Raw genomic sequence first — 60948 nt, forward strand, 5'->3', positions numbered from 1 at the left:
GGGTGCCACCTGGCTGCTGGGGGTCACATGGGGATGTCACTGGGAGACGGTGTCTAACTCTCCCCTTACTACGCTGTGGTACCTACTCTGCAGGTGGGAGAATGAAACCCCGTAGGGTGAGGCTCCTCCTCCCTGAGCTCCTGCCTACAGAAAGCAAGACCAAACCCCATCAGCTTCCAGCTGTCAGCCTTAAAGCCCCCGTCACCTTGGTAAGCCAGCCACATAGGTCCAGGAGTTGGTCTTGGGGCTGTAGGTCTCCACAGAAGACAGCGCCCCGTTCTCGTTCCGGCCGCCGACAGCCACCAGCATGTCTTCCATGGAGGCCAGGTAGAAATCCACACGGCGCTGGTTCATGGACGCCACCTGCGAGGGTGAGACGCCTGAGGCTTCCCTTCCCTAACTCTAGCACCACGTTCCTCAACTGTGTCCACAGAGGGAATGACCCCGGAGCGCCAGATGAGCGGGACAGAGGGGGTCGTGGATTTGAGGTAAGGGGGTGCTGCTGGCGGGAATTCTGAGAGGCTCTGATGCTTCCACTCAAATCCCTAAGAGTTGCATGGCGACATACCTCCTCAAACTGGTTTGGCCACATGGTCAACCTTGTGACCTAGCATTATGCAAGAAATGAGTGAGTTTCTAAAATTTAAAAAAAAAAAAAAAAGTCAGACTAGAGAGATGGCTCATCTGTTAAGAGCACTGGTTCTTACAGAGGATCCGGGTTCGATTCTCAGCACCCACATGGTAGCTTACAATTGTTTGTAACTGTTTGTAACTCTAGTTCCAAGGGATCCGATGTGCTTGTCTGACTTCTTCAGACACAAGGCATGCATATGGCACTCAGACATCCATGCAAGCATGACACACATACACATAAAAATGAAATAGATAAGTCTACATAAAAGAAAACATTTAAACAAACACAAGTTTTCCCTTCTTCCCCATCGGATGTCTGTTCAGAGCGTGAGGAGCAGAACCAGGGATTCCGGTGTGCTGGACAATGCCCTACCTCTGTAGCGCATCCTGGCCGAGATCCACTGGCCACCACCCATGATGTTAACAGAGCAGAAAGTGACATGAGCAGGCGAAGTGTACAAGCACCAACCTTGATAACCCAGGAGACCACAGGCCCAGCCTCTGCTAACAGCTTTTCAGGAGGGACTCCAAAGCTGGGCTTCCTAAAGGCCTCACTTGGCTTTTAGGTTTGGAGTTTTTGTTTGTTTATTTTATATAGCGAGGGGAGGGAGGATGTGTGTGGAGGTCAGGGCGCAGCTCTGTGGAGTTGGTTCTCTTCTTCCACTAACAGGGTTCTGAGAGCTGAACTCAAGTCGCCAGGCATCCATGGCTAGCCCCTTCACCCACGAAGCCATCTTGCTGGCCCGGGTTATTAGTTTTGAGGATAAAACTGAAAGATCATCTGGAATCCATTCTGGCTTTGTGTTAGCCTCAATCTATAGTCCAGGCTAAATCACTACGTAGACCAAATTGGCTTCAGACTTGTGGCAATCCTCCCGCTTTAGCTTCCTAAATCCTGGTATTATAGCTGTGAGTCACCGCGCCTGGCCGGCGTTAAATTCGGCAAACACCGAGGTGATTGGTCACAGAGAGGTGTGAGCATGACGACAGATTTCCATGGCTGCAAGTCTAGAGAACTGATCCCATAGAGGGGTCATTTCACTTCAGCCATACGTATGCCCATCAGCTCCGGCCACAAGCGTATCCAGAGGTGAGATGTGAGACTTGGACAGGATAAGGAGCCAGCTTGAAAGTCCTGAGCATTCACTAGCTCAGGGTACAGGCTCAGATACTTGCATGCTTGGTCCCTAGTTAGTGAACTGTTTGGGAAGCATTAGGAGGCATGGCCTTGTTGGAGGAGGTGTGTACTCGGGGTGGTGAGCGCTGAGGTTCTGAAAGCCCGTGCCAGGCCCAGCCTCAGTACCTGCTGCCTGTGGATCAAAATACAAAGCTCTCAGCTCCAGCTCCAGCTCTGTGCCTGTCTGCTTCGGCACAGAGGATGATGGACTAACTCTGCGAAACTGCAAACAGGGCCCCATTAATGCCTCCTCTACAAAGAAATATTTATGTGCATGTATGAATGTGCATGCCTTGTGTACATGGAGGTCAAGACAGGAACTCTCCCAGAACTGGAGTCAAGGATATTTGTGAGCAGCCATGTGGGTGCTGGGAACTGAACTCTGATCTTCTGCAAGAACAATAAATGTTCTTAACTAACTGAGAGCCATTTCTCCAGACCTAAGTGTTCTCCTTTATAAGAGATGCTTTGGTCATAGTTGGTCACAGCAGTAGAAACTGAGACACTCAGCTAGGGTGCGCTAACAGGGCTGACAAATGTGTGGGCTCCGTGCCTGCCCTAGGTTGTATTGAGCTTTGTTGCTTCCTGAAAATCCCTTCCCAAACCTCTTCTCCACCGAGAATCCCAGCAAAGGCTCTGAGGCATGGGCGTCCTCGCTTGGTTGAACCCTGTCACGGAGCCTGGGGGAGCCATCAACACTTCCTATCTGCTAGTTACAATTAGATAATACTGAAAATGTACACTGGCCGCATTTCAAGCTCTCAATGGCCACATAGGTGCTACAAAGATTCCCATTAGGGCAGAAGGTTCTATCGAAGAACCTGCTTGGTACAACAGCCAGCCCTTCAGATGCCAGCTGCTTCGCCTTCACCAACCTCTACCCAGGTTTAGGTACAGGGAGGGCAGCGAGGACGTGGCCATCACTTTATCGACTCGGAAGCAGGGCAGTCGTCAAGGCCCCCAAATGGGAAGCCACAGCGAGGTTAGGGAGCTGCAAAGAGGCCTCGAGAGTAACAAATTAATTTGCTTTAATCTCACCTTGATCCACTGTTTACGGCGGGGGTCATACCTATAAAGCAGGTTGGAGGCCGCATCCCCTCCGTTGTCCCTCGAGAAGCTGCCACCGGCAACAAAGATGAAGCCCCCCAGCACGGCAACGCAGTGATGGCTCCGGCGGGCCGGCAGGGAGGTCTCCTTCACCCACTGCGCGCTCTTGGTGTCCAGGTAGCAGGCGTCATCGCTCAGCTCCAGACACCGCTCGGAGACCTCGCCACCCACGAAGAGCAAGCGCTCCTCGGAACGCAGCACGGTCCGCTTGGTCTGCAGGACAGGCTGCGCCACCAGGCTGTGGTGGTAGTGCATGGCCTCTTCCACGAAGCCCTCAAAGCTGGCCTCACTGGGCAACAGCGAGCACATGGCCAGCTTCACCCGCTGGAGCAGGATGTCCTCGGGGAAGAGCGGGAAGCGGATGTTCTCCAGCACACGGCAGGTGTGCGCCTCCCGCTCCGGCTGCTGCGCGAGCCACTGCAGGGCCGCCTGCAGCAGGTCGTACTCCCACTGGTGCTGGACCTGGCAGCTGCCCAGGTAGACGCACAGCTTCTGCACGGAGACGTTCTGCAGGAAGTCGGGCGTGAAGGACAGGGCGCCGAAGTGGCTGAGGACGAAGCTGTCGATGAAGGCGTCCAGCCGCTTGAGGCTGTAGATGGAGGCCAGCTCCTGCAGGTATAGGTAGTTGTCCTCGCTCACCTCCTGCTCCAGGTACTCGCAGCAGAAGTCCACCACGGCCCAGATCTGCAGCAGGTGCGCCGTCTCCAGGATGTAGTCAATGTTGCTGCCGTCCAGCTCCAGCTCGCTGCTGTACAGGAAGTCCACCACGGCCTTGAGCCCCACATAGGAGGTGCCCACCAGCTCCACCTCCTTCTGAAAGGCCTCGCGCATGCCCAGCGTGAACATGGAGTTGAAGTAGTCGCTGCACACAGCCAGGAGGTTGCGGTGGGCTGGCACTTGCTGATCTTCAACCACAAGGATCACGTCACAGAAGAGGCCGTGCAGCCGCTGCTCATTCAGCCGCTGCAGCACGGTGCTGGGGTGGTCAGCCCAGTGGTACACCTGCGTGAGAATTTGCGTCAGGAGAGGAAACGCAGGACTGTCTCCCCGTCTCCCCTTCCACCCTCCCCCCACCCCCGTGGCACAACTGTGATGAGATGGAGCGAGAGCCATGGAGATAAAACCCCCCAAGTTTCACGGGTGCTTCTGAGTGCACCTGTCTGTCTCCTTCCTTCTTTTCCTCCCTCGTGTCCTCTGGAAATAATTTTTAAAATTTTGGCTGGGAAGCCGGATGTGGTGGCACACTCCTTTAATCCCAGAGCTCTGAAAGGCTGAGGCAGGTGGATCTGGCTAAGACAGGACTGCCAAGGCTACACAGAGAAACCTCGTCTCAAAACAAAATGAAACAAAACAAAAAAACTGGCCGGGCATGGTGGCACATGCCTATAGTCTTAGCACTCGAGAGGCAGAGGCTGGTGGGCCTCTGTGAGGTCAAGGCCAGTCTGTCTGCCTAGAAAGTTCCAGGCCAGCCAGGACCACGTAGAGAGATGCCGTCTCAAATAAGATAGAACAAATAAACTCTGTATTGGCCCCTGTGGACGTGCACACACCACGGTGTGAATGTGGAGGTGAAAGCACAGGTTTTAGTTGTGGAGTGTTGTCTGTCAGACTTGAGCGTAAGTGATTTTACATGTTGAGCTGTCTAGCCAGCCCCACTATACATAATTCCACGAAACTGTCCGCCTGGCAAATCTCTATGAGTTCAACCACAAGGATCACGTCACAGAAGAGGCCGTGCAACCGCTGCTCATTCAGCCTGGTCAAGGTCAGCCTGGTCTACAGAGAAGGAGTTCTGGGACAGCCAGGGCTATTACCCAGAGAAACCCTGTCCTGAAAAAGCAAACATCACCACCAAAAACAAACCATCTGCTTGCTTTCTCTCCTCTTCCTCCTTTATAACCAGGAGCCTAAGAGCTTCCTTTTCTCTATCTTTCCTCCTGTCTCTCCTTTCTTTCTTCTTCTAGGTCATGACAGATGTTTTGTGACGGGGGGGGCGGGCTTCTCTCAGTCATTCACACTCACACACATGCACACACGCGTGCACACGTGTGGGTCTTTATTCTGTCTATCTTCTCCCAGGGAGGCCTGCTTGGCCCTAAGCAGGAATGGTCTGGGCTCTTCCAGATACTGGTCTGGGGACTCCCCCAGGATGGACTGAAGGAAGGGAATTGGGACGGACCATGGTAATACCTGACAGAGGGCTGTAACGGCCGGCAGCCCAGATGGCTCTGAGCTGGGGAAAGCACGGCCGCTATGTGTGACATGGGCTCCATGTTACCAGCTCTGCCTCCTCTTCCCGGGCCTCAACAGCAGTTTTTCCTGGCATTGTAACACAGCTGCAGATAGCAACTTCAAACACCCACACCGCCGCTACTGGGATACAGAGTCTCAGCACGCCGGGGAATTAGAAATACCCTGTACAGCATTTCTAGACAGTGTGGAGCCTATACAACCTTTTTTTTTTTTTTTTTTTTTTTTTTTTAAGACAGGGCTTCTTTGTTGTAGCCCTGGCTGTCCAGGCTGGTCTTGAACTCAGGTCCAACCAGTTTCTGCTTCCCCAGTGCTGGGATTAAAGGCATGAGCCACCATGCCTGGCTCTATACAATCAAAGGTCAGGGGTGGAGGGACCCTGAGTGGTCAGAAGCCAGCACCAGGAGAACAGAGAACAACAGGTATGGAAAGATGTCTGTTAAGATGGAATCTTCCATGAGTGTGCCTAACGCCCCTACTGTGAAGCACGTTTATGATTTAGGCAGCTTTGCTTGCTTGTTCCAGGCAGGATTTCTCTGTGTAGCCTTGGCTGTCTGGAACGTGATCTGGCTTTGAGTAGCTTTTCAAACATAAGATGTTAGCAGGGCTGGAGGGGTATCTCAGCACTTGTTGCTCTTGCAGAGGCCCCGAGTCAGGTTTCCAGCACCCACGTCAGGTAGCTAAAGGTTGTCTGTAACTCTGTTCCATTTCCTTCTCCCTTCCACAGACCCCAACACACATGTACACAGACATAAAAACAAATTATTAAAAATAAGATGTTAGGAACTGGGGCTGGAGAGATGGCTCAGAGGTTAAGAGCGCTGGCTGCTCTTCCAAAGGTCTTGAGTTCAATTCCCAGCAACCACATGGTGGCTCATAACCATCCCATCCATAATGAGATCTGGTGCCCTCTTCTGGCATGTAGGCATACATGCAGGCGGAATACTAAATAAATAAATCATTAAATAAATAAATCATTGAAAATAAATAAATAAATAAATAGACCATTAAAAAAAATGTTAGGAACTGTGATGGCTATCTCTCTACCAAATGGCTGGGCACACCTGTGAGGGATGTTTTTCTTAATTAAATCATTTGACGTGGGAAGACCCACTTCTGATCCAGATTTTTCCTTCTATAAGTCTGTTCCTCTAGAGAACCCTGACCAATACAGGAACATAAGCTCAAACTAGAGATAGGCAGACTATTCCTAGAAGCTTCTACTCTGTAAAGGATCAAGACTTCCGGTCCAGGGCTGGAGAGATGGATCAGCCATTAAAAGATAGGCTCATAACCAAAAATATATGACTTCTGGTGCCAGCTGGACACAGTGGCACATGCCTGTGATCCCAGCACTTAGGAGGCAGGGGCAGGCGGATTGCTGTGAGTTCAAGGCCAGCCTGGTCTACAAAGTGAGTCCAGGATAGCCATGTCTACACAGAGAAACCCTGTCTTGAAAAACAAAAACAAAACAAAACAAAAAAGACTTCGATGCCATCAAATCTATCAATTGACTTGATCTCTGCAGCTAAGGGTGTAACAAAATCCCTTTGAGAGAGCAGCCAGCCCCAAACACTGTTCAAGTGGGGCTTGTTGGGTTCCCGGAGAAGCAGCTTTCCCTGCTTTTGTCTAGTGTATGTCTGCAGGCCCACTTCCTCCCTCTCAGCTCTGCAGGCTGCTTTCAACTCCTTCACCTTGTACAGTTTCTCCATCTTTCTTCCAGAAAGATGCCTTTTAGGACAGTTCATTCCCACACCTGCTCCACCAGATCCGGCCACTCCAGGCACACTGTGGGTCTGCCAAGGAATGTAGGGATAGTTGTGCTTTACACAAGGATTAAGCTTTTAGTGTTAGGAGATAGTTTAGCAGGTAGTAGAAGCATGTACTATGTAAGCCCAAGGACCAGAGTTCAATTCCTGGGTCCCACAAGGTAGATGGCACAAGCTGACTGTGCCACAAGTTTTCCTTTGGTTGCCACACACTGTGCCACAGACACTCAAAGACACAAACATAAATAAATGTTAAAAAAAAAATTAAAAAAAAGAGTAAGGTTAAACTTATAATTCTAGCACTAGGGAGGTGGAGGCAGGGAGATTGCCATGAGTCCAAGGTGAGCCTGGGCTATATTGTGAATTCCAGGTCAAGTCAGGTTACAGTAAACCATCCAATGAGGTAGAGAGATGCCTCAGTGGTTAAGAGCACTGGCTGCACTTCCAAAGGTCCTGAGTTCAATTCCCAGCACCTACACAGTGGCTCACAACCATTTATAATGGGATCTGATGCCCTCTACTAACCTTCAGGCATCTATGCAGACAGAGCATTCATATAAATAAATAAATAAATAAATAAATGTTTAACAAAGACTATAATAAAATCAATCACAAATAAGAGCTTGGTGGTGGTGGTGGTGGTACACACCCTTAATCCCAGGACTCAGGAGGCAGAGGCAGGAGGATCTCTGCAAGTTCGAGTCCAGCCTGGTCTATAAGAGAGAGTTCCAGAACAGCCAGGACTACACGGAGAAACAATTTCTTGAAAAACAAAAACAAAAACAAAACAAAACAAAACACAAAAAAGTAAACTTTCTGCTAGCTGGCCAGCCAGCCTGGTACTCACTATATAGCCAGGGCTGGCCTTGAACTCGTGGTTTTCTGCTTGCTGCAGCCTCCAAGTGCAAAGATTACAGATGTGCACCGTGCCAGCTAGGCAAAGGCCATTCTCCCTGGGCTCTCTCCTGGCTTGCTGAGGGTGACTCTAATGAAATCAGCCTAGTGTGGGATGATAGCCAGAACCCACGGGGTCCATACTTGTTCACTCTTGGGGTTCCAGGGAGTCAGACACAAACGAGGAAGAGGTGCCAGGGCCTTTAACACCAGATAGATGAGTCCTACCAGAGGCTGGTTCCTCCGTGAGGCTCCACTGGACTTGGTAAGCCCTTACATGCAGGCAGAAGTATCATGGTTCTTTTGTCCCACCCCTCACGGTAAAATGTAGACTGGAGGAAACTATATCCAGTTCTTCTGCAAACCCACACGTGGCCACAGTTAAGAAGGCACCAGCCAAAAGGAGGCGATCGAATGGATGCCATGGGTGGGGAGGGACCGCTCACATACCTTTGAAGATTCACTGATTTTGTACGGCCGAGACACTCGCATCTGCTTGCCTGCCTCCATTGTGAGTGATTTCAGACCTACAATGGGAATAAAATAGCATTTCTGAGTGTGCAGCATTAACTCCAGGTTGGTTGTCAGCTGCAGGCCCTGCTGGCAGACACCATTGTCAGCAAATGAAGAAACTGTCCTGTGGAGGAGAGAGAGAGAACAAAATACTGTGTGTGGAAAGTCAGGTTGTCATAGCTGCTTAGTGTAAGAACTGAGTTCGAAAGGGAATCGAGAGGACAGGAACAGAGAGACCTCAACCACAGAGCGGATGTTATTCAGCTGACAGGTTCTCAAGACCTGGTGCACAGGAGAGCACACTGTAATCTAGGAGTGCAAGGGGATGAGTTGCTTTCTAAAATAAGTTGGGTTTTATTTGTAGTTGTTGTTTTTGTTTGCTTTTCGTGAGACAGGGTTTCTCTGTGTAGCCCTGGCTGTCCTAGAACTCACAGAGATCCACTTGCCTGTGTCTCCCGAGTGCTGGGATTAAAGTGTGCAAATATCAACACTTAAAATAAGTTGTTGTCTTGGAAACTGTGGGGCAGGAGAAAGGCATGTTGCTTTTTTCAGGACCTTGAGTATCCGTATAGGTATCAGAGTTCCTGGAATTCTGAGCCCATTTTATGGCCTTGGCTGGCGGCAACCTTCTTTACTTAATCCCTGTCCCTTTATCGTCTAAAGTCTGGCACATCGTGTTTAGTCTGTGTCCCTTGCTCATGTTTTTTCCCTTTAAATTTAATTTACTTACTTTATGAAGGCCTGGGAGAGCTAGTTCTTTTTCCATCATTTGGGGCCCAGGGATTGAACTCAGGCTGTCAGGCTTGGTGGCAAACACCTTTATCCCATGAGCCACCTCAATGGCCAAACACCCATCTTTTGATGTTTAATCTAAACTCTGGCTTTTGGCTATGGCAGAGTTTTCTGACAGTCATCATTCTGGAGCCTGGGCTACAGTGTGAATCCAAACTAAAGGATTTCCACTTGTCATCTCATTTAACTTCTGCAACACACCAACCAGGCCAATGTCAACTGTCCCACTTTACAGATGAAGACACTTAAAATTGCCATAATGCTAGTTAATGCCTGGCCACCAAACCTGGGCCCTTTGCCTTAGCACAGGAAACAAAGCCCAGACTTGACCAATGTCACAATTTCAGATTCTCAAGAGGAAGTGGAAGGTGAGAGATGGTTGTGACTGATGGGTGCAAACTCTGATCTGGGCCCTGTCCTCAGGGCTTCTACGGGGGGTCCTCATTCATTTTCTCACACATAACCCCTATACTGTCCTTGATGCAAAAAGCAAAAGGTAACAATAGAGGCATGAAATAATGTATGTAGTATCCCCCCAGTCTGGGGTATGTATGTGGCAGGGCTGCCATGACGACCCAAGAGGCCTCCTCATTCCTCTGAACTCTAAAGTCGTACTGCCTGGTCATAGGAGGGAAGAACCCACAGTGAGAAACAGCCCCTGAGCCCTGTGCTTTGACACAAACATGAGCAAACCTGCCGTGCTGACTTTCTGATGAAATCTACGGATGCGACATGTTTCTACTTGCATTAAAATGCCAAGCAACGTGTGAATACCTGGGAGCCAGGCTTTTGGGGACTTGGAAGACTAAGAGGTCACTGCCAGGGGACACCCAGGAAGGCCTAAACCTGTTGGGCTAAACTTAGTTTGACTCAGAAAAAAAAATTTGCTCAGAAACTCCCCGCCCCTATATGCCGGGAGTGGGGGTGGGGAGCAATAAGGGTGTTTGTGACTCAGGGACCACTGCAAACAGCCCAAAGCCAACCCCTTCAACTTCCCTACCCTCAACTCCCTGAAATAAGCCAAGCCCCCAAGAGAACCCAACCTCTATCCATCCTATCCAGAAGGTTGAAAAGTGCTGGTCTAATTGACAGTCTGAAGAAGTGAGTCTGTCTTTTCCCCGGCTCACTTCTTTACCTCATTTTCCTTACAAAACCAACACGGGCACATCCCATATACTTGGACTGGGATTAAAGAGGAAATCCGCCCCTCACCCCGTTCTGCTGAGTCCACAGGAAGGATCATTTTGTTACCTGTTGAGCAAAGAGTCTTCGCTAAAGCAGAACAGTGGGACAAGAGCACTGTTCTGAGATAAATGGGAAGGGCCGGGGGGTGGGGGGGCTCCAGCGTTCCCATGGAGGAAGAAATCTGGGGACATTCCATTCTGTTCGACCCTCCCTGGGTTCAAGAAGAGACAACTAGATCTTTCGGAGAGAACTAGTAACTTTGTGACTCGACTCTCCCCGAGCTGCTGGAAGCCCTGAGAGAACGGAAGCAGTCCAGCGGCGTCTACTTAGGGCACACCCCTGATCCCCTCGGTTCACCTTGGCCGGGTGAGCCTGGGCACCATAGTTCCCACCGTGAGAAAACCACACCGTGGTGGAGCAGGTGGCTGAGGGGCCCGCCCAAGGTCACAGAGGAAGACACGCATAACCTCTCTGCCCATCTACTTAGGCCAGCCAGGTGTCTGGTTCCTCAGTCTGGAAGCTTTCTTTTCTAGGCCAAGGGATCTAAAGAGGGTTCTTCAGTGCCGGGCCCGCCTCAGTCTCCCGGACTGTGTCTGTGGCACCTAGCTGCGTCGTGGGCTACGTGCAAGCAGGTGAGTTAGAGGTGCAGAGCCCCACCCGGGGTCCCCGGGAGCAAGCACGCAGCCGGGGCTGCACTCACCGTCCGGGGTCCCGCCCGGCAGGTGCTGAGGCGCTGAGGGAGGCGTGGGCCGCACCTGTGCACCCGCGGGCCTGGATCGCGCCCGCCTGCAAGCCGCTACCAGAGCACCGCACACTGCGGGGCCACGGGGCGCGCCCGGAGCGCAGCCATCCCTCGGCGAGGAAGTACGAGCCTGCACGGTCAATGGCGGCTGGGGGGCGGGGTCTGCAGGCGGGATAAGAGGCGGGGTCTGCAGGATAAGGGGCGGAGCGTCGCCCGAGCAGCGAGCCTGCGAAGGCGGAGCGCAGTTTTAGGGGCGGGGCTTGAGGAGGCAGGAGGGAGGGGCGCCGACTTAGGGGCGGGCTCTATGGATGGGAAGCCTCTGAGCCTGGCACTAGGGTCTCTTACTATTCATCTCATCTGGCAGGGCACTAGCTGTCCCTAGGCAGGCTAGGTATGCATTGCAGAAGCTTGCTGGTGCCCATGTTCCAGGAGCCAGAGGTGGCTCCATGGGACAGACCTTAGGGTGGGTCAGGAGGCTCCGGGATGGCTATGCCGTTCTCATCCTCTCTCAGAGGCAGCGTCCGCTTGCCCACTCGGTAAAGAAGGCTTTGCTGGCCATTTTTATAGTAACCACACCTGCTGCACGCCGTGTTCTGCTTTCTGCTTCTCCCTCCGGTTTATCACAATCTTCATTACCTCCTCCCTCTCTTTTTCTTCCTTTTCTTTTTTCCTTTTTAGTGCTGGAGATTAAACCCAGGGCCTCAATGACCATGCGCCTCAACTTTGCCGTTAGTTGGCTCTCGTATTTTACGTATTTTTTTCCTGCCCCCCTACGTTTCTTTCTGTTTCTTTTCCACTTGAAGCAAGCCCTCCAGTAATTATAATCCTTGCTGGGCTCCCATGGCCGGTACCTAGGCTTTCAGTAAACATTTGTTAATCTTAGCTTACCACTAATTCATCTATCAATTATCAAACTTCACTCACATTGTAGTCTAGAAGAACTTTGAAGAGATTCCTCTACATGAATGAAAGAAGCTAGACACAAAAGGACACTCCCAGCTGCATTTGGTGGCACACAGCTGTCACCCCAGCCCTTTGGAGCCTGAAGCAGGAAGATGGAGAGTTCAAGGGTAGACATTGCCCTAAGCTCTGCATGCACAGGAAATCATTAGGCCTTGACCCTGGGAGGAAGGCATCCTTCCTTTCCTGTTTACAGATGCGGAAGGTGAGGCCTGGAGAAGGAAAATCCCCAAGATCACCCGCTCCTCAAAACGGAGAAAAAGGAAAGGATGGATAGAATAGAAGAAAATGCAGAGCATCAATGGATAGTTGAAATAGGCCGGGCTCCGGGAGGTGGGACCAGTTCTTTAAGCACTAGGTTCTGCTTGCCAAAGGTTTGTCCCTGCCCTGTCCTTCCTCCCGAGGGCTGGATAATCTAGACAGTTGATGCTCTGCACAAACGAGCAGACTTGCTGGCCAACCTGGATCACGTCTGCCGGGAAGCCTCGGCCGGTACATCCTGCAAGTTGAAACTGTTGAGCTAGGAAGCGCAGGATGCATTTGGAGGGTAGGCTTGCCCGTGGATAGGGCCACAGTGGGCACATAGGCCAGTCCTGGGTCGGGTGTTGGGGGTACCCTGCTGGCTGAGGTTGTAGTTTGCCTCGTGTTGAAGGTAGGACTCCCTCTTACCCAGAAGGGCCTCTTGCTCTCTGCCTGACTTCATCTGGAGAGTGTCTTTAGACACAGATGCCCCCAACCACATTTGACACATTTGCCTCTGATACAGCTCCCTGCTAGCTCTCCCCACCCCTCCCCTATATGATAATGAGGTACTGTGTTTCCATTCATATGATAGGAGCCTGCCGATCACAGCCCTGCGTGGTGTTTGCAGGCCCTTCCAGGGCTGAAGGGAGACAGGCCCCAGGCAGGAGGAGAAGCAACAGTGGGGGTGATGGGGGATCCTTTCATCTCTGAGAAAAAAGACCTCTCCCTCTGGGCTGTTTATTACTCCCTCCTCCCTTCTCCTCAACATAGACACACACACCTCCACCCCAGTTCAACCTGGGATGAGTCCTGGCATGGCTGTGCCCCTGATGTGTGGGCTACACCAGCTACTTCACTGTGTTGTGCCTCAGTTTCTCCACCTCCAACCTGCTCCTCCCTCCTGGAGGTGTCAAAGTCCATGTTTTGTTTTGCTTTTTTCAAAGTGTCTGTGACATAACTGTTAACTTTAGCTGCTGGTACAAGACTCTCAACCCACCACAAAAGCACTCTTCAGTTTAAGCCCTGATCCCGGATAAAATTAACATGGCCTAGAGTGGACACTCTCTCATCACCTGCTTTAGGGGCATTTCTCATCATCTGATAGGAGGGGTAGGAAGACACCTGCCAGCCTGGACAGGGGACTGGAGCAGGAATGAGAAGTCGCTTTGTGCAGAACAAATGCACATCCCCAGCTTAGCACCTTACCGCTGAGGTCCACCATCACTCACTGGTAGTGCCCACAAGGCTGTGGCACCCATGGGGCATGGCACCCTATGCTGTGTTTCTCTTTCTGTTAAGCAATAAAAAGATAAGATTTGAGGACTCAGGGCTTCAGGGTTGGAGGGTCACCAGTAGCCCTCTGAAACCATCACACCATTCACAACCTGGATAAAAGCCCTCCCAGAAGCACTTCCTGGAAGGTTCCTTCCTTCACTGGCAGCCCCTCTCCTCCCCCAAAGGCAGGGTATTCCTACAGCACCACAGGAAAACCTTGACCTTGTGTGTACTTTACATCCTGGAATCTGACATTAGTCTCTGGGGATCAAACCCTTAAGCTCTGGGCTGTGTTATTCAGAGCAGCTGCAATCGGCCAAGGGCGGCTATTTCTAATGTCTTTAATTAGTCAAGATTTACATAAAATCATAAATTCTGATTTCTACACACTAGCCACGTTTTAAACCCTCAGTAGCCACATATGGCTGGTAGCTGCCCTACGGGACAGTGTAGATTACAGAACACTTCCATCTTTCCAGAAAGTTCTGTAGGGCACCTTGTCCTAAAGTAGCACATAGCTGCTGCCTAACTTGAAGCAAGCTACTTCCTGCTTTGGCTCTAAGTTTCCTCATCTGAAAAATTGAAATCCCCCTGCTCCTTAGCAAACATCTAACTGAGTGCCTGCATGGCAGGGTAGTATTTTAGGAGCCTAGGATGCACATCAAATGACATAAATATTAAAAGCCCCTCTTGGAGGAAGCATGGCATCAGTTGAATTCCATGGAAGTACAAAAAAATGAAAGTGCTGGCAGAGTTGATGTGCTTAATAAGTATTACCGGATATTATTATTTTGAAACAAGGTCTCACTAGAGGCCCAAGCCAGCCTTGAAGTCAGTCCTTTCCACTCAGCCTTTGCTACTTTGTTTAGCTGAGCTGCTTTTATTGCTAGTCTAAATTCCCTGTGCTTTGCCACTCAGGACAGTAAGCATGTATCACATGGGTCTCCATTTTCTATTCTGACCCTGTTGCAGACATTGCTAATTGATTGCCACACACTTTCCCCCAGCTCTGAGGTAGCAATGGGATCCTTGGAACTGAGGGTCAGGATGCACTGACACATATTCCCAAGACTCTCAATGGTCCCTGTGAACTTCACTTCTGCTCTCCCTACCCCAAACTTCCTGATCTGCATAATCCTGAAGGCTGAGATCCCTTAGGTCTTGGCTGCAGAGTTGAGGACCTCTTGTCCCTCTTTAGAAGAAGCAAGGTGCGGCTAGCACCTTGTCAGCTGTGCAGTGGCTACTATGCCAGTGCCAGTCACTGGCTCCTAGCTTGCTTGTTGGGTGTGGGACTCTGGCTGGTTTCTCTTCAGGAGTCGAGGATTCTGTGGCAGTTTTTTCTCTTATCCCAGAAAGAATGTGTCTCATCTGGCCAATCAGTACTGGCCAGAAAGGGCTGACCACAGCCAGCCTTGTATCTGAAGTTGGGAGAGACAGATGCTGAGCACAGTTGCAGTAGGGAAAGATAAGGGAGAGCAGAGGCTAGTTTTGCCTCTGGGAACCAAGGGAGACGGGAACACAGGGTTCTAGGGAATCTGCCTCATGCATGAGAAGGTGCCCATCCTGTCACTGTGCCCAGTATCTGCAGCCGGACCCCTTGAAATGCCTGTCTTAGCGTCTCTTTTCCCTCAGGGCCGGGACCAACTTAGCAGGCTATCTTGCCTGAATGTCCGGTCATCTGGTTTGTACTCATTCAGTGACTTTTTCAGTAGGCAGGCCTTAATGACCCATAGTACAAAGACAGGTGGGCTTTACTTAATCTTTGCAGCTCTGTGACTTTGGGTCAGTTACACAGAAAAACAATTTTTTTTTTTTGAGTCAGGGTTTCTAGCTCAGGCTAACCTTCACCTTGCTATTTGGCAGAAGGTGACCTTGAACTTTTGATCCTTCAGTTTTCACCGCCTCAGTTCTGGGTGTACTGATGTGCTCCACTATACCTGGTTTCTTGGTAGTAGGCATGAAATCCAAGGGCTTCATGTTTGTTGGGCAAATAGTCTATAAGCAACTGAGCTACAGTCCTCCTCCTACACAGGATACTTTTGTGGCCTTTTTGAAATGAGAGTTAACATCCCCAAAGTTTCAGAAGTGTTGAAAGTGAGTAATTGCATAGAGAAGACTTAGCATGATGGCTGGTATGATTTAACTATATGCCCTGTGTTGTGGAATATTAATATTTTTTATTGATTTATCTTTTAGTTAAACAGTGGTTATTCCTAAACCAGCTGTATACCCAAATCACCATACAGAGACTAGGATTTATTTAATTAACCTAGAGCACAATGCTGGGCAATAGTTACTCCATCCTAAACCTCCAAGCTGGCATAGCTTCCTCCCAGTCAGATTTGCCACATTATACTTGCTTTCAGTCATATCTTAGGTCCAATTCATCTCTTCTCATGGTTCCAAGTCCTGTCCTGCTGATCTCTCTTCTCCAATTCCTGCTACTCACTTCTTTCTCTTCCCTTCCAGACCAGGATGTCCCACCCTATTCTCTCCATTGCACAGCATTGGCTGGTTGTTTTATTGAAAATACAGAGAACAAATGGTGGCATGTTTACATAAACTTGAGACAGGTGATGCTTAGAATAAACATCACAATGCAATGTTTGGATTGAAACCAGATAGTGGGGTAGAGAAATCGCGTTTGAATGAACAAGGGTAAATTCTACAAGAACATTATACCAACAGTCCTGTGTTTGTCTGTGTGAATGGATGCAATTTATGTGCACTGCCCAGTGAGGCCAGAAGAGGATTCTGAATCTTCTAGGGCTGAGGTTACAGGTTGTTGTGAGCTACCCTGTGGATGCTAGGAAACAAACTTGGAAAAGCAGCAAGCATTTTTTTTTTTTTTTTTGAGACATGGTTTCTCTGTGTAGCTTTGTGTGGCCTGGACTCACTCTGTAGACCAGGCTGGCCTCAAACTCACAGAGATCCACCTGTCTCTGCCTCTCCAAGTTCTGGGATTAAATGTGTGTGCCACTACTGCCTGGCAAGATCTTCATAAAGGAGCCTGCCTCCATCTTGAGCTTGCAAGTCATATTATAGTAAAGATAAACTCAGTTCTTTCCTGTTTATGATTAAATCTGCTTTTCAAGGATTGGGCTGTGTTCTACCTGTAACCCTAACTACAAATTGTTCTGTACTGCCTGTTCCAGAAAATGGCAACCATGCCTTTGTTTCAGAAGGGTATTATGCCCACCTGTTGTTATGACCACTTTGTTGTAACTACCTTGTTATGACCGCCATGTCTTTATTTGAGGAGGTTGTTATGGTCATCCTGTTATGCTTATGTTCTGCTTCTGTAACCCCACCTATTTGCCTGCCAAATCTTCCATTTGGAAACCCCCTACTCCTGAATTATAAAAACCCTTATCTCAGGCACACGCCTCTAATCCAGAGGCTGAAGCAGGCAGATCTCTGTGAGTTCAAGACCAGCCTGGTCTATAAACTGAGCCCAGGACAGCCAAGGCTACAGAGAGAAACCCTGTCTGGAAAAACAAAACAAATCAAAAAACCCTTATCTTACCTACCCACCCATATCCAATGTTGATCTCTTGAACCCGACCTTTAGGGAGAGACAACCTCTGCACACAAATTTCTACAAAGCTTGCTTTAGTTAATTTGGCCATGATTTGGTCTTTCTGCGTGCTTCTGTGTGATTAACATGCTCTTAACCACTGAGCCATCTCTCCAGCTCCTGAAACACTTATTTGTAAGGATGCCTCCTAGCTGATCTCTCTCCACCGACCCCCCTGGCTCCACAGATGTGTCTCCTCCTGTGAGCTACCAGCAGCTGCCATTGATGCAACCAGGCTTTCCTCTCCTTCCTTCTGACATCAGCTCTCTGCAGATCCAGAGTCAATGTTGATTGCTAGGCCGGTGATGGCAGCTGTGCTTACATGACTGTCACTCATTACCTAATTAAATAATGCATAAATGTTGAAGCAGAAGCGTAAAAGCCAGTACACATCTCTGCAAAGACAGATGAAACTCAGAAGGCCAGAATTGGCGAGTGACTAAGAGAAAGCACTGGGAACCGGGTAGGTGGGTGGAGGGGAGCTCTGACTGGATAAACCTGCCTGTGGCTTCTACTGTCAGCAGATGGATGAAAGCAGATGCTGAAGCTAAGGCTGGGGATGCAGGACCTGTCATCTTAGCTACTGGGGCTGAGGCAGGAGGATTCCCAATGTAGTGCCACATTAAGTGCCACGTATGAGACCTAAGGAGACAGAGGAAGTGTTGGGGATGCAGCTCCGAGGTAGAGTGCTGGCCTAGAAGGTGAGAGGCCAGCTTCACCCCACCCAGTCCCTCCAAATGCTAAAGAACACTCTTTAAACGGGTAGACAACGCTTACGGGGTGTACACCTACGTCCAAATACAGTGCTAGAGACTTAAGTGGTATTTATTTTATTTTATTTTATTTTATTTTATTTTATTTTATTTTATTTTATTTTATTTTATTTTATTTTGGGTAAAGTCTCACTCTGTAGTTCATGTTGGCCTCAAAACTCACAACTATCCTCCTGCCTCAGCCTCTGAGTTCTGGAGTTACAGGTTTTAGTCACCGTTTGTGGCTGGCTTAAAATTTATAATATTTGGAGGTGGTGGATCCCTCCCTTTACCCCAGCACTTGGGAGGTGGAGGCAGGTAGATCTCTGTGAGTTCAAGGCCAGCCTGCTCTACAAAGCAAGTTCATGAACAGGGAAACCTTGTCTTGGAAGAAAAAACAGACAACATTATTTTTGGAGAAAAGGAAATGTTTCGCTTGAACTAAATGATACTTTGCCACCTGTGGCATGTGCTGTCACAAGCCGTGGAAAGCCTGGGGAGTCTCACATTAGTGCAGAGTGGCACTGGCTTCTTATTTGCATATTTGTATTTACACGTCATTTCCATTAATTTCTTTTCCTCTGTGGGCTTTTCTCAGATAATCCTTCCTCTTCTTCAGCGTACTATAAACTTTTCAGTGAAAATTGTATATAAACCCGAAATCACACATATATAATATACTAATTATTACCAGCGAGTGTCTGCGTTATATGTGTGTGAGCTCAGGTGAGCGTGTGCCTTGCTACAAACTTTACATGCTGAGCCATCTGGTTTACTGTGATATTATGTTATTTACCATGCGTGTGGGTGTGTGTGCTTATGTATGCAGGTATACACATGCGCACACACACACACACACTCTGAAGCCAGAAGAGGATATTATTGGGTGTTGGGCGGTTTGAATAAGAATGGCCCCATAGGTTCATATACTTGAAAGCTTAGTCATCAGGGAGTGGCACTACTTGAGAAGGATTAGGAGGTGTGGTCTGAGTAGATGGGGCCTTGCTGAAGGAAGTGTGTCACTGTGGGTGTGATTTGAGGTTTCAAAATTGTAAGCCCGTCTCTCTCTCTCTCTCTCTCTCTCTCTGCTCTGCTTCTTGCCACAATGATCATGGACTGACCCTTTGCAACTGTAAGCCAGCCCCTTAAATGTTTTCTCCTGTTGTAGTTGTCTTGGTCATGGTGTCTTTTCACAGCAGTAGAACAGCGACAAAGATGGGTGCCTTGCTTTATCATGCTCTCCCTTCTCTCTTGAGACAGGCTCTCTCCCTGACCCTGGGGCTAGGTTGGTGCTGAAGCTCCAGCAGTCCTCATCATCTCCACAGCTCTTGGGTTACTTTGGTTTGCAGGCTATCAAGGGTTTTACATTCATTCTGGGGATTTGAACTCAGATCCCCATGCTTGTGCATCATGAACCCTTACTTATCTCACCAGCCCTTGAGATTATACTTTAAAGGTTCCAGGAAACCTTTATTTGATTTTTGTTTTGTTTTGTTTTTTTTTACAAAGTATTTTTTTTAAATAATTTATTTTATTTTGTGTGCATTAGTGTGAAGGTGTCAGATCCCTTGGAATTGGTGGTATAGACAGTTGTTAGCTGCCATATGGGTGCTGAGAATTGAACCTGGGTCCTTTGGAAGAGCAGACAGTGCTCTTAACCACTGAGCCATCTCTCCAGCCCCACAGGTTTTTGTGTAGCCCAGGTGATACATGGGCTGTGCTCTTAACCACTGAGCCATCTCTCCAGCCCCACAGGTTTTTGTGTAGCCAGGTGATACATGGGCTTGCTGTGTAGTCATGTGATAACCCCACATGACTGATCCTCTTGCCTCTTTCTCTCCAGTGCTGGGATGACAGGTGTGGCCTACCACACTGGGTCTTTGCTTAAAGTCAGTACAGGCAGGTGCTGCTTGAGAGGAATGTATGGCTTCTAAAAAGAGAAAGGCATCCCCCCCCCGCCTTTGTTTGTTTGTTTGTTTGTTTTTCAAGACAAGGTTTCTTGGCTGTCCTCACATTGTAGACCAGGCTGGCTTTGAACTTATGAGATCTACCTGCCTCTGCCTGGGATTAGAGGCATATACCACCACTGCCTGGCTAAATGCACACTTTTTACAAAGTATAAAAACCCAGTTGATTGCTGAGTGTGGTGGCACATGCCTTTAATGCCAGTGCTCCAGTAGGGAGAGGCAAGTGAATCTCTGTGAGTTCAAGGTCAGCCTGGTCTACAAGTGAAGTGAGTCTAGGACAACCAGAGCTATACAGAGAAACCCTGTTTTGAACCACCCCCCGAAAAAAAAACACAAACACACACACACACACACACACACAGCAAAAGTAGAAGCTAATTGAGACCTGAACCTGTCACTGGGTCAAGAAAGAACCTTCCCTAGCTCTTCCTGTCACAGGGAATCACTACCTCACGGAGGAGCCCATTTGCCCCCTGTAAGCCTAATTACAGCCCTGAGGTCACTTGAAGGTCGCCAGCTGCCACAGGACACAGGGAACAGGAGAGGGCTGGGGGATGAGGAAGGGAGAGCATTCTTTTCAGGCATGTTGTAGCCTTCAGCTCCCATGGTGGAGCAGACTTTTTGAGACAGGGTCTCACTTTAGCCCAGGCTAGACTAGGACACACTGTAGCTGGCACTTGCCTTGAACTTGTGACCCTCCTACCTCAGCCTCCTGAGTTTCTGAGATTGTAGACAGGATCTACCATGTCTGGTGTTAAGACACACACACACACACACACACACTTGAATCCGGGGTCTTACACAGACTAGGTAAGCACCCTAACACTGAGCAGCACCCACAGTCAAGGTGAAGTAGAGCCCTATGGCATAAATTCTAACCCCAGTTCTGGGTGAGAATTCTGTTCCACAATCCGATAGATCAGTCCTTCCACCTTGGTTTACCTATTCTGAACTGGCAGGGGGAGGAGGTAGGGTCCACACTGGACAGGACTGAGAGAAGGGGTCCCCCAGGCTCTCTGTCCATGGATTCCTATACGTCTTGAATTAAGAGATCTTCCTGAGGGGAGGAGGGAGGGAGCTACAGGGGGGATACAAAGTGAATAACTTGTAATTAGTAAAAATTTTAAAAAAGAAACAGAAATAAAACCATTTACTTTATATCATAAAAAAGAAAGATATTCCTGCCTCTGCCTCCTGAGTGCTGAGATCAAAGCCATGTGCCACCCTTAAAGATTTATTTTATTCTAAATTGTGTGTGTGTGTGTGTGTGTGTGTGTGTGTGTGTGTATGCATGTATGCAGTGTTTATAGAAGTCAGAAGAGGGCATTAGATCCCTGGGAGCTGGAGTTACAGGCTGTTAGGAACTGAGCACTGACCTCTGGAAGAGCAGTATGTGCTCTTTATCCTTGAGCCATCTCTCCAGCTGTTAGTAATCTTTAAATTAAAAAGACATGACAATTAGAACAAAAACAAATGAGCAAAAGACAAATCCCAGTTCTGTGGAGTAGCCTGACTTGTTTTGTTTTACAAAGAAAAGGAATAAAACTTGCTGTTTTAAAACTACGTTCCTCCACTGGTTCAAATTCCCAGCACCTGCACGGCAGCTCACACCTGTCTGCAATCCAGTTCCAGGGCTCCTGACACTCTCACACAGACATACATGCAAGGCAAAACACACCAACAAACATTAAATAAATACATTATTTTTAAATAGTCCCTCCAAAGTTAAGCACAATTTTCTAATATTATTTTCACTCATAATTTGTTCCTGGTGCAGCCAAATGTTCATTTGTTTTCAAAGTTTCTAGTATTTTCTTAAAAAAAAAAATCACATCTGCTACTCAGGCCTGGCCATCTTGCAGCTGCCTGAGCCCCCCACATTCTGGAATCCTAGGAATAGTCCCAGCATGGCCCCTCCTTAGACATTACAGTGATATGAAGTGGGGCTCGGCCACGTGGAATTCTTCGAGATCTGAGCAAAGGCAGTGACGTAGAGATACCCCAAAGACAGGATTCCAAGCAAATGCCGAGGAACCTTCCCACAGCTTTGTGAGAAAGGGACATGGTCCCTGCTTGAAGTGTAAAGACTTCAGCTTCAAGGTGAAGGTGGGTAGGCACCTGTTTTGTCTAGTGAAACAAACCTTGCTTCACAAGCAGAAAAACAAAACAAAGCAAAACAACAACAGAACCCACCTGTCTTGTTCATAAGTTGATGCCAATTAATTGGCATATGGTTCATTCTGAAAAAAAAAAAAAGACAAATTATTTATTTATGTGTGCATGGAGGAGGGGAGCAGCACTTCAAGGCAGAACACAGTTTATTTATTTTATTTTGACGTTATCTGGAATGGGCCTGTCAGACAGCTCGACTAGTAAAGGTGCTTGCTGCGAAGCCTGAGGACCTGAGGTCAGTTCCCGGGACCCACGTGCTGGAAGAAGAGACGTGACATCCGCAGGTTGTCCTCTGACCTCCATGTGTGCACACGGTGGCATACACACCCCTTCTACCCCTGCACACGTCAAATAAACAGTCTAAAGACAATGAAAAGAAGCTGAGGCAGGCTTGGGGCTGGTGCCTGCCCAGCCCTTCCCAAAAGAAACTTTGACCTTTTTGCTACCCCCAGCCTCCCTTCCTGGGCTCCTGAGCAGTGGAAAGCCAGGTCACATTGCCAGCAGTCAGGAGCCCTGGGACTGCACCTTCAGCCCCCACTTAGGCAGCTTAATCTTTCTGACATTCCTGAGAGCCTCTTTGTGCAGCCTTGACAATAGGTGAGATCAGCTCATTCCATAAATAGCCTTGTCTATAAATATCCCTTTCCAGGGAGGCACCTGTTTCAAGGTGCAGCCACTTGCCGAGGAAGCGAGAAACCAGGTGTGCGCCATCCTACCTGGCAGTTCAGCTGAGGAGAGACTTTTTTCCCTTCAATTTTTAGCCCCCCAAAATGTGGAAATCAAGGCCCTGACCTCCTCGAACAGCCTGTTAGGTTTCTGCAAGGGTGGAAATACAGCAGTCAAATATGAGGAGTTTTGCTGGTTTGCTTTTAAAGATTTGTTGTTGTTGTTGTTGTTGTTTGAGACAGGGTCTTGGCTTTCCTAGATTCGCTTTGTAGACCAGGCTGGCCTTGAACTCACAGAGATCACCTGCCTCTGTCTCTCTGAGTGCTTCAATTAAAGGCACGTGCCACCACGCTTGGCTTGTTTTTAATTTTTTTTAAATGTGTATGTGTGTGTGTGTGTACATGAGCTTGTGAATATCACATGTGTGTAGGTGTCCATGGAAGCCAGAGGAGGCTGGAAACCCTGAAACTGAAGTTACAGATAGTTGTGTGCTGTAAATGGATGCTAGGAATCCACGTGGATCCTCTGAAAGTAGACAGGTGCTCTGAACCACTGAGCCACCTGCCCAGCCCTTGGCTTTTGTTTTTGTTTTGAGACAGGGTTGCATGTAGCTCAGGCTGGCCTTAAACTGGCTGTGTAGCCAAGGATGACCTTGGCCTCCTGATCCCTCTTTCTCTGCCTCTCCACTGCTAGCGTTACCTTTCTATCTGGGTAAATGAGACATTCTCAAAAGCTCAGCCTGAGTCCTCTCAAAGCTGGGTTGCCCAGCTGCCTGACTCCGTCTTAGGATCTTTCAATTTGTTTTGAGATGGAGAGGTCAAAACCTCTGAGGTCAGATGGCCTAGGTTTGAGCAGCATCTTTCCCGTGCCCAACCCTGGGCATGGGCCCAGTGCAGGTATGCGTGTAATCCCAGAACTCAGGAGGCTGAGACAGAAGGATTTCAAGTTCAAAGTATGGGCTACACAATGAGAAGCTGTAAGAAAAACAGCTCTAGAGAATGGCTTCATCTCTCATCTGAGCTGATACAAGGACAGAGCCATTTTGAGAACTAACAGCTGTGAACAGCTAGGCGCGATGGAACATGCCTGTAATCCTAGCACCTGGGAGCAGAGGTGGCCGGACCAGAAGTTTTGGCCAGCCTGGTATATAAGAGACCCTGTCTCCAGAAACCAAGAAATAAAAGGGTGGATATGACCAAAACATTGTATACCTGTATGACATTCTCGAAGAAAAATACACAAGAAAAGAAGCCAAAGCTGGTGGAAAACAGCTCCATAGAGCTTAACACTGGGACATCATACGTGTTAGTGCTAGATAATTAACATACAGGATTATGATGCTATTACTATTGATGCTATGTAATGCTGCAAAAAAAAATTGCAATTGCATTTCATATGTTTTCATATATAATGCTTATCTTGTGTGGGCATGGGGCTGAAAGGAGCCTGGAGGGAACTTACAGAAATGAGTGTTTCCAGCCTGTGGCCACTGTCCATCTCCTGGGACAGTTAGCAGGTCCTGACAAGGCCTTTGAAGCTGGAGGGGTGTGTGTCTCAGAGGTCCCGGATGTATATGTCTGTCTGGGATTCCTGTGGCTTGTAGAGGTGGACATCTCTGATGACCTAGATAGACAAATCCCTGCCTGTGGACGCGGCATTCTTCTAGGGGTGGAAAGACGAGATATAAGGTGAAAGACAGGCGACTTCAGAGCGTGCTGGACAGGTGCTCTGAAACAGCACGCTGTATATAGGGTGACTGGTGGAGGGTTACAGAAGGACGTTTTTAACACTGGCGTGCTGGGGAAAGCCATGAAGCAGGGGCCGGGGGGGGGCACGTTTGAGGTCCCAGTGAGAATCAGTGTGCTGGCCTGGGGCCAATGCATGACAGGCAGAAGGACAGCATTTATCTGAAGAGTAGACTGAGTACTGAGGGGGCCAAATAGAGACAGAACGTTAGAGCCAAAGCCTTGATGAGGCCATGCCTGAAATCCACCTTCACCTGGACTCTAGCCATTGGGTCTTGGCTTTCTTTCTCTTGTTCATTCAGCTGGAGTTAAGCGTCCACACTGAGGGAACACTTTGTCTCTTTTGTACCACAAGCCTCAGGAGGACTAGGAGAAAACTGTCTGGTTCAAGTTTGCATATAGTGAGCTCTTGTTAATTATTATTATTACTATTGGCCTTGGTTTTCGAGACAGGCTTTCTCTGTGTGGCTCTACCTGTCCTGCTACTCACTGTGTAGACCAGGCTGGCCTCAAACTCAGAGATCTGCCTGCCTCTGCCTCCCTAGTGCTGGAATTAAAGGCGTGTGTCACCACTGCCTGGCTCACAGCCAGCTCTTTTAAATTGTTTTATATGTTTTTTATTTTTAAATTTATTTTATATGTATGAGCATTTCATCTGCATGCATGTCTGTACAGCACATATGTGCCTGGTGCCCGGAGAAGCCAGGAGAGGACATCAAATCCCATGGAACTGGAGTGACAGATGATTGTTAGCTACTATGCAGAGACTGTGGAAGAACAGCAAGTGCTATTAACTGCTGAGCCAGCTGTCTAAACTGGTTTTTAAAAATATGTCTATTTTTAGGGGTGTTGTTGTTGTGGTGTGTGTGTGTGTGTTTGTATGTGTATGTGTGTGTGCATGTGTACACATGTATGTGTGTTTACATCTTGCCACAGAGATCAGAGGGCAATTTGCTCGGGTCTGTTTTCTCCTCTATGTGGATCCCAGGTTTGAACTCAGGTTCTCAGATGTATTACTAAGCACTTTTACCCACTGGGCCCTATCTATGGCCATTTGATTTTTGTCCCGAGATCCTACTCTGTAGCCCTGGCTGTCCTAGAACTTTCTCTGTAGAATCCGTTGACTTATGTCAATTCTTCTGCCTCCTCTTCTGGGCCCTGTGGTTACAGGTGCAAGCCACCACACCCAGCCAGCTTCCCTCCTGCATGGTGATATTCAGCTGAGGTCAATGATTACTCACAGCACATCTGGTGTGCTTTATTGGTGTTTTCTTTGCTGAGTAGATTGACAGGATTTGTACTCAGAATTAAGGTTCCCTGGCAAACCAACCCTTTTGCTCATTCAGCCCAGTAGAGGGCGCCCTCAGCCAGGAGCAGAAAGAAGAGTTGCCGGCCCTGGGGGACTGACTCTGCTTCCCCACTCAGATGAATGACCCCACAGTGCCCAGCATGTAGAGCCAGAAGATCTAAGGTCTCCTTTACTTCTTTGGTAGTAATTAATGCCTACACTCCTTCCCCTCTCTCCCTTCCGTCCTTCCTCCTTTCTTCCTTAGTTTCCTTTCCTTTTTGAGGCACTATTTTACTAGGTAGGCCTGGCTAGTTTGGAACTCACAAGCCTACAACTCACAAAGGTCAGTCTTCTTCTGCGGCCTCCGAGTTGGGATTAAAGACCATGCACCAGCATGCTTGGGTCTTTGGTGGTAATTTCATGTGAAACTCTGTCTCAAAAAAAACAAAACAAAACCCAAAACAAAAACCAAAAAACAAATCCAACCAAAGAAACAAACAAATAACAGGGGCTGGAGAGATGGCTCGGTGGTTCAGAGCAGTTGCTACTTTTCAAGAGGCCCTGAACTCATATTTAAAAATTAAGCTATATGGTGGCTGTGTTTGTAACCCCAGTGCGGGGAGGCCAGGAATGAGCGACCAGCCAAACTAGCCTACTTGCTGAGCTCCAGGCCAGAGAGAGGCACTGACTGAAAATACAAAGTGGAAGGCTTCTGGGGGCCTCTGCTCCTCTCCCATATGCTCATATGGAGGAATACACAGACACACAGACACTGGACCTAACTAGTCGCACATTTGCCCAGCCTTTGTGACTTGTGGGGTAAATACTTTTCATGGCTTTGCTTTTTCATTCTGTACAAGGTAGTACTTTTTTTTATTTTTTTGGCAGTCCCCTCATATATGTGTGTGCATGTATGTATATATGTATGTATGTACATATGAGGGTGACCTGGAACTCCTAATTCTCTTGTACCTATCAAGTACTAGAACAGCTGTATGTCACCATGCTTTTTATGTATTTGAATGTATGTATGTATGTATGTGTGTGCATGAGAGAAGGTGTATGTATGACAGTGTGTGTATCTGTGTGTGTTTGTGTGTATGTGAAAGAGAGAGAGGGAGAGAGAGTGTGTGTGAGTGTCTTCTGGTTTTCTTGTCTGTTTGAGACAGGGTTCCTCTGTGTAGCCCTGGCTGTTCTGGAACTCATTCTGTAGACCAGGCTGGCATCAAACTCACAGAGCTCCACCTGCCTCTGTCTCCCAAGTGCTGGGATCAAAGGTGTGTGCCACCATCGCTCAGTGTGTTCAGGGTTTTAAGCACCCATTAGAAAGACCTCTATTCTCTGAAAGAAGGAAGCACCTCATGTTTTCTTCTGGATTTCCTTTACTCATGTTTGGACGTTGATCCCTGCTCTAGACAATCCACTGACACCCCCCTCCCCCTTTTAAATCATTTTGTTTGGTTGTTTGGTTTTGGTTTTTTTGAGACAGGATTTCTCTGTGAAGCCTTGGGTGTCCTGGACTCACTTTGTAGACCAGACTGGCCTCAAACTCACAGAGGTCTGCCTGCCTCTGCTTTCCCAAGTGCGGGGATTGCAAGCATGTGCCGCCACACCCAGCCCCATCCATCCTTTTCAATGACCTTTCCCTCTTATTTTTACCAAGGACCACTGTGGGCTCTATCAGCCAAGACTTTGTTTTATCTTCTCTTTCTCTTTGCAAACACACATACACACATACATACATGCATGTGTGCACACGCCCATGTGTGCAGAAGTCTACAGACACCTAAAGAGGTCAGAAGAGGGCATCAGATTCCTCTGGAGCTGTGGTTATAGGTATGGGTCCTGGAAAAAAAATCTAAGTCCTCTGGAAGAGGACAAATTATCTCTCCAACCTGAGACAGGATCTTGTTCTGTAGCCCAAGCAGGCCTAGAACTCAATGTTTAGCCCAGGCTCATCGTCAATGTATAATCCCCCTGTCTCAGCCTTAGTTACAAGATGTCTGGTGTTAACTATATAAAGGAATTTTAATTCAGAAATGGCTGCTCTGACAAGAGATTATATCCAGAGACCTAGGTCTGTTGGAATACAGATTGATATATATCCTGATCCGGTTGGAATACAGACACACCTTTAATCCCAGGAGACAAAGGCAAGCAGATCTCTGAGCCTGTTAGAGAGCAAGTTTCAGGTAAAAAATAAAAAATAAAAAAGCTTAGGTCCAGATGTGGTGGTACATGCCTTTTTTTTTTTTTTTTTTTTTTTGAGACAGGGTTTTTCTGTGTAGCCTTGATGAACTTGCTTTGTCCACCAGGCTGGCCTTAAAACTCACAGAGATCCACCTTTCTCTGCCTTCCCGAGTGCTGGGATCACAGGCATGTGCCACCTTGCCTGGCTGGTGGTACATGAGTTTTGTTCAGTTGAGTTGGTGAGTTGAGAGGCAGCTCAGGGGAGCTGAGTTTGTGGCAGTTCAGTTCATGGAATTCAAAGGCAGTTTCACTGGGAGAGTTTTACCAAGACAGGTTGAAGAGAGAACAAGCTAGACACAGGTGAAGGGAGAATGAGCCAGAGAATGAGAAGGAGCCAGAAGATTAGAACAGATTGCTAGAGTTAGTTTGGGGCCAAGCAGAGCAGTTCAGTCAGGGGCCGAGAAAGAAGCCAGACTGAATCAATCAGCCTGCTCGAACAGGTGTTTGAGCCAGAACAGCTGGGTTGAACCAGCCAGCCAGAGTTCAGAAAGAGCGGGAAAGGGTGAGCTCATTCAGCAGTAAGCTCAGAGGATGAAAACGTTCTACGCTGAGGTAAGATTGCAGAGGCTGAAAGCTTCCAGGACTAGGCCTGCGTTAGCAGATGGAGGTAGTAAGCCTTGAGGTGACAATTAAATCAGGCAAATAAAAGTTACTTTAACATAGCTACTGTGCTCATACGAATTTTTTTTTTTCTTTTGAGGTGATGTGCTGGGGAGAGAATCTGTGACCTCACAGATGTTGACCACTGAGCCACACTCTCAGGCCCAAGGGTTCTCCTATCCATTTTACATCGTTTCTGGCCTTTTCAGCTCCTGTCTAGGATTCGTTTTTGGTAATAGCAAACCAACCATGATCTCTTTCGACGTCTGCCTTTGCTTATGCACATCATTTTAGTTAAAGCCAAAGGCACCCAAGTGAGGCTGGCTGTGTTATTCTTACCATGGGGAAAGAAAGCAGTAAGTACTCTTGGAAGGGTTTCAGGGCTTGCAGTTGAGAATTACTGTGGGTGCAATTCCAGAGCTGGGCCTCCAGGGCTAGCCTCTCACCTGCCTGTAAGGCAGTGGATGAGTGAACGAATGACCCAAGGAGGGAGTTAAGGATACCTCCCCCTTGAACCCCCACAGGGCTGCAGATAGCCAGGTTACAAAGTCAACAGTGATGATTCCCAGGCTGCCTCTTTCCATATGCAATGCTTCCTTCTTCCCAATTCCTCCTATTCCGAATCCAAAGAGCAAACACTGGGTTAGGGGACCGGCCCGTGGCCAGACTAGTTCACCTGACTTGCGGACTTAAGTTATTCTTCTGGGAATTGGTGGGGTGAGGGGTTGGTGAGCGCCGCAGCCCAGCTCACTGGTGGAGGGAGACTAAGAAGATTCAAGGGAAGATGGAGAGGAAGAGAAAGAAGGAGGAAGGACGCCTTAGGGAGGAGGGAGGAGGGAGGAGGGGCTGGGGTCGGATAAGTAGGAGAGATGAGAAGAGGGGAGAACAAAGTAGCAGAGAGAGAGAGGAAGGACGATGGGGCGAGGTAAGCAGAGGATGGGAGAAAAGGGAGAGGGAAGGACGAGGGAGAGCAAGATTGGAGAACACAGAAGGTGGTGGAAGAGAAAGGTTGGGGCCTACGGGAGGCTAGGAGGCGGAGGAAGGGAAAAATGAAGAGGAAGAGCCCCTCCTCCCGCCCTCCGCGGAGTTGCGCAATCTGCGCAGGCTGGGATTGGCCGCTGCGTGTGCACGACGCTCCGCCCCCGCCCCTCGTGACCAATGGCGGCGGAGGGGCGTGGCCTTCGTGGGAGTGGAGTCCCGGCGCGCGCTCTGGCTCTGCAGTAGCGGCGGGCGCCCTTTGGAAAAGCCGCGTTTGCAGTTTCAAGTTGCGGTCATCCGCTCGCTAGCTCTCGGCGCCCGCTCGACCCCCGCAGCCGGTCAGAGGCACGCTCCCTGGCTCCAGCAGTGTTTCCGCGGCGGCCATGGCCACGAAGATCGACAAGGAGGCGTGTCGCGCGGCGTACAACCTAGTGCGGGACGACGGCTCGGCCGTGATCTGGTGAGCAACGCCGCGGGGGCCGGGGATGCCGGTAGTGACCTGCTTCGTGCCGCTCGCCGCCGCCGCCGCTCACCTATGTTTCTTTTCTTCCTCCAACCCAAAGGGTGACTTTCAGATACGACGGCGCTACCATTGTCCCCGGCGATCAGGGAGCGGATTACCAGCACTTCATCCAGCAGTGCACAGGTAGGGCGACCTGAGACCCTGTGGGAGAGAATGGGCACCGTGGGCAGTAAGGCCATCCAAGCAGCGACAGATCTGAGCTGGGTTTTTGTTTTGTCTTTTTGGTTTTTTTCTTTTGAAACAAGGGCTCACTATCTATCCTGGGTGACCTCCAGTTGGCCATCCTCCTGCCGCAAGCGTCCAGTGCTGGGATGGTGGGCGTGCACAGCCATGTCAGGCTCTGCTCTGAGCTTCCGAAAGTCCCGTCTGTGTCCCTCGCCTGCCTTCCCCCACATCCCCCAACCTCTGTGGACATCTCCAGCGGCAGAAGTGACCCCTGCAGATTCCTCCCCTGGCAGGGTCAGACCGCTTCTTCCGCCCCCTGCGGTTCACTGGGTTTTCAGGTCAGATGGGCAGTTCAAACTCCACTGTCCAGCCCTATCCAACACCCTCTCTGATTGGTTAGTGAACAAGAACGGCGAAGCCCCTAGGGGCTACAAGCTGAAGGCAGAACCCAGGGCCCCACCCTCCTTTTTCCTTCCATCTTTGTCCGCATCTGCTTCTGTACAAGCCTTTAATTTGAAGAGTACAGAACCACGGACTAAGAGCAGACGCCTGATGTTGATGTATGAGGCCTGGAGAAAGTAAAGCTGACTTGTGAGGTCCGAGTGGCCGCTGGCTGGGGTGGGGCATGGTGGGGAAGTTCTGGGAGTGGAAGTGCCCCACGGTTTGGTAGGAAGGGGTCATGCAGATGTGTGACTTCCTAAAGGCACCCACACTGAAACCCTAAGGTTTGTATGTGTTCTGGGATGTGTGAACCGTGAGAGAACACGTGGCCTCAGTGGCCACAGCCCCTGAAAGAAGCAACAGCTCAGCACAGTTGGTAATGAGATCTTTTAAGGAGCTGGTGTGCAGTGCAGCTCAGGATTCTGGAAACAGGCAGGAGGCTGGAGAGTTGGACACCAGCCTGGGCTGTGCACTCCCCGCCCTCCCCCCCCCAAATAAATAAAAAGAGCCTTTAAAGAGATTAGATGTAGGAGATCCGGGCCCTAGTGTCCCCTGTTATCTTTAGCTTTGGAACTAATGTCAGACAAAGACAGGCCACCTGGAGGCTAGGGTGTGGACTCCCGGCAGATGGCTGTGGATTTGAATTCCACTGGGGCTGCTTTCCATCTGGGTGGGATGGGGCAGGTCCCTGTGGAGGCCAAGGTTCCTCACCTATCATTTCTTAGTGCTGCTGTGAGATTGATCCGTCTCAAGTGTGTAAGTGTTCAGTGCTTGTCAGAGTTGTTGGTGGCAAACATAAACGAAAAATCTAGCCAGGGTCATGTGACTTCCTTTCCTTAACTGCTTTCTTTTTTTTTCTTATTCCTCTTTTTTCTTCCTTCCTTTCCTTCTTTCTCTCTCTTTCTCCCCCCCCCCTCCAGTACTGGGTATGGAACCCAGGGCGCCGAATGTGCTGGGCACATGCTCTGTCTCGGAGGCACATCTCAGCCTTCATAAAACTTAAGCCATTTTATTTTGAGACAAGTTCAGACGCAGTAGTTCAGGCAGGCCTTGAACTTGTGAGCTTCCTGCTTCTGCTTCCTGGTTTGTGCCACCTGCCTCTTTAGTTGCTTCCTGGCCTCAGACTTGCTATGTATCTGAGCGTCTGGAGCTCCTGATCCTCCTGTCTTCGCTTCCGAAGCGCTGGGATTTTAGGCATGCATCCCCATGCCTGACTGCCTGACTTTCTTAATTGAATCATCTTTTGTATTTAGTTCATCTCAAAGGGCATTTACTTTGTGCTCTGTGGTACTAACATTAGTGTGCATTTGTGTGTTCGTGTGTAAGTGTTTGCCCAGCTAAAACATCTCCTGGGAGTTCCATCTAGCTGCTGTATTCATTGCTTTTGTAAATAATTCACTTAAACCCACACTTAAAGCAACTCAGCAAAGCCACTCGGTGCTGCTGGAGCTTCTGGCTCAGCAGCATGATCTCAGCGGCTCTAACTGCAGTAAATGCTTCCAAAGCAGGCAAGTGCAGGCTCAACTTTCCCAGAAGTTAGCACATCGTCAGCAGGATTGGCCTCACAGTCTCTGGGACTGGGTGCTTCAGGCCCGATTCTCTCTTCACCAAACCCACCTCTCCCTCCTCACCCGGAGCCCGTCTCCAGCTGTCCTGCCTCTGTGACCGTTTTCTCCACTGAGTTGGGGAAGGTGACAGAGGAAGAGCAAGCATCCTGCAGGCCTGTTCCTAACTGATGCTCCTGGCTGCTGGACATCCGGCCTGGATGGTGCCTGGGGGACACTTCCTTCCTCTGGCGGGCTGTGCCTTTCTGCACAGATCTCCCTCTGCTCACCCTCTGCAGGGACTGGATGGCAAACGTCTGGCGCGTGAGCTAAAAATGATCCGCAGGCTGCTTGTTGGTCCCTGTGAATGGGCCGTGGGATCTGAGGCTCGTCTGCGGCAGCTGCGGTCTGCTCTCTCATCCCAGCCATCTGGTGGACAGTGGACAGATGGTTCCGCTTGCCACGTCTGCTCCCTTTCCCACACGCAGCATCCCTGCTTGAGATCTTACCACCATACCTGACCCAGGTGTCAGCCATGCTTTGGAGGGGTTGGCTCCTCAGGATTGCAGATCAAAGCCAAAGCCCAGACTTACCTGCCACCACACAGCTAGGAAAAAGAGAGCCTTGGACTCATTGCTCTTGGCCCTAAGGAAGTGGTTTAGGGTCTTGTTCCTTGTAGGATGGTTTGCCCTTAGTCCCCATCAGCTGTCCTGGCAGGCCCCAGAAGAAAGGCTTTTTTGTTTGTTTGTTTGTTTGTTTGTTTCCAAGCACCTCAGAGGTGCCTTTCTTATAGAATTATTGCTTCTTAATAATTACATAATTAATTACGGAACGACTGTATAAATATTAGTTAACGAAGTTACTTTCACTCCTGTAGCTTCCGTTCTGAGACTCGGTGGGTGATTAGCCCAGCACACAGTGCTGCCTGTGGTGGCCTCCTGTGGCACTAACCTTAGCCCAGGTCTGTTCTCAGTAGCTGCTCAGTTGATGGGGGAAAGCGGTTGCCATGGTGCTGAGGGGTTCAGGCTGTACCATTGTTCTGGGTTCAGATTCATGTTCCTGAAGCAGGCAAGCTGCCCATCTGTTGACCCTCTGCCACAGTGGAATCATCAGGAATGTGTGTGCAGGCCATAGTGAGTTCTTCAGATGTCAGTTAGAAGGACTGGCGTTTTGTTTGGGGACAGGGGTATATGCTGAGAGTGGCAGAAAGGTGAGGGGGATAATATAGGAGCAGCAGCTGAGCTGGGGTAAGGAACCCCCTCCCCCAGGGAGCCACATGGAGTCAGGCAGAGTCACAGCTCAGCCCAGAGAGGCGGAGGGACCATTTGCCAACCAAAGATGTGCCAGCCACATGACATTTGGAGAAGAGGGGCTCCTGCGTCTGGCCTGGGTGGCAAGGCAGAGACTCCAGCTGTCTGGAGTCACATTTTTGTTTCTGTACTGTGCAGACAGCTCAGGAGTCTGTGTGTGTATACACGTGTGTGGGTGTATGTGTATGTGTGCCCATGTCCGGGTGGGTGCATGTGTGTGTGGAATCCAGAGGTCAGCGTTGATGTTTCCTTGATCACTCTTTGAGAGTGTGTGTGTGTGTGTGTGTGTGTGTGTGTGTGTGTGTTCCCATGTTCGCACATGCCATTGTGCACAGTTCTCTCCTGCCACCTGGGGTCTAGGGATCAAGTTCAGTTGTCAGTGACAGGCACTGTCATCCGCAGAGCCATTTCCCTAGCTTGCCGCCTTATTTTTGAGTCAGGGTCTTACACTGAACTTGGAGCCTGTGTCTGGGTGAGCAGCGCATCCCAGGACTGTGGCATGCTACCATTCCCCACTTTCCCGAGAGAGCTGGGAACTCGGAACTCAGACGGCGGTCCTCGTGCTCCCGCAGCAGCGCCTCTATCCACGGAGCCACTCAGCTGCAGCAAGCCCGTTCACGGTATTCAGAAACTCAGTGCTTCGCCCTTTCATTCGCCCCGTTGCCTCCACGTTCATTCATTCTGTGCACCAGCGGCTGCTCTGTAGACTGGTATTATGAGAACCGAGGGATATGCCACAGGAAAGAAATTCCTGCGCCCAGCAGCTGTTTCGTGCCTCTCAGGAGGACTGACCATACGATCGTGGACCTAATTTTTCTCTTATGTTCTTGAAATACTTCTCTTTCTTTGTATTTTCTGATCTAGAGTGAAACCAGCCTATGCCTGTTGGACCAGCCGCCTTCCCTGCTGGGTCTGAACTCCGTCTTTCCCACCTTTTGTTTTTTTCTGGTGGCCACTTTAAAAAGGCTACATAATACTTTCAACTGCAACATTATCTACCCGGTCCTCTCCAGATGGACCCAAAGTCTTCGCCACAAGCACTTTTCCTTTGGAGAGAACCCAGGCTTCTGGGAAAGCATCCAGTCTGGTGGTGTAGATTTTAGAGCCTGTGGGGAACAGCGCAGATGAAGGCTCCACTCTCTCCTGTAGCTGAGGCCTGGCTGTGCTGTGTGACCTTGGGCCGGTCTCCCAGATTCTCTGTTTCTGTGTCTGAGGTGATGGCTGTGATAACGTGGCGGGTACGGAAGCACCGCCCAGCATAAAATAGATGCCTACTATGTATATAGCACCAGCAGAGCAGTCTTGGGAGGTGCCCGGCCCGCCCGGCTGAAGTAAACTCCGTGTGTGGTGGTACATGGAGAAGGACACCTGGGGAGAGTGTCGGCAGTGAGGCTTAGTTGGCAGAGGTGCTGGGTGAAGGCTAGGGCAGAGGATACTCCCATGATGCTCTGGTCAGACCACACCAGAATAGCCTGAAGCCTCTTTGACTGAGGACACAGACCCGTATCTTCTCTTTTGTGGGAGAGGGTTGGGGGTGAATGGCTCTCAGATGGCCCGTGACCCAGACTTGGCCAGTCAGAGCTAGCCATCCCCACCACACTGATTAGCTCAAGGTTGGGACCTCACATGACTCCTCAAGCTGATCAGGTTTGCTCCTGGGATGGGGACTTTGGACAGGGCTGTTGAGAAAGAATCCTTTAATCTTCTGGGATTAAACCTGGGGAGAATAATGAAAGCTTAGAGTCACAGGACCCATTTGCCTCTGTGGACAGCTCTGGCAAAGGTCAGGGTTGGAGACTAGTTGGCATGGCATGGATGCTTGATCCAGCCATACTTGAAGCTGTCTCTATAGATTGTTTACTTCCCTGAGTCATTCAGTTTCTTTTTCTTTCCTTTTGAGACGGGGTCTTGAAACCATAGTCCAGGTTGGTCTGGAACTCACTGTGTAGCTCAGGCTGGCCTTGTAGTTTTAAAGTAACCTCCCCTGAGTGCTATGATTAAGGTACGAGCTACCATAACTGGTGGGTTGTTATTTTAGTTACCTTCAAGGGTAGTGAGTGAGTAGCTTGGACACTGTTTGGCCTCCACTGGTACTTCATTATAATCTGTTGCTGAGTTCACAGGCTTGGTGTCAGTCTTTCGGCTTTATAGCTTGGTGAAGTTTTTTCTTGCCCTTGGGTTTGTGGCCATGTTTGCAGGTATAGGCTGGCAGGTGCCTCTTCCTCACTGAGAAGTCAGTGCTTCTCTCTTTAGAACAGGTCCTTTAATCTCCGCCCTCAGGAGCTGCTGCCGCCTTGGCAGCCTTCCCTCTGGGTTTCCTGGGTGTTACAAACACCCCTCCCCCTCCCAGTTTCTCCCTTTGCAGCTTTATCCCACCCCCCTCCTCCTTCTTTAAAGGCAGTCTTACTGTGGAGTCATGAATGGCCTGGAACTTGCTATGTAGACCAGGCTGGCCTCAAAGTCCTAGCAATCCACCTGCCTTTGTCTGCTGAGATTAAAGGCTGCCACCATGCCATGCCTAGCCTCTTTATCCTTTTTTTTTTACATTTTATTTACCTCTTTTGGTGTTACCAGAAGCCTTGTTCTTCAAAAAACCCTCTCTTCAGCCTGCCCCCTTCCCTCTGCTCTGCTCCCTCCCTCTACCCTGCCCCTTCCTCTGCTGGTTGGGACTTCTTCGCTGCTCTTTCTTTCTTCTGCCTTTCTCCTTCCCACCTGTCAGTCTGAGAGTCCTCGGGCCTCCACCCTTCATGGTGGCCTTGACTCACATCTGCTCAACTGAGTGACTGCTGCCTTTGGGCTGACTTGGGCACTATCCTTGACCCCATGACCTGGTCCTTCAGCCAGGGGTGACTTTCTGAGTTCACTTTGGGATCCTGCCTCAACTCACAGCATTTTTATGGCTTTTGTGCAGGGGCCCCTGTGCTGGGAATGACCCGGAAGCTCTTTGGCACAGGCTAGCAAGCTAGCATGCATGCACATGGCTGGGCTCACTGAGCCTGGATTGTGGAACATCTTTTTCATAGGTGTCTCTCATCTAAAAGGGACCTGTAGGCAGTGTTGCCTCCAAATTGCCACTGAGGAGCCTTTTTCTTCACCATGTGGGCTGGACAGTGGAAGATCTGTCTCTTGCTGTCCGGCCCCTGCCTTCTTAGACCTTGTGGGCAGTCTCCCAGCCTGCTCTGTCTTCCTCAATTTTGCTTTCCAGGAAGGCTTCTATACACTTGTTAAGGCCCAGGCTGTGTTCCCTCTGCTCAGTCATCACCTTTGTCCTCATGGTGCTGGCTACATATATAGCATGCATGTGTGTGGGAGTGTGTGTGTGTGTGCAAGCGAGTGTGTGTGAGAGAGAGATCTTCTGGCAAGGTCTTGGAGAGATTTAATGTTCTTGGTGATGTTTATGGTAGCCAGGACCTAAACACTTCTCCCATGAGTGTGTTGTTCCCATGACAGGCCCGAGTTCTGGCTCCTCCTGTAAGTGCTGACTCTCCAGCCTTCTGTTTGCACTACAAATCTATAGCCCTGCTTCCAATCTCAGCTGTGTTCCATGTGGCTGTGTGACCTTGGCAAGTCACCTAGCTTCTCTGTGTCCTGGTGTGCCCATTGAAAGAGGTAGCCTCTGCTCAGGAAGGTCAAAACCAGTGGGCTCAGCCACTCTCTGCCCACTCAGGCAGTTTTCTCCTGGGCACTGTTTTAGCTTAGTGTCCTCCTGAAGCTGAACCTGGGACCAGGGCCTGATTGCAGCCCAGGGGTTGGGGGTGAGGGTAGACCCAGGAAGGAGGAACAAGGCTGTGTGTTGGGTGAGGCAGAAGGGAGGAGAAGCAGTAAAGCGAGCTTGAGCCAATTGGTGAGGCTTTTGGTATTCTGCGGGGTCTCTTGAAGAGCTGCTAGGAGGCCGGGGCACAGGGCTCCCAGTCTGTGTTCTCCTTCAGTGGCTGATGGGTGCCTGCAGACTTAGGGCTGTGTCTTTGTGGAGTGACGTAGTCAGAGGTTTCATAGACAGGCCATAAGCATAGGTCAAGTGGTTGGGAGGCCAGCACCCCTTGGAGCATGTGGCAATACCCAAGGCCACACCCACTCATGCCTTTTTTTTTTTTTTTAATCCCTGCTAGTATCTGAGCCTAGGGCTGAGCCTGGTGTGTTTCATGCTGCTCCACACTCCTGTGTGGAGCACACAGGAGTGCGTGAACAGCACCACACCCCACTATTGACCAGGTGGTCCTCAGCCACGCCTGAGGGCTGAGCCTGCACAGGAAGTCCCGCTGCTCCCCTCTGAAGTGGTAGCTCAGTAATCAGTGCAGAGCAAATGGCCTCTGTCAGTAGCCCTGAACACATGGCTGCTTTGGCCTCCTGCCAGGCATCTTCCTGCAACCCCGTGTCTCAGAGGCTCTCTCTCACTTACATGTGTGTGTGCTCTGCTCTCAGAGGCAGCCTCAGAGCTTCGGTCCCCAGAGGCCTGTTTCCAAGATCGGGATTTTATATTGCCTTTTAATATTTATGCCATCGATGCGCTTCGGCATTAACTTGCTCTAGATCCTGCGTGTGGGGGGTGATACTGAGGACTAAACCAAGGGGTTCTTGCATGCAGGGGGAAATGCTGCCGCGGAGCTTCAGCCTCGCCATTCTTCCTCTTTTCATTTTGAGATAGAGTTTTGCCAAGCTACCCAGGATAGTTTTGAACTTGGACATCTCCTGTCTCACCCTTCCTAGTAACCGGATTGACAGGCCTGCCCTAATAAGCCCTGACTGTTTATTCTTTATTTTTATTGAGGCAGGGTCTGGGCAGCCCTGGCTGGTCTGGGAGTCATCGCCCTTATATCTATCACTTGCCAGGCTCTGATGGTGGTTCCAGCTATGCTGGTCTCTTGTCTTCATGGACTTCCTGTCCTTTGCCTTTGTCTTCTCTGGTTTCTTCTTGCCCTTGCCAATAATGAGCAAGTCAATATTATTAATAAGAACAGTTTCTAATGGTGACCTTCCTGTGCCCTTGGCTTCTGCCCTCTCCTTTCCCCTTCAAGGCTGGCTATCTAGTCCTTTCTCATGCTAGCTCCTGCCCTGAGTCTATCTCCCTTTTCTTCATTTAGGACCTGTAGTGGCATTTAGCCAAGCCGGTACCCCAAGGTCATCTCCCATCCAGGTTACATCGTTGGCATCCCCTTTGCCATGTGAGGTCACTGCCACAGGTTCAGGGAGGCAGATCGCTGATTTCAGACTGATTGAGAATTAAGTAAAGTGAAATTTAAGTTGTAAAGAAAGAGGGGAGCCCCTCCCCCCAAGACGACAAAGGTTAATGATAAAGTGAGGCCATGTTGGAGAGTGGTAGGTCCCAGTTCAAGCAGCCCAGGCCATAATGGGACAACTGGCTCCTCCAGGCTGCATACATTTCCCTGTGGCCTACTTATCCATCCTTCTGGTGGGTTCTGTCCAGAGCCTGTGTTCCCCCCCCCCCCGCCCCCGGACTGGCTGCTCTGTGGCTTTAGGTGTGCCCTCTAGCACCCAGCCTATCTCACCTTCCTGCCTGTTGCTCTGCGGTCTGTTAGCTCCCTATGGTTGCCATGGTTACCACTGGTGTTCTTGTCCTCATTACCATCTCACCAGCTCCTGCTTTCCTTCTTTCCCTCCCTTTTTTTTTTTTTTTTTTTTTTTCAACATAGTCCAGATAGCACAGGCTGGCTTTGAGGCTACAAGTGTCCTTGCCTCAACCATCGGAGTGCTGTGACGACAGGTATGGAAAGCCTCTATGCTGAGCTCGTCCAGCCACTTTCAAAACTTGCTAAGTGTCAGGCCGTCCAAGGGCTTGTTTCCATTGCCACCGAGGCCAGCAGCCTGGGTTAGTGTCTGGACAATGAGAGGGAAACTGTCTACGTTCCCTCGGCTGGAGCAGCCCTGCCCTCCTGTGTGACCATGCTCGGTGATACATACGAAGGAGGCATGGCCCCTGCCTCACAGCCTCACCCAGGGCAGCAGCTGTGTGCGGATACTTCACCCTCTCTGCGCCCTTTGGTTAAAGGCCAGTGTGCAAATGCTGTGAGCTGCTAGGTGGCCCCTGAGCTCTCTCCCTCCTGCTTGTTCTCTGGGGGTAGAAGTCACGCTGACAGTGCCCAGGGGGAGTGGCACCTCTGCGCTGAGCAGCTGACCCTGAGGACCGAAAACTCCCGAGACTGCAGAGGTGACTGTTGAAGGCTCTTTCTCCGAATGTGCCATGCGCCAGGCACCATCTGGGCGCTGGGATTAATAAGAACAAGACGTAGCCTTCCAGGCTGTGAGGTGGCTGTGCTGTGCTGGTGGAATGCTTTCCTAGCGCTTGGGGTGGGGAGGAAGGGGGAGGCAGGCAGTGGGGGAATGGGGGGGATGAGGAGCATAGGGGTTGGCGGTGGGGGGGTTCATTTCACATCCCTGCGCAAACGGGACATAGAGAGGTGAGTTAGAGAGCCATTGCAATCCAATCACTTGGGAAATGGAGGCAGGAGAATCAGGAGTTCAAAGTCATCCTTGACTGCACAGTTCTAAGGCCAGCCTGGGCTAATTGAGACCTTCTCTGGGCCAGCTTAGGCTTTAAGACTGGATCAAACGCGATCTCATCCTTGAAGCTTCCTTGATCACAGCCTCCAGAGAGAGCTAATTTCCTTCTCTCTGTGATGTCCCAGCAATACCCAAGTAACAACTGTTTGGGTATTGTCATTGTGCTCCCAGATTGTCTGTCTATCTTTTGAAGGTAGAGATCTGTTTTATCCGGTGGTCTCTGAATCATGACTGACTTAACAAAACTACAAAGAGCAAATCCGTCCGTGTTTGCAGGGGCTGCCAGGGCCCCAGCAGTCACACCCGACAGCCCTCACTGGCCCTAGGGCGTTTTGTCTAGATGCTGTTTCAGCACTCTATCTTCCATTTAAGGACAGGGTGGATAACTGAACACCTGTGCTTTGTCCTGGGGAAGCCTGGGGCTCTCTGTGTGATTTGGGTCTTCGGGTCAGTTTATTCCCTGGGGCTCCACTGCAGTAATCAGCTTCCATTTCCTCTGCTGCGTTTTTCTCTTGCTCTTTGTCCAGCCAGGAAAGCTGGGTCACTGGTGTTTGATGGGAATTCAGCCGGAATGGTTTGGGCTGCTGAGGGGGTGGGGGTGGGGTGGGAGAGGTGGGTGTTGGTGGGGGGGGTGTCATTGCCTCTCAGAGTGTATGCAATATAATCACAGACACAAAGCTGTGCACACAGATGCCGGTGTGCTGAGATCACCCTGGAGACTCAGGCTCCCATCCTCTGAGAAAATAAGCCAGTGTGGACAGAGCCTTCAGTTCTGGACTTGCAGGCTTTCTTTATTTAGTTCAGAATCGTTGCCGTCATTATTTTATGGTTCTGGGATTAAATTTAGGGCCTTGCTCACCCTTGGGCATGACTTTATGGCCGAGCCACATTCCAGCCCTGTTTTTGCTTTTTTATTTTCAAATAAGCCCCATTAAGTTGATCCGATGGGCTTTGAATTTGCAGTCCTCCCGCCTCAGCCTCCTGAGTAGCTAGGGATGTAGCTCCCTTGGTAGAATAATTTCCTAGTATGCACAAAGTCTTAGGTTTCACTCCCAGCACCATATAAGCTAGGTACATGTCTTAATCCTGGGACTTAGGAGGTCAAGGCAGGAGGATCAGAAGTTCAGGGTCATCCTAGTCTACATGTAAGTTCGAGGCCAACCTGGGCTACTTGAAAGCCAGTCTTTAAAAATAAAGAGATAGAGAGAGAGATGTTTGGGAGAGAGAGGGGTGGAGAGAAAGAGAGAGAGGTGTTTGGAACAGGAGGGTACTGGTGCATTTATTTGTTTTGCCCTGGATAGTCAGGGCTTGCGAGAGGCCATTTGTTACCTAGTGTTTTCCTTGCAGTTTCAGATCAGCCTGAGGCTCCCACCTTTTGGCCTCTTTCTTTTCTTTTCTTTTCTTTTCTTTTCTTTTCTTTTCTTTTCTTTTCTTTTCTTTCCTTTTCTTTTCTCTTTTCTTTTCTCTTTTCTTTTCTTTCCCTTCCTTCCTTCCTTCCTTCCTTCCTTCCTTCCTTCCTTCCTTCCTTCCTCCCTCCCTCCCTCCCTCCCTCCCTCCCTCCCTTCCTTCCTTCCTTCCTTCTCTCTCTCTTCCTTTCTCTCTCTCTCTCTCTCTCTCTCTTTTTGGTGCCTAGGGATGGAGTCACAGAGTATATCGAGGGCGGATGAGGGAGAGGGTGTGCCTTTAGGAGTATAGCTTTTGTCATGGGTGTGCCAGCCTCCTTCTGCCGTGATGGGAAGAGCGCCTCATCCCTCCTGGGGCTGTGCCTTCTGCTTGGCCCTACAGGAGCCAGGCTGCAGTGCCCATGTCCAGCTGCCTCTGGCCTTTGGCAGGATGTCAAAAGTTCTTTTTGCTTCCTCCCAGCTTCCTGGAGTTGCAGCCTTCCTCCTAGCCCCTTCTTCAGCTGCGGCCCCTTCTCTGGCCTGCAGCCCCCGCCCCCCCCCCACTCTGGCATGCAACCTCCTCCCTCCCTTGGGAAGATGGCTGCTCAGCTGTTTGGTGTGGGGGTGTTTCCCCTTTCTGAGCTTTGTTTGCACAACTTCTCTGAGGCTGCTGTGAGGAAGATCAGGCGCTGTGTGGGCTGATCCTGGGCTCTGGGCCTCGTCTTACTTTCCTCTTTCTCCTTTTGTCTTACTCTGAAGTTCAGTTTCAGGGCAGAAATAGAAAAAAAAATGTCTTTTTCTCTACTTTCTGTTGACCCACAGTTCATTTCTACACTGCTTGTGACATCCCCGGCACAGGGGACGTGAGAACTGGACGGATGGGAGAGCTGCTTAAAAGATGTCAGTTGTGCTAGATCATGCCTGAAATGACAGCACTCGGAAGGAGGGCTGAGGCAGGAGCATTGCTGCAAGTTTGAGGCCAGTCTGGTCTATATGGTGAGTTCCAGGCAAGCCCTGGCTAAAGAGTGAGGCTCTCGATCAAGAAGTTTTCAGAGCTCCTTCCGTGTGCGGCTTTATTTATTTATTTATTTTTCATCCATGCTTCTGCTTATTCTACACGGAGTGTCGTGTGCTGAGGGAAATCACTGAAACCTCACTGAGTGTTACGAAGTACTATGTGGCAGCTCTTTGGTCCCTGGGCTTGCCCTGAAGCTTCCTTTTACAAGAAGGCAGGGCCTTGGCCATTGTGGATACAGTGTTGGGGGACAGACACTATGGTGAGAGGTGGAGGGAGAGGGGGTGAGTCCCAACCTAAGGGTCCACTGAGGTGTCATATTTGTGTGAGAAAGGGGAGAGCAGTGCACACAGTCAGTGTGGTGGAGACTCTTTGCTGGTGTGTCTTTGGAGTGGGGGCAGGGAGGCATTGTTGAAGCAGCCTGTCCTGGTGGCTTTGTAGATTGCAGAAATGTCTCACTTCCTCTCTGCTACCTACTTTCCCACCCCCGTTTAGGGTCACTCCGTCCTTTGTTGTCACTCTGGTCCTCCCACATCCCTGTTTCCATCCCTGCTCAGCATCCCCAGCCTGTACCCCAGGAGGCTTTCTTCTTCCTTACTGCTGCTCAGGACTCCCTCCATGCCTGATCTCCTAAAAGGGAGCTGCTAAAAGGGAGACTGGCGGGTGGGCACAGGTGGGAAAGGGCACCTTTGAGGATAAAGCCAAAGAGTGGCTGAGGCAGCCATTACGAAGAGAAGGGGCAGAGGCAGCAGGACCCTGGCGGAGCACCACTCAGGCAGTGCCCTGAGCATTCCTGCTGGCTCCCCACTGTTGTTTATGGGGTGCTCAGTGGATGGAGGCCTGGAGTCTATAGTGAGTGTCCTACAGCTCCCACAGCTTTCATAGAGATCAATCAGCCTGTGAGGAGACAGCAGATAAGCAGGTCAAGGACTTCTGGGTAGGGTCTGTTTAACCCTGTAGCTTTTCCTGAGAAAAGCTCACTGGATGTGGGAAAGGGGTCACAGTTCCTGATTGGAGGTGGAGCGTCCCATGCAGTCACCCCGGGCCTGGCACATACAGGGAAGGCACAGAACTTGGGTCGAGCCTCCAGCCTGGCCTCATCTCACCCTTAGTGATGTCAAGGGGATGTGTAATACATGGCCCAATCTTTGGGCTCTTGACACATTAGGTGAGCAGGGAGGTGGACAGAAGCAGCTCCGGAATTCCTGTGACACTACTCAGAGCCCATCCTTCTGCTGTGGCTTTTGAGGAGTTGGGGGGGGTAGAAACTGAGGGGCAGTTCTGTCACCTCTGACAGCTAATGCCTCTGATCCTGCAGAGAGGGTCATATGGAAAAGGGGGGACCAGACCCTTCAGGAAGTTGGCCTGATCACTTCCTTAAAATGAAGGGGCGTAGGGCAGGAGGAAGGGGTGGTGTTGAGCTTGGTGCTTCTGCTTTTCTGTCCCCGCTAGCTGCAGTGTTTCATCCCTATGCTGTACCCCCTGCCCCCGACACCCACACCCGACCTTATTCTTCCCATAGCGCCTCTCAAGCTCTGGCCCATCAGAGCTACACTAGTGTCTTGTTGAAGCTCAGCTCCCCAGCAGCCCCTGGAGTTCCCAGATCAACAGAGCGCACCTCCTTTGGGGCCCTGTGTGCAGAAAGGCTAGGACTGTGCATTGATTGAGAACCATGGTTCTAGACTTCAGCAGGGAAGCAGCTTCCAGTTTGGTGAATCTTAACCCAAGAGTCGTGACCCCCTTTCACAGAGTTCACCTGAGACCATTGGAAAACTCAGATATTTACATTACAGTTCATAACAGTAGCAAGGTTACAGTTATGAAGCAGCAACAAAAATAATTTTATGGTTAGGGGTCACCACGTCATGGGGGCGGGGCACAGCATTAGGGAGGTGGAGAACCACTCTTCTAGATCCTTACCACCCACATCCTGCTGGGTCAGAGGGAGGCCCACTGAGGGTGTGACAGCAGGCCCAGGCGCAGGCTTTCTGCCTAGTTTGCCAACTTAGCGTGTGTGTGTGTGTGTGTGTGTGTGTGTGTGTGTGTGTGTACACACGTGTGTGCATGGAGAACTTCCCTCTGCTTATCGGTCGCCTGTGCTCCAATGCCCCCTTCTCCTGTCTGAGGAGGGGATAGCTTAGGGTGTGTGCACTGACAGCTCCTGAGCTGTGGTGTTTGAAGAAAGGGATGGGAATGGGTTTCCCGAAAGGGCCCCCTTCTCTCCCATGTTGTCAGGGTGGCAGTGACAACCCAGGGCTTTGATGCAGTCATAAAAATGCTGCAGAGACCCACAGGCCTTCTTTCCGCCCTCAGCTGACATCCTGTCCAGCCAGGTCTCAGCTGTCCAGCATTCGTAAGCGCAGCGTCACTCCGGATTTCTGAAAATGTGTCTGTCAGCAGTGTTCTTTAGCAAACTGCTGTGAGATAGGAGGCCTGCCTCCCTCTCTCCATTCCTCCCTCCCTCCCTCCCCCATGGCTGTTTAAATGAAGTCAGCTTGAGGTTCTGGAAGGTTCCCAGTGCCTTGAGGGCTGTGTGTGACTTACTTTCTAGCCCCTTAGGATGCAGCTTTTCCTGGGTGATTGCTGGAGACTCTTCTAAGGAAATCAAGGGGTCAGCAAGCCGGCTTAGTGGGCAAAGGTGATTGCCACGCAAGTGTGACAACCCAAGTTCAACCCCCGGAGCCTACTCGAAGGTGGAAGGAGGGAACTGGCTCTGATGATTTCCTCTTGACCCCCGTATACACACCCCACATCACTTCCATGCACTCACAATAAAAAATACAATTAAGTAAAAATTTTAAAAGAACCGTGGTGGCCGGAGTGGATGGTGATGCCCTGGGCACATAGGAGTGTCCGAAATGGATGAGGGGTGGACTTGGGAGGGCCACCTTGTGAAAGTCCCTTGTGTCACAGGACTGCCCAGCATCAGGGAGGATCACATGGAGGAGAAGCAGGCAGGGAGAGGCGACACCCCTGGCAGGCTCTGCATTTGGCTGAGGTCAGGGGCTCCGGCCCCACACAGAGTCTTTGGCAAGGACCCACGATTGCTCTGGGCCCAACAGTCCACCCTGACACTGTAGAACTGGGAAGCCGTCACCGTGGAAACAGACACTGGGGGTCTTTTGTGTGAAGGCTGGCAAGGAGGGGGCTGGGGTGGATGCCTGCCTCCCCTGCAGGTCAAGGGTGAAATTCAAACATTTCAGTACTGGCCGTTAGACACGCTGCCTAAAATACTGCCCCACCCCCACCCCTCTCATGTTGGGAAATGGACTCAGCTTCCAGTGTCCCCTGCTGTGAGTTTGCACCAGCCACAAGGCCCATGTCCATGCAACCTAGAAACTTCAATCTTCAAGAGTTCAAGGTGAGCTACCTTGAGCACAGCAGCACCCTGGCAGCCCTGCGCTATGGCAGTAGCTTCAGATGGACGTTTCTGTCTGGTGAACCACCTAAATCTATAACGTGAATGCCTCCTCTTCATTGGTGACGGACAGAGGAGCTGCCATTTTGGAAGCAAGTCTGATGTCTGTCAGATAATGGATAGATAGATCATCATGCCCTGGGTCTGGTGTTCTGGGTCCTGACAGAGTCATAGAAATAAAAGGATGACAGAGCTTGCTCAGCCGGTGAAGTGCTTGAGGCCCAGCGTTGCATTCCTAGATTCCACATCGAAAGCCAGCGTGGTGGCATTCTCTTGTAAGCTCAGCACTGGGGAGGCAGTGGCACAGGCTCCTTGGGGCCACTGGCTGGTCAGCCTAGCCTCCTTGGTGAGTTTAGGCAGAGGCAGGTTAGTGGTTGCCAGGGGCTGCGAGAGCAGGAGAGCAGCTGCTCTTGGGTCTGGGTTTCCTTTTTGGATGATGCGGATGTGGCGATGCTTGCACAGTTGCGTCCTTTAAAATGATGTGTGCGCGCATGCTTGAATGCACTTTTTTTTTAACCAATGACATTTTTATAAGTTTCCAACTGTCACAAACACTAGGTAGGAATCTCTGCAATACTGCCATGCCGGGTACAAACTGCTTGGGTTGGCAAGGGAGCTAAGTGGGTAAGCACCCTTGCCACCAGGCCTGACACCCTGAGTTTGATCATCGGTGCCAACATGGGAAGAAGACCGAACACGCATTACAGAATTGTCCTCAGACCTCTGTCCATGGACAACCCCCACCCCCCAGCCCCAGCCACCCAATGGATGGGTGGTTCTGTCCCTGTGGGACAGCCGAACCCCAAGCTTGTTACAGCTTGGGGGTGCTCTTGTGTCTAGTGGTAGAGGCCAGAGGTATTGTACAAGAGCCTGTAGTTCATAGGGCACTGTGGGTATACCCTTGTTTCCACCTTCTTGCTTGCCACACCTGAGGCTCATGGCCGAGATCTCCCAGGCTCATGGCCTCTCCCAGGCTCACAGTGTCAGGGAGTCCTTACCAAGTGCCACACTCTCTTTGTTTTGGCCACAGATGATGTCCGGCTGTTCGCCTTCGTGCGCTTCACCACCGGTGACGCCATGAGCAAAAGGTCCAAGTTTGCCCTCATCACGTGGATCGGAGAGGACGTGAGTGGGCTGCAGCGTGCCAAGACGGGGACCGACAAGACGCTGGTGAAGGAGGTGGTCCAGGTAATGGGCTCTGCTGCATGTCGGCAAGGGTGGCCGTCCTTGGCGTAGGGGTGTGGGGTGGAGTGTGAGAAAGTTCTTGACCTTGTGCAAGGCTAGAACTCTGCTGTCTTAACTGCTACAGCACAGAAACATGGCGGCTGGGCATCCAGCCCTGCACAGCCAGCAGCTCACAAAGATGACCATAATGATGCTGACTGACTGTCCCGTTGTGGATGGGTCCCAGCAGTGGCCTTGGGGATCTAGGGGAGAGGATGTGATCTTTCCCAGGACAGCACTGTTTGCGCTTGCTTGGACATTAATCTGTTGATTGACAGTGGGGTGCATTGTCACAGTTTGGTAACTAAAGCATGACAGTAGTACCCACGGCACCGCAGACAGTGAGGTTGTTTAGGGGGTTGGGGAAGGGGTCACCTCAGGAGATGAAAATCTGAAATTGTAACGGTAAAGCAAGGTGAGCATGCAGAAGGAGTCCCCAGAGCCTAGAACCCGGAGCCTGTTCTTTTAGCTTATCCAAAGTGGCTAACCTTTCAATGTGGCTGTTGCCCAGGGCCAAGTGACATGCGCGGAGAAAAGAGATGGGGCTGGAGAGGTGGCTAAGTGATTAAGAGCACCGGCTGCGTTTCCAGCGAGCCTGTGTTTGGTTCCCTTCACCCACACAGCAGCTGCAGCTCCAGGGGAGCCAGTGTTCTCTTCTGGCCTCCGTGGTCGGCAGTTCTCTCCTTCCATCCTCCTTTGCCTCCCAGGGACTGAATTCAAGTTGTCAGGCCTGCACCACAGGCACCTTTACCGTCTGAGCCATCTGCTGGCCCCATTATCATCTTATTTTAATTCTGTTGAGATAGGGTCTCACTCTGTAGCCCGGTTTGACCCCACACTTACGGTGATTCTCCTGTCTCTGTTTTTCAAGTGCTGACAAGTGAACCACCACACATGGCTAGACCGTTCATTTAGTTGCTTATTACATCATGTTTGTGGTTTTGCAGTGCTGAGGCTCCAAGCCAGGGCCTCATGTATGCACTCTGCAGGGGCTCTGCTGCCGAGCTGCAGTCCCAGCCAGGGCTTTCTGGCTGTGACCCAGAATTGGCTGTGACCAGTGAGTAGACCCATGAGTGAGGTTGACTCAGCGGCCTGGCCCCTCTGATTGCAGCCTTCATGGTGGGAATACTAGTTCCCAGTTGTGGGTTTGCAGGCTCCAAGAACTTGAAGTAAAGTAGCTGGCTCTCCACAGGGGGAGGGAGGTGAGGGCGTCAGGGAATCATGGCTGGATCCGGGCTCAGGTATTTTCATGTCTTCTTCTGATGCATTCCTCTCTGGATTTGGCTATCCTCTACCGGAAGAAAGAATATCCAGGCTTTGGTGATCCTCCAAGGTGACCCCAGAAGAGAAAGGCCTGCTACCTCTGTGGTAGTCAGTTCCTTAAAAGACCCCTGATGACCATGGGGCAGGAGTGTGGTTTATGATTTGCAGCTACAATAAGGTTCCAGTTGAGAGGCATGCTGGGAGTTGAAGTGTGCTGGGGACACTCAGGTGAGGAGCTGGGATTCCCAGCCAGGTAGGGGTACATACACCCAAGTGTGGAGGCAGGAGGATTAGGGATTGAGGCCTCCTGGGACTGTAAGTCAGAAGGTTCACTGAAGGTTCTGTGTTCAGAGCTGAGCCCTGTCCACGGTGGTGGAAAACCAGACAAAAGTTCCCTTCTCCGCTGGCCTGAGGGCAGCAGAGGCTGCAGGAACTGGGCTGTTCTAGAGACACTGCCCTGCGCTGGGGAATGTGCTGAGCGGACAGCTCGCCTGACCGAGGTTGCCCTGCCACACTGTTGTTTGCTGGTGCCTGGGAGAGCACTCCCGTCCATTGTTCTCCTGTCTCTGCAGGCTTGTGGGGACAATGTGGTGGCCAGCGGGGGAGACTACCTGGTGCCAGACCGGGCTTCCTCATGTCAGAATGGATCACGCTGGCCTTGCAAAATGCTCTACCTCATACGCTTTTTTATTTATTTGTATTAATTATTGTTTGGGTTTTTAAAAATTACCTATTTGTGTGTGGGTGCACGTGGGGGTCAGAGGACGTTGTGGGGTGTCTTTCTTTTCACCACGTAGGTTCTGGGGATCGGAATCAACATCTGATCACAGGCTTGGCTGCAAGCTCCTTTACCTGCTGAGCCATCTTCCTTGCCCAAGGGAGACCATTTTGAAGGTGGGCTGTGTCTGGCAGACATTGGGGAGCCTGGCAAGGCATTAAGCTGGGGAGAGGGACTGGCTGTACTCAGGGAGAGACCCAGAACATAACTTAAGCCGCTTCAACCGGTAGATTGTTCTGTGGCCAGCTGGGGCTTGCTGCCCATCACCAGACTCCAGACCCACTTCCGGTCTATGGCCAGCCTTCCTGGGTATGGCACTTGCCAGCTGCCTAGAGCCATGTCCAACACAGAACCATGGAGCACCCTTGCTGTTCCGAAAGGTGTGAGGCCTCCCCAAGGTGGTCCAAGCATCCTGGGATGTGCCCTATGGGCTTTGCCCACCCCCTTTCTGATGCCAAAGGGTCTTCCGGTCATTCGTCCCTCTACAGTTTCTTTCAGAGGTACCTAAGCCACACACAATAGTGGCCCTTGGTCACAGCAGCCGGGCACTGTTCTGTGAGCACACAGCACAGACGTGAGTCTGTGCTAGTCGCGTGTAGTGTTTCTCCTGTACACCTCAGCCAGCCTTGGCCAGGAGCTCACACAGACCGTGTCTCTGGTTCCTCACCTCCCTGAATCTGTTTCCTCCTCTGAGCAATGGGAAAGTAATAAATAAGATGCTGTATAGGCTGGTATAGGTGTAAAAGCTCCTTTTTGAGAGAGCTCTCATGTTGCCCACGTTTGTTTTGAACTCACTGTATGTCGCTGAGGTGACCCTGAGCCCCTGAAACTCCTGCCTCCACCTCTTAGGTGGGGGGAATAGAGATTCGCAATGCTATACCCTGTTTGTATAGTGCTGGGCGGAACCCTAGGCTTTGTGCATGGGAGACAAGCACTCTCCTCACTAAGCAAGCCTCTTTTTACTTGTGCATTCATTCTTTGTAAAATTTTGGACACATCCTGGTATTTGCTGACAGTGAACATGTTTGAGGCTAAGTATTGTCATTTTAAAACAATTTTGTTTACCAATTCTCTGGAGGAAATTCCCAAACATGCATGTGGCTGGGAACAAGAAATTCTATGCCTTTTTTTTTCCTCTCTCTCTCTCTCTCTGTGATCCTGGAGATTAATCTTCGGGTCTCATACGTGTTGGGTGAGTATTCTGTTACATAGCTAGTTCCCCAGCCATGGATAACTTTGATTAGACAGAAGTTGAGGACCCATCGTAAATTTGACCTCTGACCTGAAAGCTGACTAATAGGTAGAGGCTGCTTGGAGTGCTGGTTTAAGTCTTGACAGAGAAGGTGCCATGATTGATTTTTGATCCACTGGCACAGGAGTATAGAGTGGAATATGTTTCCTACTTCTTTGCCCTCCAAGAACTAGGTAGAGTCAGAGGTTAGGCCAGGTGGGGTCAGGGCTTTGGTGAACCTCTGGGAGGCAGAGGAGCAGGTCCAAGCAATTTCTTGTATGCTAAGAGGGATGGCCATAAAGGGGACAGTTTCTCAGGTATAAGATCAACCGCTCTGAGTTGGTTTGATCCACACCTGCTCACAGCAGGGATCCTGGGACATCTGTCTGCTTGCAATCTGTTTATGCTAGATGACTCCATGTGCCTACCTGTGCTGTGCCCTTGGTTCCCTCCCTGAGCAGGAGGGTGACCTGTGCCTTTGTATCTGAATCTGTCAGACACTTTGCCTCCTGATCCATTTCTTCTCTTCATCCTTCTTTGATGAGTCATGCCTGCTTTAAGAACCTGCTCTTTTTGAGTAAATTATACCTTGCTGGACTCGGTCTTTCAGGCACTGAATAGGTGTAGGAGGACACAGAGGGGGCGGGAGGGCTAGCAGTGGAGAGCCACCAACTGCTGTGCACTTGGGTTTCTTTCTGCTCAGCCTCCTGCGAGGTTGTCCTTTCTCCTGGCAAGAAGGGCTGCTGGGGACTGATTGCTTTTATTCAGCACTCAGAGTTCTTTGGCTTAGAATTCTTGGGGAATTCCACTTGGGGAAAAGCACTTGATTGTGGCCAGCAGGTGACTCGTCCACTCCCTGCCCCAGCTCACGCCCCTGGGAGAGAGTCTACACCCTGAACTCTCATGGGCTCCGGATGGGCTCAAAGCAAGAACCTCAACCTTGAACTGTCCTGTGAGCCTATGCTGCTTCCCCATGGATTCTGGCGTCCATGGTGGGGCATTGTCTTACTCTTGGTCTCTATGCTCCAGGGACTTTTAGCTAGGAGGACCCTGGGTGGCTGGTGGGGATCCGGCTGGGGGACCCTTTCTTCTCCCTCTCCTCTTTTACAGGAATGGAGAGAGGGCCTGAGCTAGTGAATGGTGTCTTTGGGGCCTCTCAGAGCCCCTGCTCCTCTTCTCGTAGAGAGAGCCACAGCACTGGAATTTGGCCTTTCAGGACAAAGGCAAGCGATGGTCCTAGTGAGTATTAAGGCAGTTGTGCCGGTTTCTGGGATCAGTGAGTGGCACTGCTCTCCTTGTCTTTGGGTATAGTGGGAGCCATCTCTCTTCCTCAGCAAGCTTTTCCCTTCTTCCCTGCAGCTTTCCCCTACTCCAGCTTTGGGTGTTACCACTGGGTTGGCGGATACGGCCAGCATCTTCCGTGTTCGCCCTTCATTGCAAATGAACACGGGGGATGAGGAAAGGACCCTGACATGAACCTTAACCTCCCCTGCAGGCTTGAGGCTGAAGGGAAAGTTACATCACTTCTGAATCAGCCCAGGGCCAGTCAGCACTCGCCCACTGCTGGGCACACCCAGCAAGTGTGCATGTTCTTTGCATACTCCAAGGCCTTCATTACAGCCCCAGCACGCGGTACTGTTTCTGTTCCTATTTGCAGAGGAGGAACTGAGGCTCAGAGGGCCAGGCTGCTGGAGAGCATGGACAGCTTAACTAAACACTATTTCCAGCCTGCTTTAGCAAGATAACTGGACTTAAGCCAGGCAGGGGGGAGTCCTTTAAAAGAGAGTCAGGTGCTGGGGCTATAGCTCAGTGGGTCCCCAGCACCCCATAAACCTGGCTCTGTAGCATTTGCCTGTAATTACAGCAAATGAGGGGGAAGAGCAGAAGTTCAGGGTCATCCTTGGCTACCAACAAGTTTGAGGCCAGGCTGGGTTACATGGGACTCCGTCTGAAGAGTGGGGAGGAGCAATTTGAAATCAAGGATAGGCGAATATATATGCATATCTTAATTCAGCCCTGCAAATAGAGGCTGGCGGCGTGTGTGTGTGTGTGTGTGTGTGTGTGTGTGTGTGCATGCATGTGTGTGTGTTTATAGATCTACTTTCTAGCCTTTCTCTTATTGGGATCACTTTCTCAAGGAGCAGCCTAGGGTCTGCTTTGCATCTGAGGAAGGTTCTGGGGACAAAGTCTGTCAGCCATCTTTACGGGCCATTTTGACGGAAGCCTGAAGCTGCCAGACTTGGACATGGCTGAAGGAGCCTCTTCCTTTGAACAGTCCCACTGGGAAAAACATGGAAAGTCCCTGTCTGGAGACCTTCAGTGTCACACGAGGGTCCGTGTCATGTTAAGGACAGAACACGGCACGCCTCGGTGACAGTGCCCAGACTGGCACTCTGTGCTTTGGACTCCTCCAGGTAGCTAAGGCCGTCTTGGGGCGGCTGGGATGGGAGTGTTGCAGGTGGAGACAGATAGTCTTGAGCAGCCTGGAGGAGGGGCAGGGAGGAAGGGCAGGCCTGACACGGGCCCCTTTACTGTGTGACCCGAAATGACTCACTTCCCCTCTGTGGCCCTCTATCAAAAACAGAGGCGGCCGGCAGGGTTTAGTGGGATTTGCTCCTTGGATTCCATCCTCTCTCTTTGTCCTGAACCACAGGACAGTTTCAGCCGGGTGACTTTTGAACTTCTCAGGCTTCCCTCATGAGCACTTGTGAAGCCACCGTCAGGCTAAGCAAGGGGCATTTGTTCCCTCAGATCCCTGCTGGTCCTGCTGCCCCTGAGCCTGTCAGCTGCAGGGTACCGTGATGGGAGATTGTCCCAAGGCGGCTCTGCTCTCAGACTAGACTCTGTCCTTTGAGCCACCGGCAGCTACAGTGCGCTGGCCACGGCTGCCGATGACCTGTGACACACCTGATGGCCAGGCTGAGTGCCAGGGACTGTGAGTGCTGATTGTGGGTGAACTGGCAGCATTTCAGGGGCTGCTGCAATGCCACCTGCTTCTCTTTACGTAAGGCTGCATGTGTGCCACCTCTGTAAGGTCTGGCCTGACTCCTGCTACCTGCCTTTCCTTGTGGCTGTTAGATGGTGTGTGTGTGTGTGTGTGTGTGTGTGTGTGTGTGTGTGTGTGTGTGTAGGGGGTGAGTATGCTGGGAGGTAGCCTGTCGGCACAAGGTGACCTCTTGGTGGCCAGCACCCAAGGATGCAGGGGAACAGCTCCTTGCTCTCCGGTCTTGGCATTGCTCCTGGGTCAGGCTTCATCCACCCGGTGATATCGCTTGGTTCTACCCTTTTTGCTAACATACCACAGGTGACTCGCCTCTGGCACTGGAGAGTCCTGGTGGCTCCCTTAGGTCTGAAGCTCAGTAGAAATGGAGGCAGACAGAGGGCCAGCAGTCCTTCTAAGTCAGTTTTGAGATTGGTAAAATCTTTTTTTTTTTTTTTTTTAAGATTTTATTTATTTATTTATTTATTTATTTATTTATTTATTTATTTATTATGTATACACCAGATCTTATTATGCACCAGAACTCATTATAGATGGCTGTGAGCCACCATGTGGTTGCTGGGAATTGAACTCAGGACCTTCGGAAGAGCAGTCAGTGCTCTTGACCTCTGAGCCATCTCTCCAGCCCCCTGGTAAAATCTTAAAACTGTTTTAAGAGTCCAGCATGGTGGCACATGCCTGTAATCCTAGCACTGGGAGGCAGAGGCAGGCAGATCTCTGTGAGTTTGAGGCCAGCCTGGTCTACAAAGAAAGTCCAGGACAGCCAAGGCTACCCAGAGAAAACCTACCTGGAAAATAAACAAACAAAAAACTGTCTTAGGTTTTCTATTACTGTGATAAAACACTGTGAGCAAAAATTGAGTTGAGGAGGATTGGGTTTGTTTAGGATTCCACATCACAGTTCATCGCTGAAGGAAGTCAGGACAGGGATGCAAACAAGGCAGGAACCCGGAGGCAGGAGCTGATGCCGAGCCTATGGAGGGGTGCCGCTTACTGGTTGCTCCTCATGGCCTGCTCAGCCTGCTTTCTTATAGAACCCAGAGGCTGGCATCACATACATTGGGCTGAGACCTCCCCAATCAATCACTAACTAAGAAAATGTTTTCCAGGCTTACCTCCAGGCCATTCTTACAGAGCCATTTTCTCTGTTGAGGTTCCCTTTCCTCAGATGACTCCAGCTTGTGTCAGGTTGACATGAAACTAGCCATCATGGTGTCCAAGTCATTCATTCGGGGACATTTTGTAGAATTCACACCCTAGATGGGAAGAGTAATCCACTTTCATGGGGTCAGTGGCCTGTTGGCCCACCATCACAAGGTGCCGGCCTCCTCCATTTCCCCGGATGGGAAGGGACTGCCCCTGGAACAGTAGGAAGGGGTCCCCTCAACTTTGTCTCCAGGGCCGTCCATAGGTGGCAGAAGCCCGTAAATGGCTTGGATGGAGATGGGGAATGATGGGGGAGATTTAGAAGGGCTGGCTCTTAGGAGATGTGACGATCCGGAAGGTTCTTAAAAGGCGGTGTTGGGGGCGGGGGTGCCGTGTTAACTAAAGGCTGTGAGGACTGCCGGTTGTCCAACCACGTGAAGCCTCAGCTGTCGTCGGGCTGGGAGAGTGACCTCCTAGGCTTTGCCACCTTCCAGTCTGCTGCTGGGGAGGCAGGAGTGTGCAGCTGGAGAGGAAGAGCCTGCTCCAGGGTCTTCAGACATCTCTGACTTCAGCTGGGCAGTGTGGCTGCAGGTCCACCTCCTGGGCTCCTGTGGGATGAGAAGAGCAGAGCCAGAGCCATCGGCCTCCAGCCAGCCTCATGGTGAGGCCATAGCTTGGCTGAGTGAGGCTGAGACCATCAGCCCAAGGCGTCAAGGCACCAGGATCATGTCCATTGGACATGACTTGAGTTCCAGTGGCTTCAGAGATGTTAAATGCCTGCCTTGGACACTGGAAGAGAAAGCCGCTCAATGAAGATGCAAGACTCTTCATTCTGCTTTCTAACTCTGGATTTCTCCCAGAACAGTAGGAGTGGAATGAATGACATGATAGGGTGTGGGTCACATGACCCGAACCCCTCACTTCTTTTTCACAGTAAAAGTCCCTGGGGGACCCATCGCAGGCCTCTGCAGGCAGCAACAGTGAAAACACATCTTCAGACAGAGCCGATTTCTGTGGGCACAGAGAGGAGAATGTTCAGTGTGGCTGACCCAACCAGGGCATCATGTGGGTGGTGACGTGGCTGTTCTCCCGTAAGCTTGGTAAACTTGGAAGCATTTGCTTCATGGCCATTTGGTTTTCAACATGCCTCAGATGTTTGAGGTTGAGTTTATTATTTTTTACAGTTTGAGACAGTGTAAGTGTATGAATGTGTGGCTACGTGTGCGTGAGTGTTACGTATATGACGAAGCGTAGGTGATTTTGCCCATTTACATTTATGGCTAGTCTGATCTCCTTTTTGAGACTGAGTCACGTCTGTTAACTTTGTGTGTGGATCTGTGCACGCTGCAGCAGCACGTGGAGTCAGGATGACATGCAGGGGCTGGTCCCTCCTTCCGATACGTGGGGGTCTGAGGCCAGGCGGCAAATGCCTTGACCTGCTGAGCCATCTGCCCGCCCAGTCTTGAACTTCTGATCCTCTTGCTTCTCCCTGGGTTTGCAAGCCTGCAGCAACCTGCCTAGCTTATGCAGTGCTGGGGCTTGAACCCAGGGCTCTGTGCATGCTGGGCAAGCACTCTGCTGACTGAGCCATATGCCCAGCCCCTGTTTGTTTTGCTGTGAAGGCAAACTGGCTTCAAATTCTCGGTCAGTCTCCAGCGCTCTGAGTTGGCCACACTGTCTGATTGTAACGTGTAACTAGCTCTTTTTAGCTGGAGCTGCACCCCGCCCCTAATGCTTCCCTTTAGATTTCTTAGCCCTTATCTCGTCTTTCTAAATCTCTGTTCCTGACACAGACTTCAGGTTCTTGACTCTTTAGATTGCCTTATATGGCTGTCAACGAACAGAGGACTTTGAACTTCCTCTTATATGCTTCTTAGCCCATTGACTTCCTTGCCCCTCCCGTGGGCCGATGGGCTAGGAGTTGAGACACAGGCTCACTCTCCATTCTCTTCTCTGACCCTGCCTCCCACTGTCTGGGTCACATGCATAAACTTAGCATTGCTGGCAGGGGGCTGATAGGAACTGGCTTTACTTTTGGGGCTGGACGAGGCTATCTCACCCCACCCTACCTTTGCCCAGGCCTTATCTTAACCAGGTAGAAAAGGCTAATGTATTGAAGGTGGATTCAGTCAGAGAGTGTGTGAGGCTGTTCCTCTTGGCAAATGTTAACCCCTCCTCCAAATCTCTCCATGTCTCTGTGGCCTTGCTCCTGGTTTGTAGAAAGCTGAGAAGCTCATCTTTCTGGTGCTGTGGTGACTTTGCTTGTGTTTGTTTTTTATTGATGTGGAATTCATTTAATATAGAATTAACTATTTTAAGCACCCATTCCTGGTTCCAAAGATTTTTGCCTTCCTTACTTTATAGTAGTTGGGGGGTGAGGGGTCAGTCCTGGGATTGAACCCAGGGCCTGCTAAGGTAAGCCCTCTACCTCTGAGGCAGTAGTCCCAGCTCTGTGACCTTGGTCAGGCATTGCAGCCTTTAGCCTCTGTCTTGTCTGCAAAATGAAAACAATCTTGATTATCTTTTATGATTTTTACTTTTTGGTTTTTTTGAGACAGGGTTTCTCCATGTACCCCTGGCTGTCCTGGAACTCCCTCTGTAGCCCAGGCTGGCCTTGAACTCACCAGACATGCCTCTGCTGGGATTAAAGGCGTGTGCCTCCCTCCCCTCCCCACCCCCTTGCCTTTTGGAATCCTGCCCCAGGATGACTTGGGGCAGAGCTGGACTCCACATGTGGAGAGAGCTGACCTTCTGACCTTCCCTGCTTTGCAGTCACCTCCAAGGGCCGTGCAGTTTTACCACATGCAATTTTAGATGACATCTGTCATTTCCGGTTCTGTCTCCCGCCCCTGGTCGCCCCTGGTCTGCTTTCTCTGTGGATTTGCCTTATTTTGGACATTTCCTGTCAGCGGAACCAGACACTGGGTGGCTCTTCGTGTCTGTCTGCTCTTGGTCATGTGTAGGGGGTTCACTCATGTTGCAGCAGGCAACTCCAGAACTTCTTTCGTTGCTGACTAATTAATGCTTCACCATCCACTCTTTGTAAACCATCTTTACCCACCTGTTGGCCAGCTCCCAGGGGCGTTTGGCTGTTGGTGACTCACACTGCTGTGAGATCTGGGTGGGTACTTCCGTGCCCAGGTGATTTCATTTCTCTCGGGTGTACGGTCCCAGGGTCGTAGCCGGGGTTTCACACTTGGTGCTGTGGCTTGGTGTCGGAAGTGCTGATGGCAGTGCCACAGGCCTGCGGATGTTGCTCAGCGGTAGAGCGCTTGCGTAATAGACAAGGTCCTGGCTTCCTCCCCCAGTACTAGTGGGAGCACAGGGGTATGGTCTGTTGTGTGTTTGCACCTCCTACCATACAGACCTCATTGGCCTTGAACTTCTGTGTCTCTGAGGCTGGCCGTGAACTCCTGACTCCACCTCCCCAGTGCTGGCTTTGCACTGTCACCGCCAGCTTCTTAATGTGGATAACTTCCCAACCTTTGGACTTGGCTTTGGGCAGCTTTCTCCTTCTTCCCTTGAGATTTTCTCGGTTTATTGTAGCTTCTAATCTACATATAAAATAAAACAACCCTCACAGTTCAGTGTTAACTGATAAGATGCCGCCTGCTTCACTCATTTGAGCGTGGGCCAGGTCCTTGGATTATCTGGGCCAAGCCTGCACTCCGAGAAGCAACAGTAAAGGTGTGTTTGTGGAATGAGTGCTAATAGTGTCCTGCCCGCTTGCCCATTTGCTGGTTGGAAAGCCCAGGTACCTGCTGGCAGACTCAGGCCTAGTAATGGCTGAGTCTGTGAGAGCCTGTCACTCCCGCTTCTCCCAACCCCAGGTACAGCTGTGTAACACGGTCTGATAAGCAGTAGCCACAAGCCACAGCCTACTTCCTTCTATCCCCCATCCTGTAATGTTTTGAAATAGGGTCTCACTATGTAGTTCAGGATAGTCTTAGGATCATGGTGGTTCTCCTGCCTTGGCCTTCTGCATGCTGGGATTGCAGGTATGTGCCAGCCTGTCTCTCTCCTCCTTCTCTCTCCCCCTCCTCTGGCCATCTCCCCACCTCACACGGATGAAGAAGTTGACAGCTGAAAGGGACCTGCCCAAGGTAACACAGCCAGGAGAAGACGGTCTGGGAGTCCTGTGTGGATCCAGCCCATGGCCATGGCGTCTCTACCCAGACGCCCATCTGATCTGGGTGTCTGGCACAGGCTCCGTTGGCACGGTTTCGTTGCAAAGCACTGTGACTGTCTGGGGTGCCAGGGCTTCCCGCTGCGTTGCCAGGGCAACCCTGGACTGGCCCCCTCCTCCCTCACAGACTCTGAGCTCTTCTTTGTCCTTGCAGAATTTTGCAAAGGAGTTTGTGATCAGTGATCGGAAGGAGCTGGAGGAAGACTTCATCAGGAGTGAGCTGAAGAAGGCCGGAGGAGCCAATTACGATGCTCAGACAGAGTAGCCACAGCCCCACACCCCAGAGCCATCTGCCTGCTCCACCAAGGAGGAGACTGCCACCTCGAGTCACCAGCCCACCAGGGAGGAGAAGCCATGAGAGGCGCTGGCACCACCAGCGTGTCCACCCCCTCCCCTGACCCCCCTCGCTCCTCTCAAGCTCACCAAGTATCATTCTTTGAGACCGCCCCCTTTTGTTTTAAAGGAAAGTCATTTTGGCACCAGGGCCATGTACACCGTCAGACCCCAGGTACCTCTCTGTCAGTGGACCTTGGCCTGGCATTCCCCTTGCTCTCACTGTGGCTTGCCTGGTCTGAGCTACCCTGGCCTCTACTTGCTGGGGCCTGGCCTGGGTGCCATCCCAGCTTGCCCTGGCTGTTTCCTGCTAGCCCTATGCCAGCCGCCATGCCAGGAGCTTTTCACACCCTAAAGCCTCCATGAGCTCACACATGCTCCTCAGAACCCCTAGACTTGGCTCCAGGCCTCACCCCTACCCTGTCCAGAGTGGCCTAAGTGGTTTGGCAGATGCTGCTCAGCAGTGACAGGTTCCGGTCTGGTGTGGGCCAGGTACGAAGCGACAATTTGCCTTAAATCTTGCCTGGCAGTGGCTCTGCCACATGGTCTAAACTACCCTTTTGGCGAAGTCCTTCTGACGCATGAGAGGTCTGAGTCCAGGTGTGGTGGGGGTTCGGGGTCAAGCTCAGGGCCTCCCAGGGTGACAAGGATGGAAAGGTCCCCTGCAGACAGGAAGGCTGGCCCCTGGAAGGCAGCCGTTGGAATCTGCACCACAAATTCCAAAGATGGCTTTGTTTGCTTTTAAAGAAAGCTGAGGCAGGCTTGGCGTCTCTCGAGCGTGTGAAGGTGGTTCTTTTCCTCTCTCCTCGCGCTTTTCATTTTGGGGAAGAATGCTGCCCTGGACTGGGCTGTGAGGACCATCTCTGGCATTCTAACAGTTTACAGGAAATAAATGTGTTTTTCAAGAAAAAAAAATGAATCAAGGTGTCTGGTTTGTGTGTAATTGTAGGAATTTAGTAAAGGAGCTGCTGGACCCTGGGCATGTGGGTTCTTCAAGACATTCTCATGTAGCACAGGCTGGCCTCAAACTTCTGCTGTAGGAGGATGGCCTTGAACTCCTAATTCTCATGTGGCCATCTTTCAAATGGTGAAGTCACAGACATATTCCACCTTGCCTTATTTTAGTAGCTTTTGAGCCCCTCCCCCCCATCCTTGAAAGGGGCCCAGGTTCATTTTCCAGCACTCACGGTGTGCAGCCTGTAACTCCAGCCCAGGGGATCCAGGTTCTCCCTGAACTCACTCTATAGTCCAGGGAGGCCTTGAAGTTGTAATCCTCCTGCCTCCTCCCAGGTGGCTGGGCTCCTGGGTCTGAGTTGCCAGCTTTAGGTGGGTCTTTTGCTTCTAATGAGACAGGGTCTCCCTGTAGCCTAGACTAGCCTTCAATTTGTGGCAATCCCCTGCCACAGCCTCCTGAATTCTGGGGTTACAGGTATGTGCCACCACTCCTGGCTTAGACTTTATAATTCGTAACCATAGAAATAGATGTTTGAGCCGGGCGCAGTGGCAGATGCCTGTAATCCCAGCACCCATGGAGACAGAGGCAGGTAGAGCTCTGTGAGTTCAAAGCCAGCCTGGTCTACAAAGCAAGTCCAGGACAGCCAAGGCTATAAAGGGAAACCCTGTCTCAAAAACAAACAAAAGAAATAGATATTTATCTTCATTTTATTTAAAAAAAAAAAAATTGGAGAGACTACTCTCCCTCCCCTGTCATCAGGCCATCATCAAGCTACCGAGTGGCACAAAGCCAGAAGTGACTGAGTCCCTGATAAGCTCATAGTCATGGCTCCTAATGCCTGCTTTTCTGTGTCTTCAGGCAGGTTAATCATCCTGAGTTTTGAATTCCTCACAGCAGAATGGGCAGCAACACACATACTGGGTGAGACAGAAATCCCAGCACTTGAGAGGAGTTGGGGGGGGGGGAAGGTCAGAAGTTC

At 50.6% G+C, this 60948-nt stretch overlaps 2 protein-coding genes across 2 annotated transcripts in view; one reads left to right on the forward strand and one right to left on the reverse strand.

The window, feature by feature from the left end:
* The window catches only part of Klhl36 (kelch like family member 36), a 17514-nt gene extending 6298 nt beyond the window's left edge, over positions 1 to 11216 (reverse strand). The window contains exons 1-4 of the mRNA XM_021654471.2: positions 11021 to 11216; positions 8281 to 8357; positions 2849 to 3919; positions 206 to 363 (exon numbers count right to left, since the gene is read on the reverse strand). Of these exons, the coding sequence (XP_021510146.1) occupies positions 206 to 363; positions 2849 to 3919; positions 8281 to 8340 (1289 nt within the window). The 5' untranslated portion in view covers positions 8341 to 8357; positions 11021 to 11216. The remainder of the gene's footprint in view (positions 1 to 205; positions 364 to 2848; positions 3920 to 8280; positions 8358 to 11020) is intronic.
* Positions 11217 to 29755: 18539 nt separating this feature from the next.
* Positions 29756 to 59933, forward strand: Cotl1 (coactosin like F-actin binding protein 1). The gene is made up of 4 exons (XM_021654468.2): positions 29756 to 29995; positions 30099 to 30181; positions 46883 to 47040; positions 58836 to 59933. Exons 1-4 carry the CDS (start codon positions 29919 to 29921, stop codon positions 58944 to 58946), a joined length of 429 nt encoding a protein of 142 aa, XP_021510143.1. The 5' UTR covers positions 29756 to 29918; the 3' UTR covers positions 58947 to 59933.
* Positions 59934 to 60948: the final 1015 nt, after the last annotated feature.

The sequence above is a fragment of the Meriones unguiculatus genome, chromosome 10 (genome assembly GCF_030254825.1).
Source record: "Meriones unguiculatus strain TT.TT164.6M chromosome 10, Bangor_MerUng_6.1, whole genome shotgun sequence".
Classification (NCBI taxonomy): Eukaryota; Metazoa; Chordata; class Mammalia; order Rodentia; family Muridae; genus Meriones; species Meriones unguiculatus.

What these genes read in the sequence shown, in the direction of transcription:
- Cotl1 (XM_021654468.2), top strand. Translation starts at nt 29,919, where the DNA reads ATGGCCACGAAGATCGACAAGGAGGCGTGTCGCGCGGCGTACAACCTA. An exon ending in CTTCATCCAGCAGTGCACAG is followed by an intron (nt 30,182 to 46,882) that starts GTAGGGCGACCT and finishes TTTTGGCCACAG; the next exon opens with ATGATGTCCGGCTGTTCGCC. An exon ending in TGGTGAAGGAGGTGGTCCAG is followed by an intron (nt 47,041 to 58,835) that starts GTAATGGGCTCT and finishes TTGTCCTTGCAG; the next exon opens with AATTTTGCAAAGGAGTTTGT.